Source organism: Pseudophryne corroboree, chromosome 8 (genome assembly GCF_028390025.1).
Source record: "Pseudophryne corroboree isolate aPseCor3 chromosome 8, aPseCor3.hap2, whole genome shotgun sequence".
Classification (NCBI taxonomy): Eukaryota; Metazoa; Chordata; class Amphibia; order Anura; family Myobatrachidae; genus Pseudophryne; species Pseudophryne corroboree.
This window is the reverse complement of record NC_086451.1, coordinates 177810576-177879876: the sequence shown is the minus strand read 5'-3', so window position 1 is coordinate 177879876 and position 69301 is coordinate 177810576. Positions and strand designations below refer to the sequence as shown.

Here is a 69301-nt window from a genome sequence, read left to right as displayed (position 1 = left end):
TATTGGAAACCAAAAGAACTAATGAGCTTACTTAGTGAGGACGTTTAGAGAGAGAAGAGAAGAGGACCAAGGACAGAACCTTGGGGTACCCCTACAGTTAGTGGAAGTGAGGGGGAGGTGGAGTCATGAGAGGAGACAGAGAATGAACGGTCAGAAAGGTAGGACGACAACCAAGAGAGGGCTGTGTTACGCAGACCAATGGAGTGAAGGATTTGCAGTAGGAGAGGATGGTCCACAGTGTCAAAAGCAGCAGAGAGATCAAGTAGAATAAGTAGAGAGTAGTGTCCCTTAGATTTAGCAGCATGGAGGTCATTGCATACTTTTGTAAGGGCAGTTTCAGTGGAGTGGAGAGGACGGAAGCCAGACTGGAATGGGTCAAGCAGTGAGTGTGAGGAAAGAAAGGAAGTAAGGCGGTTGTAGACAATACGCTCAAGGAGTTTGGAGGCAAAAGGGAGGAGAGAGATGGGTCGGTAGTTGGAGAGAGTGTTTGGATCAAGGGTAGGTTTTTTAAGAATAGGAGAGATGAGAGCGTGCTTGAAGGCAGAGGGGACAGTGCCTGATGAGAGGGAGAGATTGAGAAGGTGGGAAAGATGGGAAAAAGCAGAAGAAGAGAGGTGGCAAAGGAGGCAGGAGGGGATTGGGTCAAGTGGGGAGGTGGTGAGGGGACAGGAACGAATGAGGGCCATGACTTCCTCTCCAGATGCATGGGAGAAAGATGACAGAGTTGGTGCGAGGGATGGGGAGGGTTCGTAAGGGTTGGGAGAAGGCTGGTTACTGATAGTCTGGTGTGATGTGATGTCCTGACGTATGGAGTCAATTTTGGATGTGAAGTAAGTGGCAAAGTCAAGAGCAGAGAGTGAGGAAGGGAGACGAGGTGGAGGTGGGCAGAGGAGTGAGTTGAGAGTGGCAAAGAGGCGCCGGGGGTTGGAAGACTGGGAGGAGATGAGGTTCTTGAAGTATGACTGTTTAGCAAGAGAAAGGGCAGCACTGAAGGATGAGAGCATAAGTTTGAAATGGAGGAAGTCTGCATTAGAGCGTGATTTCCTCCAGTGTCGCTCAGCCGTACGTGAGCATTTTTGCAGATATCTGGTGCATTTGGTGTGCCAGGGTTGAGGTGTTAATTTGTGAGGGTGAATAGTGGTTGGTGGAGCAACAGAGTCAAGAGCAGAAGTAAGGGAAGCATTGTATGTGGAAGTGGCTTGTTCAGGGCATGAGAGAGAGAGACTAGGAGAGAGAAGTGAGTCAAACAGGGAGGAAAGGAATGTGGTGTCAATAGCTTCAATGTTACGCTTAGTGATGGTAGCCTTAGGAGGTAGAGATGGGGAAGTCGAGAGAGATAGGTTGAAGGAGAGCAGGTGGTGGTCAGAGAGGGGAAATGGGGAGTTGGAAAAATCAGAAATATCACAGCGGTGAGTGAAGACCAGATCCAGTGAGCTCCCATTCACATGGGAGGGTGAGGAGGTCCACTGGGAGAGACCAAGTGAAGAGGTGAGGTTAAGGAGTTTAGAGGCAGGGGATTGTGTGGGGATGTCAATAGGGATGTTGAAATCGCCTAGGATAATGGTGGGAATGTCAGAAGAGAGGAAGTGAGGAAGCCAGGAAGCAAAGTTGTCGATGAATTTGGAAGCAGTGCCAGGGGGGGCGGTAAATGACAGCTACTCTAAGATGGACTGGTTGGAAGAGGCATATGGCGTGGACCTCAAATGTAGAGAATATAAGGGATGGTTCTGGTGGTATGAGTTGGTAGGAGTAACTAGAAGGTAAAAGGACCCCAACACCACCCCCATGGCGACCCCCAGGTCGGGGTGTGTGTGTGAATGTAAGGCCCCCAGCAGAGAGAGCAGCAGCAGAAGTAGTGTCAGAGGGCGTAATCCAAGTTTCAGTAATGGCTAGTAGGTGTAGGGAGTTGGAAATGAAAAGGTCATGAGTGGGGACCAGTTTGTTATAAACAGATCTGGCATTCCAGAGGGCACAGGATAGGGGGTATGAGTTTGTGGGAGAGATGTGAATTAGATTTTCAGGGTTGCTGTAGCGATGAGGTGGGATTAACTTTGAGGGCAGGGATGATGAGAGAGTAGTGATGGTACGGGTGCCTGAGCTAGGATGGGAAACTGCAGGAGGTGGGCAGGGAGGGAGGTCAGTGTGATGTGGATGGGGGTGTGGGGAGGTGACAGGGAAGGGAGAGAGGGAGCAGGGCTGAGTTGTGGGGTAGCAGGACCATGGGGCAGAGGTGAATGAAAGTGGGGTAACAGGAAAGGTGGGGGAAGGAAACAGAGGGATGGAGGGGAGACAGAGGAGGGGAGAGAGGAGGAGGTGGAGGAGACTAGGGGGGAAGGCTAAAGATACATTATTAGGTAGACACTGAGTGATGTGGGGAGTATAAGAAAACCTTGACATAGTGTTAAGTAGGTAAATAGGTTGAGGGAAAGTGGAAGTAGGAGAGGAGACTGTAAGGCAATCCGAGCAGAAGAATTGCAGAAATGCAGGTGAGAAAAGCAGTGTAGGCTCAAGGGGTGTAGATTTAGTATGAAATGAGTCAAAAGCGTAGATAAAGTGGGTGCAGAAAAGTATTTGGAGTGTAAGAAATGAAAGGATTGTGAGAGGTTTAAGAAGCAATGGTAATTATGTTAGATGTTTTAAGTGTTTGCAGGTAAAATTGCATTGGTGCAGCTGTGCTTAAAAAACAAAATTACAATAATACAGATACAGGCATTTGTAGGTGAAATGGATGGTTTATGAAATGTCCAAGTAAGGTAGTTCTGTGCTATGTAATCAGATGCAACAATCAGGAGGTGAGTGATCTGAGGAGTAAGTGACTCACATTTGTTATTAGTTCTTCAGTTTTCTTTGTTTTGTTAGATTGGTGTGCTTCTGTTTTCCTTCTTTTTCACTTCGATTGAACGCTAATTGAACACTGCTGTTATGTGTCAATTTTATCACGCTTTGATAAAAATGCACGCTTAGATCAATAAATGCACAGCCAAATGGCTTTGCACAGCCTACACCATTGGACTTAAGTAGAAGACTATTACAAGTGAAACCAATAATTGAAATCTGTAACCACACCCCACCCCCTCAAATGCCAGGCAATAAATTACCATAAAAACAACAACCAGGCATTCCACAAAGATTAAACTGGGTCTATATCATTCAAAACTTTAAAAAAGTACTTCAAAATCACATACTATGCAATAATGTTTCAATTTGCATAACCCAGCAGAATTAGCTTTGCATATATAGATATAGTGCAGCAGAATATATTGGTGGTTGTAGTCAATTGTAATTACCTGTAGGTGACAAGAAGAGAAGAAACGTCAATTCACAATCAATATCAGCTGAAGATAAATTAACGCTGATTGAACGCTGCTGTTATGTGTCAATTTTATCACGCTTTGATAAAAATGCACGCTTAGATCAATAAATGCACAGCCAAACGGCTTTGCACAGCCTACACCATTGGACTTAAGTAGAAGACTATTACAAGTGAAACCAATAATTGAAATCTGTAACCACACCCCACCCCCTCAAATGCCAGGCAATAAATTACCTTAAAAACAACAACCAGGCATTCCACAAAGATTAAACTGGGTCTATATCATTCAAAACTTTAAAAAAGTACTTCAAAATCACATACTATGCAATAATGTTTCAATTTGCATTACCCAGCAGAATTAGCTTTGCATATATAGATATAGTGCAGCAGAATATATTGGTGGTTGTAGTCAATTGTAATTACTCAGCAGAATTAGCTTTGCATATATAGATATAGTGCAGCAGAATATATTGGTGGTTGTAGTCAATTGTAATTACCCAGCAGAATTAGCTTTGCAAATATAGATATAGTGCAGCAGAATATATTGGTGGTTGTAGTCAGTTGTAATTACCCAGCAGAATTAGCTTTGCATATATATAGTGCAGCAGAATATATTGGTGGTTGTAGTCAATTGTAATTACCCAGCAGCAGCTCTACTGCACTCAACATCACCAGTGCTCACAATATATATAATGCTATATACTATGCCATAGTGGTGCTTACTATATAACACCTCCTACTGCGTTCCCCCTGGCAATGAGCATGACACCCAGAGAGTGAAACCCCTGGCAATGAGCATGACACCCAGCACGTGAAACTCTTGGCATTGAGCAGTTTTTGTAAAAGTAATTAGAAGCTTTACTGTAGGGCATAGTGTATCACAGATATTGTGGTGAGTGACATAATATGTTCCAAAGGGCATTAATGTGTGGGGCTTAACATGGTGGAAATTACTGTACTTTTTTCCCTGTGGTGGCCGAGGTCTGTTGGTGCAGGGTCAAGAACTGGGGTGTAAGGTAGTCTTTGCCTGCAAGGCTACGCCCATTTTATGGAGACCATACCCATTTTTGCGAGGTCACGCCCCCCCATCCCGTCCGGAGCGCTCACGCAAATATAGTTTTTTTTATATATATATATATATGGGGGAGGGGCACAATTTTTAATGCCAATGGTGGCGGGGGGCACGCATTTGAAGCCAAATTGTTTAGAAACACCCCTGCAAGAAAATATCTGCAAATCCAATGTTACCATAAGTGTGGCATATACCTGCGCTTGCTCGCGGGGTGAGAACATCTCCCTAATTGAATTCAGCGATATGAATAGAGGTTGTGCAGCAGCCACAGAAAGGGTTAATCTCTGCAGCTTGTCACTAAATTACATTGTTGCAATTTTAGCTGGGAGCTGCAATAATTACTCTAATACATAACACAGCCAACACTTCTATATTCACACAATATACTGCATGGTGAATATAGAAGTGGTGCTTACTAAACAGCACCTCCTACTGCATTCCACATCACCGCTGGTCACACTCATATCAGGCCCATAATGCTGTATACTATGCCATAGTGGTGCTTACTATATAACACCAGGTGCTGTGCAGTGGTCAAAACAAACTAACTGGTCCCATGCTGTTGTTGAACTAAAGGCCTATACACACGATGAGATTCGGTCTATGCTAATAGGTTTAAAAAGGTTACATAAAAGCTACTTTATGTATTTATTCATTAAAGTTTTTAAGTTGTATTTTACAACCATACAATGATATGATATATAATGTATCGTATAATCATTACATAATGTTGATGGCATTGAATTGTCTCTGCCTTGACTAGTGGCAGCAGCTTCAGCACTAGGTGGAAGTGGATCTTGATCTTTCCCTATTTTACCCTCCACCTTTTTGTTCTCCATTTTTTAATGTGTGGAATTATATGCCAGTAATATATCTGGAATTAGACGGTGGTAATGTCTGGAATTAGATACCACTAGATAGATACCAGATATCACTGCATACCCTCCAACATTTTACACACAAAAATCGGTACAAATTAGAAAAAGGGGCGTGGTCACAGGTAAAGGGGGCGTGGTCACGCCCCTTTTCCTATACTTTCAATGGAAGTTTGGAGAGCCAAAAATAGGTACAGACCATGAAAAAAAGGTACTGTACCTATTAAAAAGGTACAGTTGGAGGGTATGTCACTGTGTCTGGAATGATGACATATGCACAGTGACAGGACACTACCACAGCACCCTACAGCAGCCATATGCGGCACAAGACACTGGAGTATTAGTAATGTACTGTAGTATACTGAGCACCACAAGACAATGAGCAGTGATGCGGAGCACTGATGAGATTACTAGAACTGACACTGAGCAGCCAGATGCAGCACTGGACTATTAGTAATGTTCTGTAGTATACTGAGCACCACAATGCAGCACAAAACAATGAGCAGTGATACTGAGCACTGATGAGGATACTAGAACTGACACTGAGCAGCAAGATGCAGCACTGGACTATTAGTAATGTACTCTAGTATACTGAGCACCACAATGCAGCACAAGACAATGAGCAGTGATACTGAGCACTGATGAGGATACTACTGAGAACTGACACTGAGCAGGAGAGACACACTACAATTTCATCTTGCGCCTCTTTTTTTATTTATCTTTGCATCATGTGCTGTTTGGGGCTATTTTTTTAAGTGCCATCCTGTCTGACACTGCAGTGCCACTCCTAGATGGGCCAGGTGTTTGTGCTGCCCACTTGGGTCGCTTAGCTTAGTCATCCAGGGACCTTGGTGCAATTTTTAGGACTAAAAATAATATTGGGAGGTGTGAGGTGTTCAGAATAGACTGGAAAGGGAGTAGAAATTATGGTTATTGAGCTTAATACTATAGGATCAAAATTACCCCCAAATTCTATTATTTTAGCTGTTTGAGGTTTTAAAAAAAAATCACCCGAATCCAAAACCCGAAAGGGTGGTTTTGCCAAAACGCGTCCGTATCCAAAACACAACTGCGGATCCGAAACCAAAACCAAAACATGAAACACGAAAAATGCCCGCTGCACATCTCTAGTTAGGGGAGAAGCATGTAGCCTTGTAGACTATGCACAGCTATATCTAGAAAAATATATGATCTAATCTTTAACCAACCAATGCAAGAAAGTATTTAATGTGAAAATACGAAACACTAGACTAATTGGAGGTGCGCCCTAAAGCAAATTACAATGTTAGGATTAGGGGGTTCGGAAAGACCTCTAGTGTATACACTACTATATACATTTTAAGATAGGAAGGTACAAATTACATATTCACATTGCATCTATGGGCTGGATTCAAATGTCCCTTTCCTCCCTCAATCGTGCCCGTCAGCAGCTATTCTAATGTTGCTGCCAACGGGTGCGACATGTTTATTTCAGCTCGCTACCCCCAGGGGAAACAAGCTGAAATGTGTGCAAAGAGACCCATTTGGGCAACCAAACGGTGTCTTTTCACGATCGCGCCCATTACTTTATTCAGGTTTAGGTGCTTTGTGCACCTAAACCAGAGTGTAATGGGCGCAATAATTGAGGGCATTTGAATTTCCCTTATATGTGTGTGTGTGATATACACACAGACACACATACTGTATTTCTTTATATAATGGACACCTCAGTTTCTATTCATTCATGTCCTGCCCCCTACTCTGTCAGACCCCTTCCCATCTACTTTTCTGACCCCAAACGCCACTCATTCTTGTTGAGTGCTGGTGGGCCCATTCAGAATTTTGCTATGAGGCCCACAAAGGTCTAGTTACGCCACTGGGCAGGGTTATAGAGGAGGCGGTGCAAGGCATCCTGGGAACAGTCAAAGCTTTAGCCTGTTGGTGCCTTGGATCAACATCCAACTCTACACCCCTATGTTAGTGTAGTGCCTTTTGGGGTTAAGGTTTTACAGAAAGTTACAGGTTTTTTTTAATTTAGTAAAATATGCCCCATTTTAAAGATAGGGCATTTAAATTTGTTGCACCTGTGCAGTACATAGCAGCCTGCAGGGCATGTACAGTGGCTTCATTTGGGTGCACATACATTGCCGGCTCCTGGACGCAAACTGAAATTATTGTGTGTAAGTGGAATTAGCGGTGTTTATGTCATACAGGGGGGTGGGGGAGGTTTGTGGTTGGCGGGGGGCACGCTGTGCGATTATTATCCTGCATCTATACATACATGCGCTAACACCTGGACATACACTGATGTACCCACACCTAATATCCATACATACACGCCCTGACACCTGGACATACACCAACATTCCCACACCTGCATCTATACATACACATGCTGACACCTGGACATACACCAACATACAAGCACCTGCATCTATACATACACGCGTTGACACCTGGACGTACACTGACGTACACACACCTACATCTATATATGCATGGATGCAAATGTGGGTACGTCTGTATACGTCCAGTTGTTAGCATGTGTATGTATAGATGTTAGGTGTGGGTACATCAGTGTATGTCCAGGTGTCAGCACATGTATGTATAGATTCACATGTGGGTACGTTGGTGTACGTTTAGGGGTCAGCGTGTTTATGTATAGATGTTGGTGTGTGTATGTCAGTGTACGTACAGATATAGGTGTGTGTATGTATGTATGTATGTATGTATGTATATGTATAGAGGAAGGTGTGATACATACATATAACACATACATGATAGATACATACATATATCACACACACGATAGATAGATAGATAGATAGATAGAACACATACATACAAGATAGATACATACATACATACATACATACATGATAGATACATATATACACACACATACGATAGATAGATAGATATATATATATATCTATCTATCACAAACATATATGATTCATACATATATCACACACACATACATGATACATACATGAGAAAGACCTGGGATGGTGATGAGGCCCGGGCCCCCTGCTGATGTTGCGTTGAGGAAGGCAGTGTTCCAGGGCGGATGCCAGTCGGGGAGAGCGCCGCGCAGCCCGGGAAAAATACTGCTGAGGAGCTACATCTGGAAGAGCCCCAGGGAGGGAGAGTGTCACATGCCCCATCCTGCGCGGCACACTCTGCAGGCCTGCACATGGGAAGGGAGGTCTCTGGCCACACATACTCACCCTGCTGCTGAAGCCCCACTGCTGTCCCCATCAGCGCTCTCCAGCGGGGAGCGGGGCCAGGATGAACCTCAACCTGTGAGAACTATCTTCATGATCAAGAGATCTCATATGCAAGATAAGTATGTGTTGGGAAAGGGCTGGGGAGGGCGGCTGCTCGGGCACACCCTCGTCAAGTTAAGGAGATTTAACTGAGGAAGCACAAGGGAACTCTCGTCTGGGGACAACAACTGCAGGGAGACCACATCTTTTCAGATGAACATGGGAGGGCGGAAGGCTGCCTAATACTGAAGCACCCTCAGACATTAAACCATATGCAACAACTATTGCAAGCATTCCTGGGGGAAGGTCTGCAGCAGACGGATTTGCATTCGGTGATGTCATCCAAGCAGTGGGCCAAAGTTGGCTGGAACCCTCATCTGTATATGAAAAGAGAAAAGGGGCATGCGGGGCATGGCGGTCTTTTGCGGCGCTTGGATAACCCCAAGTTTGCATTAAACACCCCCACCCTCCTTCGGTGTGGGGCTCATGTTGGCCATGCCCAAGCCCCTGAAGCATTCAAGCTGATTTCTTGCAGCAGCTGGGCACTGTAACAGCTTCAGAGCTGCTCTACAAGACAAGTAAAAGGGTGTGGGCCCTGCAGCACCACCGGTAGTTTGCATACACACATATATAGGACAGCATCTCTTATATGCCCCAGGGTCAATAAAATAGTATCCTTGTCTAGGCTATCCATCCCCTCAGATAAGGCATTTGTCCATGCCGCTACAGCACTACACACCCAGGTCGACGCAATTGCCGGTCTGAGTAAGGTACCTGAATGTGTATAAATGGACTTCAGGGTAATCTCCTGTTTGCGGTCAGCACACTCTTTGAGGGTAGCCGTATCCTGGGACGGGAGGGCTACCTTCTTGGATAAGCGTGTTAATGCTTTGTCCACCCTAGGGGAGGATTCCCATCGTAACCTATCCGTTGATGGGAAAGGATACGCCATAAGAATCCTTTTGGAAATCTGCAGTCTTTTATCTGGAGATTTCCAAGCTTTTTCACATAACTCGTTCAGCTCGTGTGAGGGGGGAAAGGTTACCTCAGGCTTCTTTCCCTTGTACATATGTACCCTCTTGTCAGCGACAGGGGGTTACTCTGTTATGTGCAAAACATTTTTTATTGCCATAATCATAAATCGAATGGATTTTGCCAATTTTGGCTGTAACTTTGCATCATCGTAATCGACACTGGAGTCAGAATCCGTGTCGGTATCTGTGTCAACAAACTGGGATAGTGGGCGCTTATGAGACTCTGACAGTCCCTGCAACATAGGATCAGGCATGGGTTGAGACCCTGACTGTCCCAAAGCTTCTGCCTTGTCTAATCTTTTGTGCAATGAGTTTACACTAGCATTTAAAACATTCCACATATCCATCCAATCAGCTGTCGGCGGAGACACCATATTCATTTGCTCCCGCTCCTCTCTAATATAGCCTTCTTCCTCAGACATGTCGACACACGTGTACCGACACACCACACACACAGGGAATGCTTTTTCTGAAGACAGTTTCCCCACAAGGCCCATTGGAGAGACAGAGAGAGAGTATGCCAGCACACACCCCAGCGCTATATAACCCAGGAATAACACAGTAACTTAATGTTTGTCCAGTAGTGCTGCTGTATGTAATTTGCGAATTATGTGCCCCCCCCCCCCCTCTTTTCAACCCTCTTGTCTAACGTGGTATAAGCAGGGTAGAGTCCGGGGAGCTTCCTCTCAGCGGTGCTGTGGAGAAAAAATGGCGCTGGTGAGTGCTGAGGGAGAAGCCCCGCCCCCTTGGAGGCGGGCTTCTGTCCCGCTTAAACTGTAAAATTGGTGGGAGCTCATACATATATACAGTGCCCAGCTGTATATATGTTATATTTTTGCGAAAGAGGTTTATATTGCTGCCCAGGGCGCCCCCCCTGCGCCCTGCACCCTTACAGTGACCGGAGTATGTGAGGTGTATGGGAGCAAAGGCACACAGCTGCAGTGCTGTGCGTTACCTCAGTGAAGATCATGAAGTCTTCTGCCGCCTCTGAAGTCTTCTTTTCTTCTCATACTCACCCGGCTTCTATCTTCCGGCTCTGCGAGGGGGACGGAGGCGCGGCTCTGGGACGGACGGCGAGGGTGAGATCCTGCGTACCAATCCCTCTGGAGCTAATGGTGTCCAGTAGCCTAAGAAGCAGGACCTTGCAACTCAGAGAGTAGGGCTGCTTCTCTCCCCTCAGTCCCTCGATGAGGGAGTCTGTTGCCAGCAGTGCTCCCTGAAAATTAAAAACCTAACAAAATACTTTCTGTCAGAAAGCTCAGGAGAGCTCCTGAAAAGCACCCAGTCTCCACTGGGCACAGTATCAAACTGAGGTCTGGAGGAGGGGCATAGAGGGAGGAGCCAGTGCACACCCAGAACTAAAGTCTTTCTTAAAGTGCCCATGTCTACTGTGGAGCCAGTCTATCCCCATGGTCCTTACGGAGTCCCCAGCATCCTCTAGGACTTTAGAGAAAATAGGATTTTAATACCTACTGGTAAATCCTTTTCTCTTAGTCCGTAGAGGATGCTGGGCACCCGTCCCAGTGCGTACTGTGTCTGCAGTTATTAAATGGCCCTTAACTCCAGAACATTTATGTGGAGACAACTTTCCTGACTTGACCATCTTCCTTGGATGTTTTCCCGCTGTGTGACTGCTCCCCAGCCTCGGAGGGTTGCATCCGTGGTCCCTAGGATCCCGTCCTGGATCCCAAACCATCGCCCCTCTAGGTGGTGAGAACTGTGCAGCCACCAATGGAGTGAGATTCTGGTCTTGGAAGACAGGATTATCCTCCGGTGCATGTGTAGGTGGGATCCGGACCACTTGTCCAACAGGTCCCACTGGAACACTCTGGCATGGAGCCTGCCAAACTGAATGGCCTCGTAGGCCGCAACCATCTTCCCCAGCAACCGAATGCATTGATGGATTAACACTCTTGCTGGTTTCAGAATTTGTTTGACCAGACTCTGGATCTCCAGAGCCATTCCACTAGAAGAAAACCTCTTCTGTGTCCAGTATCACTCCCAAAAACAACAACCGCGTCATTAGGACCAACTGCGATTTTGGCAAGTTTAGGAGCCAACCATGTTTTTAAAGAACTGTCAGGGAGAGTAGATGTTTTGCACCAACTGGTACCTGGATCTCTCCTTTATCAGGAGATCATCCAAGTACGGGATAATTGTGACTCCTTGCTTGCGAAGGAGAACCATCATTTCCGCCATCACCCTGGTGAAAATCTTTGGAGCCGTGGACAGACCAAACGGCAACGTCTGAAATTGGTAATGACAATCCTGAATTGCAAACCTCAGGTAGCTTGATGCAGTGGCTAAATGGGAACATGTAAGTAGGCATCCTTTATGTCTACCAAAACCAGGAAATCTCCTTTATCCCCCGGACTGCAGATCACTACCCTGAGAGATTCCATCTTGAAATTGAATTTCTTTAGGTAGAAATTAAGGGATTTCAGATTTAAGATTGGTCTGACTGAGCCGTCCGGCTTCGGGACCACTAAGAGGCTTGAATAAAAACCTTCTCCCTGCTGACTAAGGCTGATTTGAACAATCGGTGAGGGGGAACTTCTTGAAACCCCAGTTTGTACCCTTGGGACACTATTTGTAAAACCCACGAGTCCAGGTCCGAATGAATCCAGAACTGACTGAAGAGTTTTAGACGTGCCCCCCAGTGGCGGAACTAGCGAGCAGTGGGCCCATGTGCGACAAAATGGCTTGGGCCCCCCCCCCATCCCTTCCCATCCAAGTCCACCCCCTCACCCCTGGAGAGGATCTGGTGAGGGGGGCCTGCTCAGGGAAGTGGATACCTAGCAACAGTGCCGTAACTAGACATTTTAGCAGTGTGTGCAAGAAACGGCATTGGAGCCCCACCCCTGCATGCAAAACAGGGGCAGTGCGCGCCGTAGGCGCGCGCAAAAAAACATAGTGGCGTGGCTTCGTGGTTAAGGGGTGTGGCCACAAAATAATACCAATTCATAAAACGGTGCACAGTAGTCTCCATTATTCAAATTACGCCGCACAGTAGCACCACTACACCAGGTAGAGACCCTTTTACACCTTACGGCGGACAGATTCCTCTTTTTACACATTACAGCAGACAGCGTCCTCTTTTTACACATTACAGCAGACAGCGTCCCCTTTTTACACATTACGGCAGACAGCATCCCCCTTTTTTACACAACGGCAGACAGCGTGCCCTTGTTACACATAGCGGCAGACAGCATACATTTTTTCACATAACGGCAGACAGCCTGCCCTTGTTAAACATAGCGGCAGACAGCGTACACTTTTTACACATAACGGCAGACAGCCTGCCCTTGTTAAACATAGCGGCAGACAGCGTACACTTTTTTCACATAACAGCAGTCAGCCTGCACTTGTTACACATAATGGCAGACATCGTATACTTTTTACACATTACAGCAGACAGCTTGCCCTTGTTACACATTACAGCAGACAGCTTGCCCTTGTTACACATTATGGCAGACAGCGTGCCCTTGTTACACATTACGGCAGACAGCATCCCCCTTGTTACACATTACGGCAGGCAGATTCCCCCTTGTTACACATTGCGGCAAGCAGATTCCCCCTTTTTACACATTGCGGCAAGCAGCTTCCCCCTTTTTACACATAGCGGCAGGCAGATTCCCCCTTTTTACACATTGCGGCAGGCAGTCCCCCTTTTTACACATAGCTGCAGGCTGTCACGATCCGGGTATCTGGACGCCATTTCTTACCCATCAGATGCCTCCTAAGGCTGGCTCAGCGCTCCAGGACCGGATTCCATCTGTTATCCTGATGTGTACATTCCTGTATCCTCTCCTGTCACTCTGGGACGCTGTCACAGTAAGCGCCATATTACATCTGGCATGGCGTCTCCCGCGGCCTCCGCCGCCGTCCCTGAGCTTCTGCATGCAGAGTGTCAGAGTGGCGATTACGTCAGCCGCGGCCTCCGCTGTGTCCGCGTGGTTGGATGTGCACTTGTCAGCCTGGCGTCTCCTGTCTCCAGTGGCCGGCGCCGCCATTACTGTTTTCATTACCACATGGATTACAAACCAAACTTCCCTCCAAGTGTCTGCATGGGCGCAGCCATCTTGGATTCTGTCAGCTGATCATTTCCTCCAATCTGTTGTCAGTATTGTTAATCTGCATAATTGCCTAGCCAATCCCTTCCTTGCTGCAGGTATAAATACACTGTGCCTGAGCAAGGAAGGCGTCAGTGCTTTGGTTGTCAAACCTAGTTCCTGTTTGTCTCTCTCCTGTGATTGTCTTCCAGGTTTCAGCTCCTGTCTCAAGACTTCCACCATAGAGACCCGCACCAGCATTCCACCTGCGGTGTAGCCTGACTCTCCAATCCATTGTGGATTCATCTGTTTCCAGCTACAACATTACCTGCTCCCAGCTCAGCTTCCAGCAGAGTACAGCTTCCCTTAAAGGGCCGGTGTCCTTTCTACACTTTACCACTCTCCACCGGTATTATTATTTCTCCGCTCTCAAGTTCTACATTTCAGTTCATATTTCATCGCTCCCAAGTTCATTTATTATTTAACTGGTTCCAGCCAGTATCCACTCCGTGCTAACAACAGTCTGGTTCCAGCCAGTATCCACAGCAGCTGTTTTATCTTCAGCTACCCAGCTTTTCCTGGAACACCAGCTGGCACAATCCTGGGTTATCTCCATTGCTACAGTCGGGCCTGGTAAGGACTTTCCATCTAGAAGATCATAAGAACTATCTCACACTACCAGTGCCCTGTGGCTCCTGCCATCCTGTAGTACCCAGGAACTGTATTTATTCTTTGCTGACTTTTACGTTTTCTTTTACTGCTGCTGTGTTGCGGAGTTGTCATAATAAACATCATTGACTTTTATCCAAGTTGTCGTGGTCACGCCTTCGGGCAGTTATTATTCATGTTACTTACATGTCCAGGGGTCTGATACAACCTCCCAGGTTCCGGTACATCTCAGCCCCTACAACTGAGGCTGCCTCCCGTCAGCTCAGGCCCTCAGTTGTGACAGTAAGCACTGACCTAATGAATCCAGCCGGAGACCAGGATCAAGCGGCCAGGCCGATGCAAGAACTGGCAGCCCGACTAGAACATCAGGAGGCTGCACAGGGCCACATCATCCGCTGTCTCCAGGATCTCTCTACTCGGCTGGATGGGATTCAGACAACTCTCCGTGAATCAGGCGCGTCTGGTGCGTCAACCACAGTGACTCCAGCTATAACCCCACCCACCTTACCCATTTCTGCTCCACGTCTTCATCTTCCAACGCCAGCAAAATTTGACGGATCTCCAAGATTCTGCAGGGGATTTCTCAACCAGTGTGAGATTCAGTTTGAGCTACAACCTGGCAATTTTCCCAGTGACCGTACAAAAATTGCCTACATTATTTCTCTTCTCAGTGGCTCAGCCCTTGATTGGGCATCACCGTTATGGGAGAGGTCCGACACCCTGCTATCTTCCTACACTGCCTTCGTGTCAACATTCAGGCGCATCTTCGACGAGCCAGGCCGGGTAACCTCAGCTTCATCCGAGATTCTCCGTTTACGCCAGGGGTCACGTACTGTAGGACAATATCTGATACAGTTCCAGATCCTGGCATCCGAACTGGCATGGAACGACGAGGCCCTGTATGCTGCATTCTGGCATGGCTTATCTGAGCGTATTAAAGATGAGTTAGCTACCAGAGACTTACCTTCTAAGTTAGATGAGCTAATCTCACTCTGCACGAAAGTTGATTTACGTTTCAGAGAGAGAGCAACTGAGCGTGGAAGATCATCTGCTCCAAAATCTTCTGCTCCTCCTCCTCGTCAACTGTCACCATCTAAAGATGAGCCCATGCAACTTGGCCGTTCCCGTTTAACTCCTGCTGAGCGCCGAAGACGTCTCTCCGAGTTTCTCTGTCTCTATTGTGCAGCTCCGTCTCACACCATTAACGCCTGTTTCAAACGTCCGGGAAACTCCAAATCCTAGCTCGCCAAGGAGAGGGCCGGCTAGGAGTAATGATCTCCTCTCCATCTCCTCAAGATTGTAATCTCCCAGTCTCGCTTCAAGTTGCTCAACGTTACCGGAACGTCATTGCCCTCCTTGATTCCGGAGCAGCTGGGAACTTTATTACCGAAGCCTATGTTAAACGGTGGTCCCTACCCACCGAGAGACTTCCTTCGTCCATTTCTTTAACTGCCGTGGATGGCAGCAAAATTTTTGATGCAGTTATTTCTTTAAGGACTCTACCAGTTCGTCTGAGAGTGGGAGTTCTTCATTCCGAACTTATTTCTTTTTTAGTGATTCCAAGAGCCACACATCCTGTGGTCCTGGGCCTTCCATGGCTCCGTCTTCACAATCCTACAATTGATTGGACGACTACGCAAATCCTGGCATGGGGTTCCTCCTGTGCTGAGACATGTTTGTTTAAAGTATTGCCTGTCTGTTCTTCCTCCCCCAGGTCGTCTGATGTTCCACCTCCTCCATATCAAGATTTCACGGATGTGTTCAGTAAAGCTTCTGCTGATATCCTTCCTCCTCATAGAGAATGGGACTGTCCGATTGATCTCGTTCCAGGGAAGGTTCCACCTCGAGGCCGAACTTATCCGTTGTCTCTGCCTGAGACGCATTCTATGGAGGAATATATTAAAGAGAACCTAGCAAAGGGGTTCATTCGACCTTCTTCTTCTCCAGCCGGCGCAGGCTTCTTTTTTGTAAAAAAGAAAGATGGTGGTCTGCGGCCGTGCATCGACTACAGAGGTTTGAACGACATTACCATCAAGAACCGTTATCCTTTACCCCTGATTACTGAGCTCTTTGACAGAGTTAGCGGAGCTACCATCTTTACAAAGCTGGACTTGCGAGGTGCATACAATCTCATCCGGATCCGTGAGGGTGACGAGTGGAAGACCGCCTTTAACACCCGTGACGGACATTATGAGTACCTCGTCATGCCCTTCGGATTGAGCAATGCTCCAGCTGTCTTCCAGCATTTTGTCAATGAGATCTTCAGAGACATTCTATACCGTCATGTCGTGGTCTATCTAGACGATATCCTCATTTTTGCCAACGATTTAGAGGAACATCGTTTTTGGGTTAAAGAGGTTCTGTCCCGTCTCCGTGTCAATCATCTCTATTGCAAATTAGAAAAATGCGTCTTTGAAGTCAAGTCCATTCCGTTTCTAGGGTACATTGTGTCCGGTTCCGGACTAGAGATGGATCCTGAGAAACTACAAGCAATCCAAAATTGGCCGGTACCCTTAACCCTCAAAGGGGTCCAGAGGTTCTTAGGGTTCGCCAACTATTACCGAAAGTTTATACGAGACTTTTCCACCATTGTGGCGCCTATTACTGCTTTCACTAAGAAGGGTGCTAACCCGTCCAAGTGGTCTGAAGAAGCCATGCAAGCATTTCATCTTTTAAAACAAAGGTTCATCTCTGCGCCTGTTCTGAAACAGCCTGACATCGACTCTCCTTTCATCTTAGAGGTGGATGCCTCCTCCGTTGGAGTAGGAGCGGTGTTATCTCAGAGGGCTAAAGATGGCCATTTACACCCTTGCAGTTTCTTCTCCCGGAAGTTCTCCCCAGCTGAGCGCAACTATGCCATTGGCGACCAGGAGTTGCTAGCCATCAAGCTCGCTCTAGAAGAGTGGAGGTATCTGTTGGAGGGAGCTTCTCATTCAATCACCATGCTTACAGACCACAAGAACCTTTTATACCTGAAGGGCGCACAATGTCTCAACCCTCGTCAGGCCAGATGGGCACTTTTCTTTTCCAGGTTCGACTTTAAACTCCAGTTCTGTCCGGGCTCTCAGAATCGCAAGGCCGATGCCCTTTCCCGCTCATGGGAGCAAGAAAATGAGTCAGAGTCTTCAGACAAGCATCCTATTATAAATCCGTTGGCATTCTCCACGGTAGGGATGGACTCTACGCCCCCATCAGGGAAAAGTTTTGTGAAGCCGATGCTAAGGAAGAAGCTCATGCATTGGGCCCATGCTTCCCGTTTTGCCGGACATACAGGTATCCAAAAAACCCTGGAGTTTATCTCTAGGTCCTATTGGTGGCCAACTCTGAAAAAGGACGTCTTGGAGTTTATTGCATCTTGCCCAAAGTGTGCCCAACATAAAGTATCCCGCCAGTCGCCTGCGGGGCAACTGGTTCCACTATCCGTTCCCCGTCGACCATGGACCCACTTGTCGATGGATTTCATTTCAGACTTACCCATGTGCAACAAGTTCAATACCATCTGGGTGGTAGTTGACCGGTTCACCAAGATGGCACACTTCATTCCTCTCACCGGTCTTCCGTCAGCTTCCAAGTTGGCTCAAGTATTCATACAAGAGATCTTCCGACTCCACGGTCTTCCTGAAGAAATTATCTCAGATCGAGGAGTTCAATTCACAGCCAAATTCTGGCGAAGTTTATGTCAAGTCCTCCAAGTCAAGCTAAAGTTTTCCACGGCTTACCATCCTCAGACCAATGGTCAAACCGAGAGGGTGAATCAGGACTTGGAGGCCTTCCTCCGCATCTATGTGTCCTCCTCTCAAGATGACTGGGTTCAATTACTTCCCTGGGCCGAGTTCTGTCATAACAACCAGTATCATTCTTCATCTGCTTCAACACCATTCTTCACTAACTTTGGATTCCACCCTAAAGTCCCTGAGTTCCAACCGCTTCCAGCAACTTCTGTTCCCGCAGTGGATATCACCTTGCATCAGTTTGCCAATATCTGGAAGAGCGTACGATCAGCTCTGCTCAAGGCATCGTTCAGGTACAAGAAGTTTGCGGATAAGAAGCGTCGAGCAGTTCCTGCTCTCAAGGTGGGTGATCGGGTATGGTTATCCACGAAGAATTTGAGGTTAAGAGTTCCCAGTATGAAGTTTGCACCTCGCTATATCGGTCCTTTCAAGATTGAACAAGTCATCAATCCTGTTGCTTACAGACTCCAGTTGCCTCCCTTCTTAAAAATACCCAGGACATTCCATGTTTCCCTGTTGAAACCGCTGATCTTGAATCGGTTTCATTCCTCACTTCCTCCAACTCCGAAAGTCCAAACTCAACGAGGCGTTGAGTATGAAGTGGCCAAGATCCTGGACTCACGTCACCGTTACGGTCAACTACAATATCTTATTGACTGGAAAGGTTATGGTCCTGAGGAACGTTCATGGACCAATGCTTCTGATGTCCATGCTCCTGCCTTGGTCCGGAGATTCCATTCCAAGTTTCCTCAAAAGCCAAAGAAGTGTCCTGGGGCCACTCCTAAAGGGGGGGGTGCTGTCACGATCCGGGTATCTGGACGCCATTTCTTACCCATCAGATGCCTCCTAAGGCTGGCTCAGCGCTCCAGGACCGGATTCCATCTGTTATCCTGATGTGTACATTCCTGTATCCTCTCCTGTCACTCTGGGACGCTCTCACAGTAAGCGCCATATTACATCTGGCATGGCGTCTCCCGCGGCCTCCGCCGCCGTCCCTGAGCTTCTGCATGCAGAGTGTCAGAGTGGCGATTACGTCAGCCGCGGCCTCCGCTGTGTCCGCGTGGTTGGATGTGCACTTGTCAGCCTGGCGTCTCCTGTCTCCAGTGGCCGGCGCCGCCATTACTGTTTTCATTACCACATGGATTACAAACCAAACTTCCCTCCAAGTGTCTGCATGGGCGCAGCCATCTTGGATTCTGTCAGCTGATCATTTCCTCCAATCTGTTGTCAGTATTGTTAATCTGCATAATTGCCGAGCCAATCCCTTCCTTGCTGCAGGTATAAATACACTGTGCCTGAGCAAGGAAGGCGTCAGTGCTTTGGTTGTCAAACCTAGTTCCTGTTTGTCTCTCTCCTGTGATTGTCTTCCAGGTTCCAGCTCCTGTCTCAAGACTTCCACCATAGAGACCCGCACCAGCATTCCACCTGCGGTGTAGCCTGACTCTCCAATCCATTGTGGATTCATCTGTTTCCAGCTACAACATTACCTGCTCCCAGCTCAGCTTCCAGCAGAGTACAGCTTCCCTTAAAGGGCCGGTGTCCTTTCTACACTTTACCACTCTCCACCGGTATTATTATTTCTCCGCTCTCAAGTTCTACATTTCAGTTCATATTTCATCGCTCCCAAGTTCATTTATTATTTAACTGGTTCCAGCCAGTATCCACTCCGTGCTAACAACAGTCTGGTTCCAGCCAGTATCCACAGCAGCTGTTTTATCTTCAGCAACCCAGCTTTTCCTGGAACACCAGCTGGCACAATCCTGGGTTATCTCCATTGCTACAGTCGGGCCTGGTAAGGACTTTCCATCTAGAAGATCATAAGAACTATCTCACACTACCAGTGCCCTGTGGCTCCTGCCATCCTGTAGTACCCAGGAACTGTATTTATTCTTTGCTGACTTTTACGTTTTCTTTTACTGCTGCTGTGTTGCGGAGTTGTCATAATAAACATCATTGACTTTTATCCAAGTTGTCGTGGTCACGCCTTCGGGCAGTTATTATTCATGTTACTTACATGTCCAGGGGTCTGATACAACCTCCCAGGTTCCGGTACATCTCAGCCCCTACAACTGAGGCTGCCTCCCGTCAGCTCAGGCCCTCAGTTGTGACACAGGCAGATTCCCCCTTTTAACACATAGCTGCAGGCAGATTCCCCCCTTTTACACATAGCTGCAGGCAGATTCCCCCTTTTTACACATAGCGGCATGCAGATTCCCCCTTTATACACATAGCGGCAGGCAGATTCCCCCTTTTTACACATAGCGGCAGGCAGTCCCAACAAAGAAAGAAAGAGACGAAAGAAAGAAAGAAAGAAAGAAAGAAAGAAAGAAAGAAAGAAAGAAAGAAAGAAAGAAAGAAAGAAAGAAGAATTATACTTACCCTCTCCGCTGGCTCAGGCTCCTCGTGCAGCTTGACGATTCCCGGGCAGTAGAGAAGGAGGAGGAGGGAGGTGGAGGAGGGAGCCGCAGCAGCGCTGTGTTATTGGTGGAGGCGCTGCTGCTGCTGCCCCTCTGCTTCACTATAGGCTGTTCTCGGAAGACAGCCTATAGTGAAGCAGAGGGGCAGCAGCAGCAGCGCCTCCACCAGTAACAAAGCGCTGCTGCGGCTCCTTCCTTCACCTCCCTCCTCCTCCTCCTCCCCCCCGTGCCGCTGCTCCTCTCATCTCCAAGCGACCCTCCTCCCTCTTCGTGTGTTACAGAGGCGGCAGCGTGTCTGGTGCTGCGGCTGCTGCCCGTAGTGCCCTGGCCTGATCTGTTCGTTACGACGGGCGGCGGGAGTCGCAGGACGCAGACCCGACGGGAGCGCTGATGTGCGGCTGCGGCATGATACAATGAGTCATTGTGACTCTTTGTAATGCCGGCGGCTGTGGGCCCTTGAGTGCGGCGGGGCCCCAGTGCAATGCACTGCCTGCCCTGCCAGTAGTTCCGCCCCTGGTGCCCCCCACTGGTGTGGGCTCCTGCAAGAGAGCCCCAGCGTCATGCAGTGGATTTGGCAGAAGCAGAGGACTCTGCTCCTGCGATCTTGAAGAGGCTTCTTGGAGTCAGCATCAGCATTCCCTTGGTGAATCCACAATGCCCTCCTATCCGAGACTGCCATGAAATTGGCCCGTGAGCACTTGTGCCCGGTGTAGGATTTTTAAATATGTGTAGTTTACTGTATGCAAGGGTTTAAAACCTTTTAGGAACTGAGATCTAAGGTGTATTACATGTAGTTTAAAAAAAACAAAAAAGGTTTATTTTATGGCAGTAGTTTCCAAACTGGGGTTCTTGCACTGGTAGCAAAGTTTGGTGGTCCAGGACCAATTAAAATTATTTATACTTTATTAAATTGGCAAAACCATTCCCTCACAACATAACTGAACCTGAGGATGACATGCTATAAACACAATTTACTTAATTTTATATTTTTTTCTGAATTTCTCAATAAAAAAAACTTTGGCCTAGGGGTGCCGTGAAACAAATTTTGATACTATTTATTTATATAGTGCTCTTTCTCCAACAGGACTCAAGGCACTTGAGATATGGCTTCTGGAACTGAACACAGGATTCTAAATGTGGCTGTACCAAGGACCTATACAGTGGCATTACAGGTTGAGTATCCCTTATCCAAAATGCTTGGGACCAGAGGAATTTTGGATATCGGATTTTTCTGTATTTTGGAATAATTGCATACCATAACGAGATATTATGGTGATGGGACCTAAATCTAAGCACAGAATGCATTTATGTTTCATATATACCATATACACACAGCCTGAAGGTCATTTTAGCCAATATTTTTTATAACTTTGTGCATTAAACAAAGTGTGTGTACATTCACAGAATTCATTTATGTGTCATATACACCTTATACACACAGTCTGAAGTTCATTTAATACAATATTTTTAATAACTTTGAGTATTAAACAAAGTTTGTGTACACTGAGCCATCAAAAAACAAAGGTTTCACTATCTCAGTCTCACTCAAAAAAGTCCGTATTTCGGAATATTCCGTATTTCGGAATATTTGGATATGGGATACTCAACCTGTATTACTTTTTTCTGCTACTGGTTCTTTACCTATGCAAACAAGCATCTGACTTGCCTTTCCTATTGCTTTGTTACATTGCTCACCTGAAATAGTAATACTTAGATAGCTTTCCTCTTGCCATTATAATGCCCTTAATATTATAGTTAGCCTTTGTATTTTTGAGACGTGTATGATTTTGCATTTTTTGGCATTAAATGTTGCCATGTTCTTGACCATTCCTCTAGTCCAGGGGCGGAACTGCCAGAGACAACGGAGTCAGTTGCCGCCGGGCTCCAGCCCTAAAGGGGCTTCCTCCATTGCCCTCCGGCTGTTACGTGCCCTTCCTACTAAATAGACAAAGGCGCTACCAGCAGGGTCTCGCAGTTTGTACATTCCATGCCGTAACACCCTTCTTTCCACCTTTTTAAAGACCCAGCCCAGCAGCCTCGCCGCTGCCACCACCGCTAGCTGCAGCACTGCAAGCGGTGGGGTGCCCCTGCTTCTTCTCACACCACAGATAGCTGGGCAGCACTGCAACTGCCTGCCTGATTGCTCCGCCCCCTTCTGGCTCCCAAGCACCTCTGCTGCCCAGTGATCCAGGAGCCTGCTGCTAGGAAGAAGTGGCCGAGCTTCAGCAAGCGAGTCTGGACACTGGCGGAGGAAGCCATGATAACCAGATAATGGGGAGTGGAGAGCCAGTTCCAAGGTAATACTTTATACAGCTGGTTGAGATCCTGGTCGGTGGATATGGATTCCAAGAAAACCCTGGAGGTGCTTCCTTTCAAGGGAGACACTCTCTTTGGAGAAGACCTCAATAAGATTGTAGCTGATCTGGCTACTGCTAAAACAGCTTGCCTACCTAGTATGACTCCTACCACGCAGAAGGCTAAAAGTACTTTCCCTTGGCCCTTTCATCCTCAAGGCAAAGCGTACCCAAGGTCAGGCATACCCAAAGCAAGCTCATGCTTCCAGACCTGCCAAGCCCAGACTGAAGCAAGCCTGGGCTGCCCATCAGCCTGCTTCCAAAACGGACAAGCCTGCCGCATGACGGTGCAGGCCTCCCTCTGGGGGATCCCAGGGTGGGGGGCCCGACTTCTAGGTTTGGCATAATTCTAAGCTAGAGAATTCTGTTTGGAGCTCACCTTGTACTTTGTGAAGAAATAATCAGCATTGTGGCTGAGCAGATACATGTAGTGTGTGACTGCAAACTGCATGGATCTGCTGCGTTGTAATGCTGATACTTTTTTTTTCAAAGTACCAATAGCTTCATATAATGTTCACAATTTTTATGCAGGATCAAATAGCTCAATAGGTAGGGTGTTTGATTAGAATTCAACAGGTTATAGGTTTGAATCCTGGGTATGGTAGTTTGAGATGTGTTATTTAATAAAGTATGTTGTTCTAACTGCCGGCATCCTATCACCTGGGATATCATACTAAATAAATGGAGTTGATCAATTTTTTTTAATTTTTTTTTTAAACTAGGGACAATTTCCAGATACTTTTCTTTATAACTGAGATTGCCCACTGGAACTTCACATCAGTTGACAACTATGCATGAGTGGGCAGTGCTTGCTCTGGATCTGCCCACCCATTTATGTGCCGTCATAAAAGAAAGCACAACTGACAGTTATCCTGGGCGTACACTACACAATTATCTGTCAGGCTATCTATCCAGTCTGGATGGATGGAATGAAAATCTGGTAATGTATAGGAGCAAATGTCAATTAACCATTTGCTCCCAAACACTAGAAAAGTGGTCAAAAATGGTCATTACACAAATTGGTTAAACCCAAAATTTAACCAATTTGTTTAGGGGACCATTTTTGTCCATTTTCTAGTGTTTGAGAGTAAATCGTTGATGGTCATTTGCTCACATAGATAACCGGATTTCTATTCCAACCAGCCAGTGTTGGAGATATGGTCTGCCAGAATGCATAATGCATACCAGAGCCATAACTAGACTTTTTGGTGCCCTGTGACAGATAATTATATGCCCCCCCCCCTCCTCCTCCTCCTCCCCATTTTTGCAATATGGACAAAAGGCGCATGCCTTGTGGGGAAGGGGCATAACAAGATTGGTCTCAGAGAAAGCACATGAGATATGAAGATATATCTAGTATACTTGACACTCAATGGTTTGTGGTATTGCCGGGGTGCCCTCCTTAAATGCATATATAGTCACACATGGCGTGTTTGTGCAAATGGCATATCAGCAGTCAGCACTAACTGGTGACATGCCATTTGTACAAGTAAACCATGTGTGACTAATATATAAACATACTTTATTAAATAACACCTCAAGCTATCATACCCAGGATTCAAACCTATAACCTGTTGAATTCTAATCAAATACCCTACCCATTGAGCTACTTGATCCTGCATCTATTCTAACCTCCAAAAACAGATTCAGTTGCATTTTCCAGCGTGTTTTGTTTGCGCCTTTGCAAATGTCTTACATCGACAAACTTATTTAGTACTATTTTGCAAATAGGGTTACATTGTCGCAACATTGTGTTCCCTAATTGCTTGATTTTTTTAAATGCAACAATTGATAAAGACACCTGATAATTGCTCTGTGGAGTCTTATTTTGTGTCTACTTCTTATCTACATTTAATTCCCTACCTCTAATCAAGGCATTTTTAAATGCTGGGGGCTGCCAGGACGTGAGGCCTACCTAGACTTTAGATCTGAATTTGAATGTACTTGTGAACTAACTTAATTTCCTACTTCTAAATTCATTCCTAAATTCACTACTTATATTAATCCTGTAGTTGGGCATTTTGAGCCTTCAATTGTGGGCATTGTTTTGTGTCCAGACCAGCAGATGGTGGTGTGCATTTTGCTGGAAAGGCATCGAAGACCTCCGATATGCTGCATCTCCTGATGTGTGTCTCCCTCAAGTGGCTGTCAGCAAATGCATGCTAGACACCCCATTCCAAGCTGATTGTGACATCACGGAACATGCATCATAGAACAGGCATGCTAGAATATGGGTCTTCAACCTGCGACCCTCCAGCTGCTGTGGAACTACATATACCAGCATGCCCTGCCTCAGTTTTAGCATACCTTAATAGCAAAACTGTGGCAGGGCATGCTGGGATGTGTAGTTTCACAGCAGCTGGAGGGCCACAGGATGAAGACCCATGTGCTAGAGCCAAGCCGCAGGTACATTGAATGCTAGCAAGCTGAATGTTTAAATCATTTTTGTTCCGCAGCATTCCAATGCGGAAGATTCCATGGAACCAGAGATTATTCCATTGAGAAGGACATGCTGCCTGGATGACTGCACTGTGCAAATTAAATCACGGAGGCAGTTGGCTTGTGGGTGGCTCTGGTGACTGGGTGGTTGGGTGGGCGGTGTGTCGGAGGTGGAGCACATGCAAATGAATGTGTATCATCCAGCTAGTGAGAGTGAAAACTCATGCAGGAGTGTGCCTGCTTGTCAGTGGGTTATGCACCTTGCCAGGCGTCAAATCTACATGGAGCAGCTGGAGGGGACAAGAGCAGGTTTGCAAAATATAGATAGAAGAGCATATATGCTGGCGCATTCTCCATGATTGTGTCAGCTTATGTTTTGGTGCACTGCACTTTCCTTCACTAAGTTTTAGCCATTTTGGTTAAACGCAAGTGTAGTTGCTTCTCGCCCTTTTGGCTGTGATCTTGTATCGTGGTTGAAGAGTCTTCTGGAGGGATTGTTTTCTTCATTGGCGAGAGACTGAAGATATTCCAGGATGGAAGGCTTGGGAACACTATCCGTTTTTCAGTTGTGGAAGAGTTGAAAGACCGGATTGGACTACATTCTATAGTAAAGGATATCTTTGTATTTATTAATCCTCCCTTTATATGTGTCTGTCTTTCAATAAAGCTTCGGGCTTGTGATTCCTTCACCCTCTTACACTCCACACCCATAGCCTTATTAACTGTTGTATTATTGTATTGTTTAAATGTATAGTGCAGTTCATGATTTATAGTGTAGGCTGGCCTGTGCTGTAGTTCTTGAACTGTACTATACCGACAGCATTTGTATTGTGTTTTGGCTGTGCTGCAACACGGTACTTATGTGTGTAATGTTTATGTATGTTTTTTTGCTTCTTTATGTCAATAAAGACTGCTTTTTCAATCCAATATCTGAAAACAATCAATGTTTATCTTTGATGGCAATAGAAGTGGTATGATATTTGCTGCTTTTGAAAGGCAATATCTGATATGTCCCCTATCTGGGAACCATATATTAAATGGCTTTTCAGAAAAGGGAGAAGGGAGAAGAGCTTTCAGTACTTGTAGGACCAATGCTCATTTCCTATTCTAGCCTCCAAAAACAGATTCAGTTGCATTTTCCAGCGTGTTTTGGATGCGCCTTTGCAAATGTCTTACATCGACAAACTTATTTAGTACTATTTTGCAAATAGGGTTACATTGTTGCAACATTGTGTTCCCTAATTGCTTGATTTTTTAAATGCAACAATTGATAAAGACACCTGATAACTGCTCTGTGGAGTCTTATTTTGTGTCTACTTCTTATCTACATTTAATTCTCTACCTCTAATCAAGGCATTTTTAAATGCTGGGGGCTGCCAGGACGTGAGGCCTACCTAGACTTTAGATCTGAATTTGAATGTACAAAGGGAGATGGTAGAAGAGCTTTCAGTACTTGTAGGACCGATGCACATTTCCTATTCTAGCCTCCAAAAACAGATTCAGTTGCATTTTCCAGCGTGTTTTGGATGCGCCTTTGCAAATGTCTTACATCGACAAACTTATTTAGTACTATTTTGCAAATAGGGTTACATTGTTGCAACATTGTGTTCCCTAATTGCTTGATTTTTTAAATGCAAATATTGATAAAGACACCTGATAACTGCTCTGTGGAGTCTTATTTTGTGTCTACTTTTTATCTACATTTAATTCTCTACCTCTAATCAAGGCATTTTTAAGTGCTGGGGGCTGCCAGGACGTGAGGCCTACCTAGACTTTAGATCTGAATTTGAATGTACTTGTGAACTAACTTAATTTCCTACTTCTAAATTCATTCCTAAATTCACTACTTACATGAATCCTGTAGTTGGGCATTTTGGGACTTCGATTGTGGGCATTGTTTTGTGTCCAGACCAGCAGCAGGTGGTGTGCATTTGCTGGAAAGGCATCGAAGACCTCCGATATGCTGCATCTCCTGATGTGTGTCTCCCTCAAGTGGCTGTCAGCAAATGCCTGCTAGACACCCCATTCCAAGCTGATTGTGACATCACGGTACATGCATCATAGAACAGGCATGCTAGAACATGGGTCTTCAACCTGCGACCCTCCAGCTGCTGTGGAACTACACATCCCAGCATGCCCTGCCTCAGTTTTAGCATACCTTAATAGCAAAACTGTGGCAGGGCATGCTGGGATGTGTAGTTTCACAGCAGCTGGAGGGCCACAGGATGAAGACCCATGTGCTAAAGCCAAGCCGCAGGTACATTGAATGCTAGCAAGCTGAATATTTAAATCCTTTTTATTCCGCAGCATTCCAATGTGGAAGATTCCATGGAACCAGAGATCCTTCCATTGAGAAGGACATGCTGCCTGGATGACTACACTGTGCAAATTAAATCACGGAGCCAGTTGGCTTGTGGGTGGCTCTGGTCACTGGGTGGTTCGGTGGGTGGTGTGTCAGAGGTGGAGCACATGCAAATGATTGTGTATCATCCAGCTAGTGAGAGAGAAAACTCATGCAGGAGTGTGCCTGCTTGTCAGTGGGTTATGCACTTTTCCAGACGTCAAATCTACATGGAGCAGCTGGAGAGGACAAAAGCAGGTTTGCAAAATATAGACAGAAGAGCTCTCCAGCCTAGTTTGCTGTCTGTTTCCACTTCTCTTTTCTTGAGCCGCTCCCTTCTATGCCCTTGCGCACTATCCTGACTTCTCCCATCTGCTTACTTTGTGCCTTCCAACGCACAATGCGAACTACAGGTAGTGCTGCAGGGCCCACACCCTTTTACTTGCCATACAGAGCAGCTCTGGAGCTGTTACAGTGCCCAGCTTCTGCAAGAAATCAGCTTGAATGCTTCAGGGGCTGGGGCATAGCCAACATGAGCCCCACACCGAAGGAGGGTGGAGGTGTTTAATGCGAACTAGGGGTCATCCAAGCGCCGCAAAAGGCCGCCATGCCCTGCACGCCCCTTTTCTCTTTTCATATGCAGACGAGGGTTGAAGCCAACTTTGACCCACTGCTTGGATGACATCACCATATGCAAATCCATCTGCTGCAGGCCTTCCCCCAGGAATGCTTGCACTAGTTGTTGCATTTGGTTTGTTGTTTGGGGGTGCTTCAGTATTAGGCAGCCTTCTGCCCTCCCATGTTCATCTGAAAATATGTGTTCTCCCTGCAGTTGTTGTCCCCAGATGAGAGTTCCCTTGTGCTGCCTCAGTTGAATCTTCTTAACTTGACAGAGATGTGCCTGAGCAGCGGCCCTCCCCAGCCCTATCCCAAATCATACTTATTTTGCATAGGAGATACCATGGTCATGAAGATTGTTCTCCCAGGGTGAGGTTCATTCATTGCATTCTGGGTATGCTGACCCCTGTGATTTCCCCAAATGTGGGAAACTTGACTGCATTATTTGTGGTAGTGGGGGACTGTGTTTGTGCTTTCCTCTGGTCAGCTCTGGTAAAAGTCAGATTTCTTTGTCTCAGATCTTCCTCTAGCCTTGTTCTTCTTTCGAGAGTTCCCTTGTGCTGCCTCAGTTGGATCTCCTTCACTTGACAGGGGGGTGCCCAAGCAGCGACCCTCCCCAGCTCTAGCCCAACTCCTACTTACCTGCCAGGTGAGATACTATGATCATGTAGGTGCTTCTCCCAGGGCAAGGCTCACCCATTGCACTCTGGGTGTGCTGCCCCTGTGATTTCCCCAAATGTGGGAAACTTGACTGCATAATTTGTGTTTCCACTGGTCGGCTCTCGTATAATTCATATCTCTTTGTCTCAGGTCTCTCTCCAGCCTAGTTTGCTGTCTGTTTCCACTTCTCTTTTCTAGAGCCGCTCCCTTCTATGCCCTTGCGCACTATTCTGACCTCTCCCGTCTGCTTACTTTGTGCCTTCCAACGCACAATGCAAACTACAGGTAGTGCTGCAGGGCCCACACCCTTTTACTTGCCTTACAGAGTAGCTCTGGAGCTGTTACAGTGCCCAGCTGCTGCAAGAAATCAGCTTGAATGCTTCAGGGGCTGGGGCATAGCCAACATGAGCCCCACACCGAAGGAGGGTGGAGATGTTTAATGCGAATTAGGGGTCATCCAAGCGCCGCAAAAGGCCGCCATGCCCTGCACGCCCCTCTTCTCTATTTATATGCAGATGAGTGTTGAAGCCAACTTTGACCCACTGCTTGGATGACATCACCATATGCAAATCCATCTGCTGCAGGCCTTCCCCCAGGAATGCTTGCACTAGTTGTTGCATTTGGTTTGTTGTTTGGGGGTGCTTCAGTATTAGGCAGCCTTCTGCCCTCCCATGTTCATCTGAAAATATGTGTTCTCCCTGCAGTTGTTGTCCCCAGATGAGAGTTCGCTTGTGCTGCCTCAGTTGAATCTCCTTTACTTGACAGAGATGTGCCTGAGCAGCGGCCCTCCCCAGCTCTATCCCAAATCATACTTATTTTGCATAGGAGATACCATGGTCATGAAGATTGTTTTCCCAGGGTGAGGTTCATTCATTGCATTCTGGGTATGCTGACCCCTGTGATTTCCCCAAATGTGGGAAACTGGACTGCATTATTTGTGGTAGTGAGGGACTGTGTTTGTGCTTTCCTCTGGTCAGCTCTGGTAAAAGTCAGATTTCTTTGTCTCAGATCTTCCTCTAGCCTTGTTCTTCTTTCGAGAGTTCCCTTGTGCTGCCTCAGTTGGATCTCCTTCACTTGACAGGGGGGTGCCCGAGCAGCGACCCTCCCCAGCTCTAGCCCAGCTCCTACATACCTGCCAGGTGAGATACTATGATCATGAAGGTGCTTCTCCCAGGGCAAGGCTCACCCATTGCACTCTGGGTGTGCAACTCCTGCGGTTTCCCCAAATGTTGGACACTTGACTGCATAATTTGTGTTTCACCTGGTCGGCTCTCGTATAATTCAGATCTCTTTGTCTCAGGTCTCTCTCCAGCCTAATTTGCAGTCTGTTTCCACTTCTCTTTTCTTGAGTTGCTCCCTTCTATGCCCTTGCGCACTATCCTGACTTCTCCCGTCTGCTTACTTTGTGCCTTCCAACGCACAATGCAAACTACAGGTAGTGCTGCAGGGCCCACACCCTTTTACTTGCCTTACAGAGCAGCTCTGGAGCTGTTACAGTGCCCAGCTGCTGCAAGAAATCAGCTTGAATGCTTCAGGGGCTGGGGCATAGCCATCATGAGCCCCACACCGAAGGAGGGTGGAGGTGTTTAATGCGAACTAGGGGTCATCCAAGCGCCGCAAAAGGCCGCCATGCCCTGCATGCCAATTTTCTCTTTTCATATGCAGACGAGGGTTGAAGCCAACTTTGACCCACTGCTTGGATGACATCACCATATGCAAATCCATCTGCTGCAGGCCTTCCCCCAGAAATGCTTGCACTAGTTGTTGCATTTGGTTTGTTGTTTGGGGGTGCTTCAGTATTAGGCAGCCGTCTGCCCTCCCATGTTCATCTGAAAATATGTGTACCTCCTGCCGTTGTTGTCCCCAGATGAGAGTTCGCTTGTGCTGCCTCAGTTGAATCTCCTTTACTTGACAGAGATGTGCCTGAGCAGCGGCCCTCCCCAGCTCTATCCCAAATCATACTTATTTTGCATAGGAGATACCATGGTCATGAAGATTGTTTTCCCAGGGTGAGGTTCATTCATTGCATTCTGGGTATGCTGACCCCTGTGATTTCCCCAAATGTGGGAAACTGGACTGCATTATTTGTGGTAGTGAGGGACTGTGTTTGTGCTTTCCTCTGGTCAGCTCTGGTAAAAGTCAGATTTCTTTGTCTCAGATCTTCCTCTAGCCTTGTTCTTCTTTCGAGAGTTCCCTTGTGCTGCCTCAGTTGGATCTCCTTCACTTGACAGGGGGGTGCCCGAGCAGCGACCCTCCCCAGCTCTAGCCCAGCTCCTACTTACCTGCCAGGTGAGATACTATGATCATGAAGGTGCTTCTCCCAGGGCAAGGCTCACCCATTGCACTCTGGGTGTGCAACTCCTGCGGTTTCCCCAAATGTTGGACACTTGACTGCATAATTTGTGTTTCACCTGGTCGGCTCTCGTATAATTCAGATCTCTTTGTCTCAGGTCTCTCTCCAGCCTAATTTGCAGTCTGTTTCCACTTCTCTTTTCTTGAGTTGCTCCCTTCTATGCCCTTGCGCACTATCCTGACTTCTCCCGTCTGCTTACTTTGTGCCTTCCAACGCACAATGCAAACTACAGGTAGTGCTGCAGGGCCCACACCCTTTTACTTTCCTTACAGAGCAGCTCTGGAGCTGTTACAGTGCCCAGCTGCTGCAAGAAATCAGCTTGAATGCTTCAGGGGCTGGGGCATAGCCATCATGAGCCCCACACCGAAGGAGGGTGGAGGTGTTTAATGCGAACTAGGGGTCATCCAAGCACCGCAAAAGGCCGCCATGCCCTGCATGCCAATTTTCTCTTTTCATATGCAGACGAGGGTTGAAGCCAACTTTGACCCACTGCTTGGATGACATCACCATATGCAAATCCATCTGCTGCAGGCCTTCCCCCAGGAATGCTTGCACTAGTTGTTGCATTTGGTTTGTTGTTTGGGGGTGCTTCAGTATTAGGCAGCCGTCTGCCCTCCCATGTTCATCTGAAAATATGTGTACCTCCTGCCGTTGTTGTCCCCAGATGAGAGTTCCCTTGTGCTGCCTCAGTTGAATCTCCTTTACTTGACAGAGATGTGCCTGAGCAGCGGCCCTCCCCAGCCCTATCCCAAATCATACTTATTTTGCATAGGAGATACCATGGTCATGAAGATTGTTCTCCCAGGGTGAGGTTCATTCATTGCATTCTGGGTATGCTGACCCCTGTTATTTCCCCAAATGTGGTAAACTTGACAGCATTATTTGTGGTAGTGGGGGACTGTGTTTGTGCTTTCCTCTGGTCAGCTCTGGTAAAAGTCAGATTTCTTTGTCTCAGATCTTCCTCTAGCCTTGTTCTTCTTTCGAGAGTTCCCTTGTGCTGCCTCAGTTGGATCTCCTTCACTTGACAGGGGGGTGCCCGAGCAGCGACCCTCCCCAGCTCTAGCCCAACTCCTTCTTACCTGCTAGGTAAGATACTATGATCATGAAGGTGCTTCTCCCAGGGCAAGGCTCACCAATTGCACTCTGGGTGTGCTGCTCCTGCGATTTCCCCAAATGTGGGAAACTTGACTGCATAATTTGTGTTTCCCCTGGTCGGCTCTCGTATAATTCAGATCTCTTTGTCTCATGTCTCTCTCCAGCTTAGTTTGCTGTCTGTTTACACTTCTCTTTTCTTGAGCCACTCCCTTCTATGCCTTGCGCACTATCTTGACTTCTCCCGTCTGCTTACTTTGTGCCTTCCAACGCACAATGCGAACTACAGGTAGTGCTGCAGGGCCCACACCCTTTTAGTTGCCTTACAGAGCAGCTCTGGAGCTATTACAGTGCCCAGCTGCTGCAAGTAATCAGCTTGATTGCTTCAGGGGCTGGGGCATAGCCAACATGAGCCCCACACCGAAGTAGGGTGGAGGTGTTTAATGCGAACTAGGGGTCATCCAAGCGCCGCAAAAGGCCGCCATGCCCTGCACGCCCCTTTTCTCTTTTCATATGCAGATGAGGGTTGAAGCCAACTTTGACCCACTGCTTGGATGACATCACCATATGCAAATCCATCTGCTGCAGGCCTTCCCCCAGGAATGCTTGTACTAGTTGTTGCATTTGGTTTGTTGTTTGGGGGTGCTTCAGTATTAGGCAGCCTTCTGCCCTCCCATGTTCATCTGAAAATATGTGTTCTCCCTGCAGTTGTTGTCCCCAGATGAGAGTTCCCTTGTGCTGCCTCAGTTGAATCTCCTTTACTTGACAAGGGAGGCATTTTGGATTTTTTCTTTGGGTACCCTTACACCTGATGGTCTGAATGAGAGCATCGAACTGAACAACATTGGCAGTCTCTGAAGATTTTATCTATTGATTTACCTAATATATTATTTATTGAATATCCATTTATTGTATGTTTAATAAATAAACAAAATTATTAGAAGTAGCTATTTTGGAAACAGCTTTCCTCTTAGGATGAAACTGTATAATCCTGTTGTGTGTATTCCTTTAATGTTCCTTAGTAAAATCCACTAGTAATGATGAACATCAGATTTCTTCCTCCATCCTCTTTTTACACTTTCTCTTGGTTCTATATATATATATTTTTTTTCTATTTTTATTTTTTCCCCCTCCTTCTCCCAAAAGGCCCCCCTCCCTCTCCCCCCCTCCCTGTTTTAAATTTTAAAATCTTTAAATATTTAAATCTTCGAATCCTTAAATTGTCTGTTTAATATTTATTTTTTCTTCAATTCTTTTTGTTGTTTAAACAGCAATGTAATTATTCCAGGGGTTAAAATAATGAAATATAGAAATAATATTAACAAAAATTAAAGGTAAAAATGAATTGATAGAATGATCCCATTAAAAGTAAATAAATAATATGGATGTTAAGCTGAGCAGGTTGGATTCGAACATGGGACTAGCTGCATAGAGTGCAGGTGATGTTTCCCCTGCGCCACAAGAACTGCTTTAGTAGTGGCATGGATTTATGTTACCCTAAAAGGTTTTATATAAGTAAATGGGGATCCTTAGTGCTGAGTCTCTGAATTATGTATATGTGATTATAGATATGAGGTATTGATTGAAAGATTATAGGTTAATCTGTATATAGATTATATATTTTCTGTTATTTTTTAAACCACCTTGTTGCTTATTTTATTATTATTTTTAATCACCATGTTGCTTATTTTTATATTATGAAATGCCTTTATATGTGCAATTGCAATTAGAAAGTTGTTCCATATGTGAGTCATTACATGTATGCATCCAATTAGTACATGTATGTATCCAATCAACTAATTAGTAATACTATTGGTCCGGTGCATTTTAAAAAGAGCCTGCTAGGCTGCTGATGTATCCTCTGACGAAACCGCTCTTGGATAACAGCGGAGAAACGCGTAAGGAAGGTGATTACCGGACACTCTGATTGCTGAGATATAAGCCCGTTCATGAACGAGCTACATCACGGCGGACGTCTGATGTAAAGACAGCGGTGAAGGGGAAAAAGCAATTTGAGACCGAGCAAAAGGAGGTCTCTACCCCACGGCAGGGAGAAATATCCCGACCGCGAGTGCCAATAAGATCCAGCCACGGTTAACGGGGGTCGTAGCATACCGCTGTGTTTCACCAACCATCACAGCGCTCTCCCCCTGTTTTCTTTCATTACTCACGTGAGTTACATATGAACTTTAACTGCAGTAAATAAGAGGCGTTGGTTACAACTGTTGCTGTTCATCCACAAGAAGGAATTTAATGTATCAATTACAATTGGAAAGTAACGATTAAATTACAACAGCTGTATCCAGGAGGATTTTTTGGACACTTTAATAAACATTCCGTTGTCATCAAGGGCAATATGAAATAGATCCTGATTACATTTAGATATGGATAGTGGTGCCTATATATGTTGACTCCATTGTATTTTATTGAATGTGGGTTTCTTCTGTCTATATATATTTTTTTTAAAATAAAGAGCTTGTATATTTTATTTTTTGCGCTCCCTTGATAACAAGTGTGATTATCTTTAAAATTTGGTTTATTATTGGTAGAACAGTACTACCTATGGGAGCACCATTTTATAATATATGGTGAAAATTAATAGATGTATAAAGATTAAATAAGCAACAAATTGGTGAAATAGATAAGTTTTGATAGGAGCACTGGGTTCTATATATATTTATTGACATTTGGTTATATATATGTATAGACTTTATAAATTCTTGACAGAGATGTGCCTGAGCCCTCCCCAGCCCTATCCCAAATCATACTTATTTTGCATAGGAGATACCATGGTCATGAAGATTGTTCTCCCAGGGTGAGGTTCATTCATTGCATTCTGGGTATGCTGACCCCTGTGATTTCCCCAAATGTGGGAAACTCAACTGCATTATTTGTGGTAGTGGGGGACTGTGTTTGTGCTTTCCTCTGGTCAGCTCTGGTAAAAGTCAGATTTATTTGTCTCAGATCTTCCTCTAGCCTTGTTCTTCTTTCGAGAGTTTCCATGTGCTGCCTCAGTTGGATCTCCTTCACTTGACAGGGGGGTGCCCGAGCAGCGACCCTCCCCAGCTCTAGCCCAACTCCTACTTACCTGCCAGGTGAGATACTATGATCATGAAGGTGCTTCTCCCAGGGCAAGGCTCACCCATTGCACTCTGGGTGTGCTGCTCCTGCGGTTTCCCCAAATGTTGGACACTTGACTGCATAATTTGTGTTTCCCCTGGTCGGCTCTCGTATAATTCAGATCTCTTTGTCTCAGGTCTCTCTCCAGCCTAGTTTGCTGTCTGTTTCCACTTCTCTTTTCTTGAGTTGCTCCCTTCTATGCCCTTGCTCACTATCCTGACTTCTCCCGTCTGCTTACTTTGTGCCTTCCAACGCACAATGCAAACTACAGGTAGTGCTGCAGGGCCCACACCCTTTTACTTTCCTTACAGAGCAGCTCTGGAGTTGTTACAGTGCCCAGCTGCTGCAAGAAATCAGCTTGAATGCTTCAGGGGCTGGGGCATAGCCCCACACCGAAGGAGGGTGGAGGTGTTTAATGCGAACTAGGGGTCATCCAAGTGCCGCAAAAGGCCGCCATGCCCTGCACGCCCCTTTTCTCTTTTCATATGCAGACGAGGGTTGAAGCCAACTTTGACCCACTGCTTGGATGACATCACCATATGCAAATCCATCTGCTGCAGGCCTTCCCCCAGGAATGCTTGCACTAGTTGTTGCATTTGGTTTGTTGTTTGGGGGTGCTTCAGTATTAGGCAGCCTTCTGCCCTACCATGTTCATCTGAAAATATGTGTTCTCCCTGCAGTTGTTGTCCCCAGATGAGAGTTCCCTTGTGCTGCCTCAGTTGAATCTCCTTTACATGACAGAGATGTGCCTGAGCAGCGGCCCTCCCCAGCTCTATCCCAAATCATACTTATTTTGCATAGGAGATACCATGGTCATGAAGATTGTTTTCCCAGGGTGAGGTTCATTCATTGCATTCTGGGTATGCTGACCCCTGTGATTTCCCCAAATGTGGGAAACTGGACTGCATTATTTGTGGTAGTGAGGGACTGTGTTTGTGCTTTCCTCTGGTCAGCTCTGGTAAAAGTCAGATTTCTTTGTCTCAGATCTTCCTCTAGCCTTGTTCTTCTTTCGAGAGTTCCCTTGTGCTGCCTCAGTTGGATCTCCTTCACTTGACAGGGGGGTGCCCGAGCAGCGACCCTCCCCAGCTCTAGCCCAGCTCCTACTTACCTGCCAGGTGAGATACTATGATCATGAAGGTGCTTCTCCCAGGGCAAGGCTCACCCATTGCACTCTGGGTGTGCTACTCCTGCGGTTTTCCCAAATGTTGGACACTTGACTGCATAATTTGTGTTTCACCTGGTCGGCTCTCGTATAATTCAGATCTCTTTGTCTCAGGTCACTCTCCAGCCTAATTTGCAGTCTGTTTCCACTTCTCTTTTCTTGAGTTGCTCCCTTCTATGCCCTTGCGCACTATCCTGACTTCTCCCGTCTGCTTACTTTGTGCCTTCCAACGCACAATGCAAACTACAGGTAGTGCTGCAGGGCCCACACCCTTTTACTTGCCTTACAGAGCAGCTCTGGAGCTGTTACAGTGCCCAGCTGCTGCAAGAAATCAGCTTGAATGCTTCAGGGGCTGGGGCATAGCCATCATGAGCCCCACACCGAAGGAGGGTGGAGGTGTTTAATGCGAACTAGGGGTCATCCAAGCACCGCAAAAGGCCGCCATGCCCTGCATGCCAATTTTCTCTTTTCATATGCAGACGAGGGTTGAAGCCAACTTTGACCCACTGCTTGGATGACATCACCATATGCAAATCCATCTGCTGCAGGCCTTCCCCCAGGAATGCTTGCACTAGTTGTTGCATTTGGTTTGTTGTTTGGGGGTGCTTCAGTATTAGGCAGCCTTCTGCCCTCCCATGTTCATCTGAAAATATGTGTAACTCCTGCAGTTGTTGTCCCCAGATGAGAGTTCCCTTGTGCTGCCTCAGTTGAATCTCCTTTACTTGACAGAGATGTGCCTGAGCAGCGGCCCTCCCCAGCCCTATCCCAAATCATACTTATTTTGCATAGGAGATACCATGGTCATGAAGATTGTTCTCCCAGGGTGAGGTTCATTCATTGCATTCTGGGTATGCTGACCCCTGTTATTTCCCCAAATGTGGTAAACTTGACAGCATTATTTGTGGTAGTGGGGGACTGTGTTTGTGCTTTCCTCTGGTCAGCTCTGGTAAAAGTCAGATTTCTTTGTCTCAGATCTTCCTCTAGCCTTGTTCTTCTTTCGAGAGTTCCCTTGTGCTGCCTCAGTTGGATCTACTTCACTTGACAGGGGGGTGCCCGAGCAGCGACCCTCCCCAGCTCTAGCCCAACTCCTACTTACCTGCCAGGTGAGATACTATGATCATGAAGTTGCTTCTCCCTGGGCAAGGATCACCCATTGCACTCTGGGTGTGCTGCCCCTGTGATTTCCCCAAATGTGGGAAACTTGACTGCGTAATTTGTGTTTCCCCTGGTCGGCTCTCATATAATTCAGATCTCTTTGTCTCAGGTCTCTCTCCAGCCTAGTTTGCTGTCTGTTTCCACTTCTTTTTTCTTGAGCCCCTCCCTTCTATACCCTTGTGCACTATCCTGACTTCTCCTCCCGTCTGCTTACTTTGTGCCTTACAATGCACAATGCAAACTACAGGTAGTGCTGCAGGGCCCACACCCTTTTACTTGCCTTACAGAGCAGCTCTGGAGCTGTTACAGTGCCCAGCTGCTGCAAGAAATCAGCTTGAATGCTTCAGGGGCTGGGGCATGGCCAACATGAGCCCCACAGAGAAGGAGGGTGGGGGTATTTAATGCGAACTAGGGGTCATCCAAGCGCCGCAAAAGGCCGCCATGCCCTGCATACCCCTTTTCTCTTTTCATATGCAGATGAGGGTTCCAGCCAACTTTGGCCCACTGCTTGGATGACATCACCGTATGCAAATCCGTCTTCTGCAGACCTTCCCCCAGGAATGCTTGTACTAGTTGTTGCATTTGGTTTGTTGTTTGGGGGTGCTTCAGTATTAGGCAGCCTTCTGCCCTCCCTTGTTCATCTGAAAATATGTGTTCTCCCTGCAGTTGTTGTCCCCAGATGAGAGTTCCCTTGTGCTGCCTCAGTTGAATCTCCTTTACTTGACAGAGATGTGCCTGAGCAGCAGCCCTCCCCAGCCCTATCCCAAATCATACTTATTTTGCATAGGAGATACCATGGTCATGAAGATTGTTCTCCCAGGGTGAGGTTCATTCATTGCATTCTGGGTATGCTGACCCCTGTGATTTCCCCAAATGTGGGAAACTTGACTGCATTATTTGTGGTAGTGAGTGACTGTGTTTGTGCTTTCCTCTGGTCAGCTCTGGTAAAAGTCAGATTTCTTTGTCTCAGATCTTCCTCTAGCCTTGTTCTTCTTTCGAGAGTTTCCTTGTGCTGCCTCAGTTGGATCTCCTTCACTTGACAGGGGGGTGCCCGAGCAGCGACCCTCCCCAGCTCTAGCCCAACTCCTACTTACCTGCCAGGTGAGATACTATGATCATGAAGGTGCTTCTCCCAGGGCAAGGCTCACCCATTGCACTCTGGGTGTGCTGCTCCTGCGATTTCCCCAAATGTGGGAAACTTGACTGCATAATTTGTGTTTCCCCTGGTCGGCTCTCGTATAATTCAGATCTCTTTGTCTCAGGTCTCTCTCCAGCCTAGTTTGCTGTCTGTTTCCACTTCTCTTTTCTTGAGCCGCTCCCTTCTATGCCCTTGCGCACTATCCTGTCTTCTCCCGTCTGCTTACTTTTTGCCTTCCAACGCACAATGCGAACTACAGGTAGTGCTGCAGGTCCCACACCCTTTTATTTGCCTTACAGAGCAGCTCTGGAGCTGTTACAGTGCCAACTGCTGCAAGAAATCAGCTTGAATGCTTCAGGGGCTGGGGCATAGCCAACATGAGCCCCACACCGAAGGAGGGTGGAGGTGTTTAATGCGAGCTAGGGGTCATCCAAGCGCCGCAAAAGGCTGCCATGCCCTGCACGCCCCTTTTCTCTTTTCATATGCAGACGAGGGTTGAAGCCAACTTTGACCCACTGCTTGGATGACATCACCATATGCAAATCCATCTGCTGCAGGCCTTCCCCCAGGAATGCTTGCACTAGTTGTTGCATTTTGTTTGTTGTTTGGGGGTGCTTCAGTATTAGGTAGCCTTCTGCCCTCCCATGTTCATCTGAAAATATGTGTTCTCCCTGCAGTTGTTGTCCCCAGATGAGAGTTCCCTTGTGCTGCCTCAGTTGAATCTCCTTTACTTGACAGAGATGTGCCTGAGCAGCGGCCCTCCCCAGCCCTATCCCAAATCATACTTATTTTGCATAGGAGATACCGTGGTCATGAAGATTGTTCTCCCAGGGTGAGGTTCATTCATTGCATTCTGGGTATGCTGACCCCTGTGATTTCCACAAATGTGGGAAACTCGACTGCATTATTTGTGGTAGTGGGGGACTGTGTTTGTGCTTTCCTCTGGTCAGCTCTGGTAAAAGTCAGATTTCTTTGTCTCAGATTTTCCTCTAGCCTTGTTCTTCTTTCGAGAGTTCCCTTGTGCTGCCTCAGTTGGATCTCCTTCACTTGACAGGGGGCTGCCCGAGCAGCGACCCTCCCCAGCTCTAGCACATGTAAGTTTGTTTTTATTTTACTACATTGTGGTTTGTGGCTCTATACCATGTAATGCATGTCTTTTAACAGTAGTCAAGTCTTCCAATGTGCTTGTTAGTGAAACCCAATACATAGCTTTATTTTATTTTGTTTCTTCAAATATTGAATGCATATGTCTTATAACTTTTTTTTTCAATATATAAACATTTTTATTATAAGATTTTCAATGACACAAGTACATCCAAGTTGCAGATTATGGGTTGCGAAGGACAAATCAACCATATAAACAATTTAAGCAATTTAAATTGCATGCAGGTAGTAGAATATCAAACTCCTTGGATGAGAGTTGGTCGTAATAAACTAGGATAGAAAAGAATAAAGTAGAAAATAAGATTTTAAACCTACCGGTAAATATTTTTCTCGTAGTCCGTAGAGGGTGCTGGGGACTCCGTAAGGACCATGGGGATAGACGGGCTCCGCAGGAGACATGGGCACTTTAAGAAAGACTTTAGTTCTGGGTGTGCACTGGCTCCTCCCTCTATGCGCCTCTATGCCACAGTTAGAGAAACTGTGCCCAGAGGAGACTGACAGTATGAGGAAAGGATTTTGTTAATCCAGGGCAAGATTCATACCAGCCACACCAATCACACTGTATAACTTGTGATAAACTACCCAGTTAAGAGTACGAAAAAACAACATACTGTAGCATCAGTGCAGGACCGATGCAACTATAACATAACCCTTATTGAAGCAATAACTATATACAAGTATTGCAGAAGTAGTCCGCACTTGGGACGGGCGCCCAGCATCCTCTACGGACTACGAGAAAAAGATTTACCGGTAGGTTTAAAATCTTATTTTCTCTAACGTCCTAGAGGATGCTGGGGACTCCATAAGGACCATGGGGATTATACCAAAGCTCCAAAACGGGCGGGAGAGTGCGGATGACTCTGCAGCACCGATTGAGCAAACATGAGTTCCTCCTCAGCCAGGGTATCAAACTTATAGTATTTTGAAAAGGTGTTTGAACCTGACCAAGTAGCAGCTCGACACAGCTGTAGTGCCGAGACCCCTCGGGCAGCCGCCCAAGAAGAGCCCACTTTCCTCGTGGAATGGGCCTAGACCGATTTCGGTAACTGCAATCCAGCCATAGAATGCGCTTGCTGAATCGTGTTACAAATCCAGCGAGCAATAGCCTACTTTGAAGCAGGGGCACCAATCTTGTTGGTTGCATACAGGACAAACAGCGCTTCAGTTTTCCTGACTCTAGCCGTCCTGGCCACGTAAATTTTCAAAGCCCTGACCACATCAAGTAACTCGGAATCCTCCAAGTCACGCGTAGCCAAAGGCACCACAATAGATTGGTTCATATGAAAAGATGAGACCACTTTTGGTAGGAATTGAGGATGGGTCCGCAATTCCGCTCTATCCACATGGAACACCAAATATGGGCTTTTATGTGACAAAGCCGCTAATTCCGACACTCGCCTAGCCGAAGCCAAGGCTAATAACATGACCACCTTCCACGTGAGATATGTTAACTCCACCGTTTTAAGGCTGCTAAAAACTGCTAGCGAGCAATCAACTCAGAATGACCCCCATAGTGTATTGCAAGAAAATATCTGTAAATCCAATGGTACCGTAAGTGCGGTATATACTCGCACTTCTTTGCGGGGCGAGAACATCTCCCCTAAGTGAAGTCAGCCCTATGAATAGAGTTTGTGTGATCCCTGTGCAGCAGTCACAGAAAGGGTTCATCTCTGCAGTTTGTCACTCAAATTACATTGTTGCATTTTTTCTAGAAGTGGATCTGAGAGCTGTTACCCGCAGACCAGCTACAATAATTATCCTGGGATAGTGCGCAAGGGCATAGAAGGGAGCGGCTCAAGAAAAGAGAAGTGGAAACAGACAGCAAACTAGGCTGGAGAGAGACCTGAGACAAAGAGATCTGAATTATACGAGAGCCGACCAGGGGAAACACAAATTATGCAGTCAAGTTTCCCACATTTGGGGAAATCGCAGGAGCAGCACACCCAGAGTGCAATGGGTGAGCCTTGCCCTGGGAGAAGCACCTTCATGATCATAGTATCTCACCTGGCAGGTAAGTAGGAGTTGGGCTAGAGCTGGGGAGGGTCGCTGCTCGGGCACCCCCCTGTCAAGTGAAGGAGATCCAACTGAGGCAGCACAAGGAAACTCTCGAAAGAAGAACAAGGCTAGAGGAAGATCTGAGACAAAGAAATCTGACTTTTACCAGAGCTGACCAGAGGAAAGCACAAACACAGTCACTCACTACCACAAATAATGCAGTCAAGTTTCCCACATTTGGGGAAATCACAGGGGTCAGCATACCCAGAATGCAATGAATGAACCTCATCCTGGGAGAACAATCTTCATGACCATGGTATCTCCTATGCAAAATAAGTATGATTTGGGATAGGGCTGGGGAGGGCCACTGCTCAGGCACATCTCTGTCAAGTAAAGGAGATTCAACTGAGGCAGCACAAGGGAACTCTCATCTGGGGACAACAACTGCAGGGAGAACACATATTTTCAGATGAACATGGGAGGGCAGAAGGCTACCTAATACTGAAGCACCCCAAAACAACAAACAAAATGCAACAACTAGTGCAGGCATTCCTGGGGGAAGGCCTGCAGCAGATGGATTTGCATATGGTGATGTCATCCAAGCAGTGGGTCAAAGTTGGCTTCAACCCTCGTCTGCATATGAAAAGAGAAAAGGGGCGTGCAGGGCATGGCAGCCTTTTGCGGCGCTTGGATGACCCCTAGCTCGCATTAAACACCTTCACCCTCCTTCGGTGTGGGGCTCATGTTGGCCATGCCCCAGCCCCTGAAGCATTCAAGCTGATTTCTTGCAGCAGCTGGGCACTGTAACAGCTCCAGAGCTGCTCTGTAAGGCAAGTAAAAGGGTGTGGGCCCTGCAGCACTACCTGTAGTTTGCATTGTGCATTGTAAGGCACAAAGTAAGCAGACGGGAGGAGAAGTCAGGATAGTGCACAAGGGTATAGAAGTGAGGGGCTCAAGAAAAAAGAAGTGGAAACAGACAGCAAACTAGGCTGGAGAGAGACCTGAGACAAAGAGATCTGAATTATATGAGAGCCGACCAGGGGAAACACAAATTACGCAGTCAAGTTTCCCACATTTGGGGAAATCACAGGGGCAGCACACCCAGAGTGCAATGGGTGATCCTTGCCCAGGGAGAAGCAACTTCATGATCATAGTATCTCACCTGGCAGGTAAGTAGGAGTTGGGCTAGAGCTGGGGAGGGTCGCTGCTCGGGCACCCCCCTGTCAAGTGAAGGAGATCCAACTGAGGCAGCACAAGGGAACTCTCGAAAGAAGAACAAGGCTAGAGGAAAATCTGAGACAAAGAAATCTGACTTTTACCAGAGCTGACCAGAGGAAAGCACAAACACAGTCCCCCACTACCACAAATAATGCAGTCGAGTTTCCCACATTTAAGGAAATCACAGGGGTCAGCATACCCAGAATGCAATGAATGAACCTCACCCTGGGAGAACAATCTTCATGACCATGGTATCTCCTATGCAAAATAAGTATGATTTGGGATAGGGCTGGGGAGGGCCGCTGCTCAGGCACATCTCTGTCAAGTAAAGAAGATTCAACTGAGGCAGCACAAGGGAACTCTCATCTGGGGACAACAACTGCAGGGAGAACACATATTTTCAGATGAACATGGGAGGGCAGAAGGCTGCCTAATACTGAAGCACCCCCAAACAACAAACCAAATGCAACAACTAGTGCAAGCATTCCTGGGGGAAGGCTGCAGCAGATGGATTTGCATATGGTGATGTCATCCAAGCAGTGGGTCAAAGTTGGCTTCAACCCTCGTCTGCATATGAAAAGAGAAAAGGGGCGTGCAGGGCATGGCGGCCTTTTGCGGCGATTGGATGACCCCTAGTTCGCATTAAACACCTCCACCCTCCTTCGGTGTGGGGCTATGCCCCAGCCCCTGAAGCATTCAAGCTGATTTCTTGCAGCAGCTGGGCACTGTAACAGCTCCAGAGCTGCTCTGTAAGGCAAGTAAAAGGGTGTGGGCCCTGCAGCACTACCTGTGGTTTGCATTGTGCGTTGGAAGGCACAAAGTAAGCAGACGGGAGAAGTCAGGATAGTGCGCAAGGGCATAGAAGGGAGCAACTCAAGAAAAGAGAAGTGGAAACAGACAGCAAACTAGGCTGGAGAGAGACCTGAGACAAAGAGATCTGAATTATACGAGAGCCGACCAGGGGAAACACAAATTATGCAGTCAAGTGTCCAACATTTGGGGAAACCGCAGGAGCAGCACACCCAGAGTGCAATGGGTGAGCCTTGCCCTGGGAGAAGCACCTTCATGATCATAGTATCTCACCTGGCAGGTAAGTAGGAGTTGGGCTAGAGCTGGGGAGGGTCGCTGCTTGGGCACCCCCCTGTCAAGTGAAGGAGATCCAACTGAGGCAGCACATGGAAACTCTCGAAAGAAGAACAAGGCTAGAGGAAGATCTGAGACAAATAAATCTGACTTTTACCAGAGCTGACCAGAGGAAAGCACAAACACAGTCCCCCACTACCACAAATAATGCAGTCGAGTTTCCCACATTTGGGGAAATCACAGGGGTCAGCATACCCAGAATGCAATGAATGAACCTCACCCTGGGAGAACAATCTTCATGACCATGGTATCTCCTATGCAAAATAAGTATGATTTGGGATAGGGCTGGGGAGGGCCGCTGCTCAGGCACATCTCTGTCAAGAATTTATAAAGTCTATACATATATATAACCAAATGTCAATATATATATATAGAACCCAGCGATTCTATCAAAACTTATCTATTTCACCAATTTGTTGCTTATTTAATCTTTATACATCTATTAATTTTCACCATATATTATAAAATGCTGCTCCCATAGGTAGTACTGTTCTACCAATAATAAACCAAATTTTAAAGATAATCACACTTGTTATTAAGGGAGCGCAAAAAATAAAATATACAAGCTCTTTATTTTTAAAAAATATATATAGACAGAAGAAACCCACATTCAATAAAATACAATGGAGTCAACATATATAGGCACCACTATCCATATCTAAATGTAATCAGGATCTATTTCATATTGCCCTTGATGACAACGGAATGTTTATTAAAGTGTCCAAAAAATCCTCCTGGATACAGCTGTTGTAATTTAATCATTACTTTCCAATTGTAATTGATACATTAAATTCCTTCTTGTGGATGAACAGCAACAGTTGTAACCAACGCCTCTTATTTACTGCAGTTAAAGTTCATATGTAACTCACGTGAGTAATGAAAGAAAACAGGGGGAGAGCGCTGTGATGGTTGGTGAAACACAGCGGTATGCTACGACCCCCGTTAACCGTGGCTGGATCTTATTGGCACTCGCGGTCGGGATATTTCTCCCTGCCGTGGGGTAGAGACCTCCTTTTGCTCGGTCTCAAATAGCTTTTTCCCCTTCACCGCTGTCTTTACATTAGACGTCCGCCGTGATGTAGCTCGTTCATGAACGGGCTTATATCTCAGCAATCAGAGTGTCCGGTAATCACCTTCCTTACGCGTTTTTCCGCTGTTATCCAAGAGCGGTTTCGTCAGAGGATACATCAGCAGCCTAGCAGGCTCTTTTTAAAATGCACCGGACCAATAGCATTACTAATTAGTTGATTGGATACATACATGTACTAATTGGATGCATACATGTAATGACTCACATATGGAACAACTTTCTAATTGCAATTGCACATATAAAGGCATTTCATAATATAAAAATAAGCAACATGGTGATTAAAAATAATAATAAAATAAGCAACAAGGTGGTTTAAAAAATAACAGAAAATATATAATCTATATACAGATTAACCTATAATCTTTCAATCAATACCTCATATCTATAATCACATATACATAATTCAGAGACTCAGCACTAAGGATCCCCATTTACTTATATAAAACCTTTTAGGGTAACATAAATCCATGCCATTACTAAAGCAGTTCTTGTGGCGCAGGGGAAACATCAAATGCACTCTATGCAGCTAGTCCCATGTTCGAATCCAACCTGCTCAGCTTAACATCCATATTATTTATTTACTTTTAATGGGATCATTCTATCAATTCATTTTTACCTTTAATTTTTGTTAATATTATTTCTATATTTCATTATTTTAACCCCTGGAATAACTACATTGCTGTTTAAACAACAAAAAGAATTGAAGAAAAAATAAATATTAAACAGACAATTTAAGGATTCGAAGATTTAAATATTTAAAGATTTTAAAATTTAAAACAGGGAGGGGGGGGAGGGAGGGGGGCCTTTTGGGAGAAGGAGGGGAAAAAAATAAAAATAGAAAAAAAAATATATATAGAACCAAGAGAAAGTGTAAAAAGAGGATGGAGGAAGAAATCTGATGTTCATCATTACTAGTGGATTTTACTAAAGAACTTTAAAGGAACACACACAACAGGATTATACAGTTTCATCCTAAGAGGAAAGCTGTTTCCAAAATAGCTACTTCTAATAATTTTTTTATTTATTAAACATACAATAAATGGATATTCAATAAATAATGTATTAGGTAAATCAATAGATAAAATCTTCAGAGACTGCCAATGTTGTTCAGTTCGATGCTCTCATTCAGACCATCAGGTGTAAGGGTACCCAAAGAAAAAATCCAAAATGCCTCCCTTGTCAAGTAAAGGAGATTCAACTGAGGCAGCACAAGGGAACTCTCATCTGGGGACAACAACTGCAGGGAGAACACATATTTTCAGATGAACATGGGAGGGCAGAAGGCTGCCTAATACTGAAGCACCCCCAAACAACAAACCAAATGCAACAACTAGTACAAGCATTCCTGGGGGAAGGCCTGCAGCAGATGGATTTGCATATGGTGATGTCATCCAAGCAGTGGGTCAAAGTTGGCTTCAACCCTCGTCTGCATATGAAAAGAGAAAAGGGGCGTGCAGGGCATGGCGGCCTTTTGCGGCGCTTGGATGACCCCTAGTTCGCATTAAACACCTCCACCCTACTTCGGTGTGGGGCTCATGTTGGCTATGCCCCAGCCCCTGAAGCATTCAAGCTGATTACTTACAGCAGCTGGGCACTGTAATAGCTCCAGAGCTGCTCTGTAAGGCAACTAAAAGGGTGTGGGCCCTGCAGCACTACCTGTAGTTCGCATTGTGCGTTGGACGGCACAAAGTAAGCAGACGGTAGAAGTCAAGATAGTGCGCAAGGGCATAGAAGGGAGTGGCTCAAGAAAAGAGAAGTGTAAACAGACAGCAAACTAGGCTGGAGAGAGACCTGAGACAAAGAGATCTGAATTATACGAGAGCCGACCAGGGGAAACACAAATTATGCAGTCAAGTTTCCAACATTTGGGGAAACCGCAGGAGTAGCCCACCCAGAGTGCAATGGGTGAGCCTTGCCCTGGGAGAAGCACCTTCATGATCATAGTATCTCACCTAGCAGGTAAGTAGGAGTTGGGCTAGAGCTGGGGAGGGTCACTGCTCGGGCACCCCCCTGTCAAGTGAAGGAGATCCAACTAAGGCAACACAAGGGAACTCTCGAAAGAAGAACAAGGCTAGAGGAAGATCTGAGACAAAGAAATCTGACTTTTACCAGAGCTGACCAGAGGAAAGCACAAACACAGTCCCCCACTACCACAAATAATGCTGTCAAGTTTACCACATTTGGGGAAATAACAGGGGTCAGCATACCCAGAATGCAATGAATGAACCTCACCCTGGGAGAACAATCTTCATGACCATAGTATCTCCTATGCAAAATAAGTATGATTTGGGATAGGGCTGGAGAGGGCCGCTGCTCAGGCACATCTCTGTCAAGTAAAGGCGATTCAACTGAGGCAGCACAAGGGAACTCTCATCTTGGGACAACAACTGCAGGGAGAACACATATTTTCAGATGAACATGGGAGGGCAGAAGGCTGCCTAATACTGAAGCACCCCCAAACAACAAACCAAATGCAACAACTAGTGCAAGCATTCCTGGGGAAGGCCTGCAGCAGATGGATTTGCATATGGTGATGTCATCCAAGCAGTGGGTCAAAGTTGGCTTCAACCCTCGTCTGCATATGAAAAGAAAAAAGGGATGTGCAGGGAATGGCGGCCTTTTGCGGCGCTTGGATGACCCCTAATTCGCATTAAACATCTCCACCCTCCTTCGGTGTGGGGCTCATGTTGGTTATGCCCCAGCCCCTGAAGCATTCAAGCTGATTTCTTGCAGCAGCTGGGCACTGTAACAGCTCCAGAGCTGCTCTGTAAAGCATGTAAAAGGGTGTGGGCCCTGCAGCACTACCTGTAGTTTGCATTGTGCGTTGGAAGGCACAAAGTAAGCAGACAGGAGAGGTCAGAATAGTGCGCAAGGGCATAGAAGGGAGCGGCTCAAGAAAAGAGAAGTGGAAACAGACAGCAAACTAGGCTGGAAAGAGACCTGAGACAAAGAGATCTGAATTATACGAGAGCCGACCAGGGGAAACACAAATTATGCAGTCAAGTTTCCCACATTTGGGGAAATCACAGGGGCAGCACACCAAGAGTGCAATGGGTGAGCCTTGCCCTGGGAGAAGCACCTACATGATCATAGTATCTCACCTGGCAGGTAAGTAGGAGTTGGGCTAGAGCTGGGTAGGGTCGCTGCTCGGGCACTTCCCTGTCAAGTGAAGGAGATCCAACTGAGTCAGCACAAGGGAACTCTCGAAAGAAGAACAAGGCTAGAGGAAGATCTGAGACAAATAAATCTGACTTTTACCAGAGCTGACCAGAGGAAAGCACAAACACAGTCCCCCACTACCACAAATAATGAAGTCGAGTTTCCCACATTTGGGGAAATCACAGGGGTCAGCATACCCAGAATGCAATGAATGAACCTCACCCTGGGATAACAGTCTTCATTACCATGATATCTCCTATGCAAAATAAGTATGATTTGGGATAGGGCTGGGGAGGGCCGCTGCTCAGGCACATCTCTGTCAAGTAAAGGAGATTCAACTGACGCAGCACAAGGGAACTCTCATCTGGGGACAACAACTGCAGGGAGAACACATATTTTCAGATGAACATGGGAGGGCAGAAGGCTGCCTAATACTGAAGCACCCCCAAACAACAAACCAAATGCAACAACTAGTACAAGCATTCCTGGGGGAAGGTCTGCAGAAGACGGATTTGCATACAGTGATGTCATCCAAGCAGTGGGCACGGTTGGCTGGAACCCTCATCTGCATATGAAAAGAGAAAAGGGGTATGCAGGGAATGGCGGCCTTTTGCGGCGCTTGGATGACCCTTAGTTCGCATTAAACACCCCCACCCTCCTTCGGTGTGGGGCTCATGTTTGCAATGCCCCAGCCCCTGAAGCATTCAAGCTGATTTCTTGCAGCAGCTTGGCACTGTAACAGCTCCAGAGCTGCTCTGTAATGCAAGTAAAAGTTTGTGGGCCCTGCAGCACTACCTGTAGTTTGCATTGTGCATTGGAAGGCACAAAGTAAGCAGACAGGAGGAGAAGTCAGGATAGTGCACAAGGGTATAGAAAGGAGGGGCTCAAAAAAAAAGAAGTGGAAACAGACTGCAAACTAGGCTGGAGAGAGACCTGAGACAAAGAGATCTGAATTATATGAAAGCCGACCAGTGGAAACACAAATTATGCAGTCAAGTTTCCCACATTTGGGGAAATCACAGGGGCAGCACACCCAGAGTGCAATGGGTGAGCCTTGTCCTGGGAGAAGCACCTTCATGATCATAGTATCTCACCTGGCAGGTAAGTAGGAGTTGGGCTAGACCTGGGGAGGGTCGCTGCTTGGGCACCCCCCTGTCAAGTAAAGGAGATCCAACTGAGGCAGCACAAGGGAACTCTCGAAAGAAGAACAAGGCTAGAGGAAGATCTGAGACAAAGAAATCTGACTTTTACCAGAGCTGACCAGAGGAAAGCACAAACACAGTCCCCCACTACCACAAATAATGCAGTCAAGTTTCCCACATTTGGGGAAATCACAGGGGTCAGCATACCCAGAATGCAATGAATGAACCTCACCCTGGGAGAACAATCTTCATGACCATGGTATCTCCTATGCAAAATAAGTATGATTTGGGATAGGGCTGGGGAGGGCCGCTGCTCAGGCACATCTCTGTCAAGTAAAGAAGATTCAACTGAGGCAGCACAAGGGAACTCTCATCTGGGGACAACAACTGCAGGGAGAACACATATTTTCAGATGAACATGGGAGGGCAGAAGGCTGCCTAATACTGAAGCACCCCCAAACAACAAACCAAATGCAACAACTAGTGCAAGCATTCCTGGAGGAAGGCCTGCAGCAGATGGATTTGCATATGGTGATGTCATCCAAGCAGTGGGTCAAAGTTGGCTTCAACCCTCGTCTGCATATGAATAGAGAAAAGGGGCGTGCAGGGCATGTCGGCCTTTTGCAGCGCTTGGATGACCCCTAGTTCGCATTAAACACCTCCACGCTCCTTCGGTGTGGGGCTCATGTTGGCTATGCCCCAGCCCCTGAAGCATTCAAGCTGATTTCTTGCAGAAGCTGGGCACTGTAACAGCTCCAGAGCTGCTCTGTATGGCAAGTAAAAGGGTGTGGGCCCTGCAGCACTACCTGTAGTTCGCATTGTGCGTTGGAAGGCACAAAGTAAGCAGATGGGAGAAGTCAGGATAGTGCGCAAGGGCATAGAAGGGAGCGGCTCAAGAAAAGAGAAGTGGAAACAGACAGCAAACTAGGCTGGAGAGCTCTACTGTCTATATTTTGCAAACCTGCTCTTGTCCTCTCCAGCTGCTCCATGTAGATTTGACGTCTGGAAAGGTGCATAACCCACTGACAAGCAGGCACACTCCTGCATGAGTTTTCTCTCTCACTAGCTGGATGATACACAATCATTTGCATGTGCTCCACCTCCGACACACCACCCACCCAACCACCCAGTGACCAGAGCCACCCACAAGCCAACTGGCTCCGTGATTTAATTTGCACAGTGTAGTCATCCAGGCAGCATGTCCTTCTCAATGGAAGGATCTCTGGTTCCATGGAATCTTCCACATTGGAATGCTGCGGAATAAAAAGGATTTAAATATTCAGCTTGCTAGCATTCAATGTACCTGCGGCTTGGCTTTAGCACATGGGTCTTCATCCTGTGGCCCTCCAGCTGCTGTGAAACTACACATCCCAGCATGCCCTGCCACAGTTTTGCTATTAAGGTATGCTAAAACTGAGGCAGGGCATGCTGGGATGTATAGTTCCACAGCATCTGGAGGGTCGCAGGTTGAAGACCCATGTTCTAGCATGCCTGTTCTATGATGCATGTACCGTGATGTCACAATCAGCTTGGAATGGGGTGTCTAGCAGGCATTTGCTGACAGCCACTTGAGGGAGACACACATCAGGAGATGCAGCATATCGGAGGTCTTCGATGCCTTTCCAGCAAATGCACACCACCTGCTGCTGGTCTGGACACAAAACAATGCCCACAATCGAAGTCCCAAAATGCCCAACTACAGGATTCATGTAAGTAGTGAATTTAGGAATGAATTTAGAAGTAGGAAATTAAGTTAGTTCACAAGTACATTCAAATTCAGATCTAAAGTCTAGGTAGGCCTCACGTCCTGGCAGCCCCCAGCACTTAAAAATGCCTTGATTAGAGGTAGAGAATTAAATGTAGATAAAAAGTAGACACAAAATAAGACTCCACAGAGCAGTTATCAGGTGTCTTTATCAATTGTTGCATTTAAAAAATCAAGCAATTAGGGAACACAATGTTGCAACAATGTAACCCTATTTGCAAAATAGTACTAAATAAGTTTGTCGATGTAAGACATTTGCAAAGGCGCATTTAAAACACACTGGAAAATGCAACTGAATCTGTTTTTGGAGGCTAGAATAGGAAATGTGCATCGGTCAAACAAGTACTGAAAGCTCTTCTACCATCTTCCTTTTCTGAAAAGCCATTTAATATATGGTTCCCAGATAGGGGACATATCAGATATTGCCTTTCAAAAGCAGCAAATATCATACCACTTCTATTGCCATCAAAGATAAACATTGATTGTTTTCAGATATTGGATTGAAAAAGCAGTCTTTATTGACATAAAGAAGCAAAAAAACATACATAAACATTACACACATAAGTACTGTGTTGCAGCACAGCCAAAACACAATACAAATGCTGTCGGTATAGTACAGTTCAAGAACTACAGCACAGGCCAGCCTACACTATAAATCATGAACTGCACTATACATTTAAACTATACAATAATACAACAGTTAATAAGGCTATGTGTGTGGAGTGTAAGAGGGTGAGGGAATCACAAGACCGAAGCTTTATTGTAACACAGACACATATAAGGGGAGGGGCAATAAATAGAAAGGTATCCTTTACTATAGAATGTAGTCCAATCCGACCTCTGTGCTCTTCCACAACTGAAAAACGGATAGTGTTCCCAAGCCTTCCATCCTGGAATATCTTTGGTTTTTCGCCAATGAAGAAAACAATCCCTCCCTCCAGCAGACCCTTCAACCACAATACAAGATCACAGCCAAAAGGCCGAGAAGCAACTACACTTGAGCTTAACAAAAATGGCTAAAACTTAGTGGAGGAAAGTGCAGTGCACCAAAACATAAGCTGACACAATCATGGAGAATGTGCCAGCATATATGCTCTTCTATCTATATTTTGCAAACCTGCTCTTGTCCCCTCCAGCTGCTCTATGTAGATTTGACGTCTGGCAAGGTGCATAACCCACTGACAAGCAGGCACACTCCTGCATGAGTTTTCTCTCTCACTAGCTGGATGATACACAATCATTTGCATGTGCTCCACCTCCGACACACCACCCACCCAACCACCCAGTCACCAGAGCCACCCACAAACCAACTAGCTCCGTGATTTAATTTGCACAGTGTAGTCATCCAGGCAGCATGTCCTTCTCAATGGAAGGATCTCTGGTTCCATGGAATCTTCCACATTGGAATGCTGCGGAACAAAAAGGATTTAAATATTCAGCTTGCTAGCATTCAATGTACCTGCGGCTTGGCTCTAGCACATGGGTCTTCATCCTGTGGCCCTCCAGCTGCTGTGAAACTACACATCCCAGCATGCCCTGCCACAGTTTTGCTATTAAGGTATGCTAAAACTGAGGCAGGGCATGCTGGGATGTGTAGTTCCACAGCAGCTGGAGGGTCGCAGGTTGAAGACCCATGTTCTAGCATGCCTGTTCTATGATGCATGTACCGTGATGTCACAATCAGCTTGGAATGGGGTGTCTAGCAGGCATTTGCTGACAGCCACTTGAGGGAGACACACATCAGGAGATGCAGCATATCGGAGGTCTTCGATGCCTTTCCAGCAAATGCACACCACCTGCTGCTGGTCTGGACACAAAACAATGCCCACAATCGAAGTCCCAAAATGCCCAACTACAGGATTCATGTAAGTAGTGAATTTAGGAATGAATTTAGAAGTAGGAAATTAAGTTAGTTCACAAGTACATTCAAATTCAGATCTAAAGTCTAGGTAGGCCTCACGTCCTGGCAGTTCCCAGCACTTAAAAATGCCTTGATTAGAGGTAGAGAATTAAATGTAGATAAAAAGTAGACACAAAATAAGACTCCACAGAGCAGTTATCAGGTGTCTTTATCAATTGTTGCATTTAAAAAATCAAGCAATTAGGGAACACAATGTTGCAACAATGTAACCCTATTTGCAAAATAGTACTAAATAAGTTTGTCGATGTAAGACATTTGCAAAGGCGCATCCAGAACACGCTGGAAAATGCAACTGAATCTGTTTTTGGAGGCTAGAATAGGAAATGTGCATCGGTCCTACCAGTACTGAAAGCTCTTCTACCATCTCCCTTTTCTGAAAAGCCATTTAATATATGGTTCCCAGATAGGGGACATATCAGATATTGCCTTTCAAAAGCAGCAAATATCATACCACTTCTATTGCCATCAAAGATAAACATTGATTGTTTTCAGATATTGGATTGAAAAAGCAGTCTTTATTGACATAAAGAAGCAAAAAAACATACATAAACATTACACACATAAGTACTGTGTTGCAGCACAGCCAAAACACAATACAAATGCTGTCGGTATAGTACAGTTCAAGAACTACAGCACAGGCCAGCCTACACTATAAATCATGAACTGCACTATACATTTAAACTATACAATAATACAACAGTTAATAAGGCTATGTGTGTGGAGTGTAAGAGGGTGAGGGAATCACAAGACCGAAGCTTTATTGTAACACAGACACATATAAGGGGAGGGGCAATAAATAGAAAGGTATCCTTTACTATAGAATGTAGTCCAATCCGACCTCTGTACTCTTCCACAACTGAAAAACGGATAGTGTTCCCAAGCCTTCCATCCTGGAATATCTTTGGTCTTTCGCCAATGAAGAAAACAATCCCTCCCTCCAGCAGACCCTTCAACCACAATACAAGATCACAGCCAAAAGGCCGAGAAGCAACTACACTTGAGCTTAACAAAAATGGCTAAAACTTAGTGGAGGAAAGTGCAGTGCACCAAAACATAAGCTGACACAATCATGGAGAATGCGCCAGCATATATGCTCTTCTATCTATATTTTGCAAACCTGCTCTTGTCCCCTCCAGCTGCTCCATGTAGATTTGACGTCTGGCAAGGTGCATAACCCACTGACAAGCAGGCACACTCCTGCATGAGTTTTCACTCTCACTAGCTGGATGATACACATTCATTTGCATGTGCTCCACCTCCGACACACCGCCCACCCAACCACCCAGTCACCAGAGCCACCCACAAGCCAACTGGCTCCGTGACTTAATTTGCACAGTGCAGTCATCCAGGCAGCATGTCCTTCTCAATGGAATAATCTCTGGTTCCATGGAATCTTCCGCATTGGAATGCTGCGGAACAAAAAGGATTTAAACATTCAGCTTGCTAGCATTCAATGTACCTGCGGCTTGGCTCTAGCACATGGGTCTTCATCCTGTGGCCCTCCAGCTGCTGTGAAACTACACATCCCAGCATGCCCTGCCACAGTTTTGCTATTAAGGTATGCTAAAACTGAGGCAGGGCATGCTGGTATATGTAGTTCCACAGCAGCTGGAGGGTCGCAGGTTGAAGACCCATATTCTAGCATGCCTGTTCTATGATGCATGTTCCGTGATGTCACAATCAGCTTGGAATGGGGTGTCTAGCATGCATTTGCTGACAGCCACTTGAGGGAGACACACATCAGGAGATGCAGCATATCGGAGGTCTTCGATGCCTTTCCAGCAAAATGCACACCACCAGCTGCTGGTCTGGACACAAAACAATGCCCACAATTGAAGGCTCAAAATGCCCAACTACAGGATTAATATAAGTAGTGAATTTAGGAATGAATTTAGAAGTAGGAAATTAAGTTAGTTCACAAGTACATTCAAATTCAGATCTAAAGTCTAGGTAGGCCTCACGTCCTGGCAGCCCCCAGCATTTAAAAATGCCTTGATTAGAGGTAGGGAATTAAATGTAGATAAGAAGTAGACACAAAATAAGACTCCACAGAGCAATTATCAGGTGTCTTTATCAATTGTTGCATTTAAAAAAATCAAGCAATTAGGGAACACAATGTTGCGACAATGTAACCCTATTTGCAAAATAGTACTAAATAAGTTTGTCGATGTAAGACATTTGCAAAGGCGCAAACAAAACACGCTGGAAAATGCAACTGAATCTGTTTTTGGAGGTTAGAATAGATGCAGGATCAAGTAGCTCAATGGGTAGGGTATTTGATTAGAATTCAACAGGTTATAGGTTTGAATCCTGGGTATGATAGTTTGAGGTGTTATTTAATAAAGTATGTTTATATACTAGTCACACATGGCTTACTTGTACAAATGGCATGTCACCAGTTAGTGCTGACTGCTAATATGCCATTTGCACAAACACGCCATGTGTGACTGTATATGCATTTAAGGAGGGCACCCCGGCAATACCACAAACCATTGAGTGTCAAGTATACTAGATATATCTTCATATCTCATGTGCTTTCTCTGAGACCAATCTTGTTATGCCCCTTCCCCACAAGGCATGCGCCTTTTGTCTATATTGCAAAAATGGGGAGGGAGGGGGGCATATAATTATCTGTCACAGGGCACCAAAAAGTCTAGTTATGGCTCTGGTATGCATTATGTAATCTGGCAGACCATATCTCCAACACTGGCTGGTTGGAATAGAAATCCGGTTATCTATGTGAGCAAATGACCATCAACGATTTACTCTCAAACACTAGAAAATGGACAAAAATGGTCCCCTAAACAAATTGGTTAAATTTTGGGTTTAACCAATTTGTGTAATGACCATTTTTGACCACTTTTCTAGTGTTTGGGAGCAAATGGTTAATTGACATTTGCTCCTATACATTACCAGATTTTCATTCCATCCATCCAGACTGGATAGATAGCCTGACAGATAATTGTGTAGTGTACGCCCAGGATAACTGTCAGTTGTGCTTTCTTTTATGACGGCACATAAATGGGTGGGCAGATCCAGAGCAAGCACTGCCCACTCATGCATAGTTGTCAACTGATGTGAAGTTCCAGGGGGCAATCTCAGTTATAAAGAAAAGTATCTGGAAATTGTCCCTAGTTTAAAAAAAAAATAAAAAAAAATTGATCAACTCCATTTATTTAGTATGATATCCCAGGTGATAGGATGCCGGCAGTCAGAACAACATACTTTATTAAATAACACATCTCAAACTACCATACCCAGGATTCAAACCTATAACCTGTTGAATTCTAATCAAACACCCTACCTATTGAGCTATTTGATCCTGCATAAAAATTGTGAACATTATATGAAGCTATTGGTACTTTGAAAAAAAAAAGTATCAGCATTACAACGCAGCAGATCCATGCAGTTTGCAGCCACACACTACATGTATCTGCTCAGCCACAATGCTGATTATTTCTTCACAAAGTACAAGGTGAGCTCCAAACAGAATTCTCTAGCTTAGAATTATGCCAAACCTAGAAGTCGGGCCCCCCACCCTGGGATCCCCCAGAGGGAGGCCTGCACCGTCATGCGGCAGGCTTGTCCGTTTTGGAAGCAGGCTGATGGGCAGCCCAGGCTTGCTTCAGTCTGGGCTTGGCAGGTCTGGAAGCATGAGCTTGCTTTGGGTATGCCTGACCTTGGGTACGCTTTACCTTGAGGATGAAAGGGCCAAGGGAAAGTACTTTTAGCCTTCTGCGTGGTAGAAGTCATACTAGGTAGGCAAGCTGTTTTAGCGGTAGCCAGATCAGCTACAATCTTATTGAGGTCTTCTCCAAAGAGAGTGTCTCCCTTGAAAGGAAGCACCTCCAGGGTTTTCTTGGAATCCATATCCACCGACCAGGATCTCAACCAGCTGTATAAAGTATTACCTTGGAACTGGCTCTCCACTCCCCATTATCTGGTTATCATGGCTTCCTCCGCCAGTGTCCAGACTCGCTTGCTGAAGCTCGGCCACTTCTTCCTAGCAGCAGGCTCCTGGATCACTGGGCAGCAGAGGTGCTTGGGAGCCGGAAGGGGGCGGAGCAATCAGGCAGGCAGTTGCAGTGCTGCCCAGCTATCTGTGGTGTGAGAAGAAGCAGGGGCACCCCACCGCTGGCAGTGCTGCAGCTAGCGGTGGTGGCAGCGGCGAGGCTGCTGGGCTGGGTCTTTAAAAAGGTGGAAAGAAGGGTGTTACGGCATGGAATGTACAAACTGCGAGACCCTGCTGGTAGCGCCTTTGTCTATTTAGTAGGAAGGGCACGTAACAGCCGGAGGGCAATGGAGGAAGCCCCTTTAGGGCTGGAGCCCGGCGGCAACTGACTCCGTTGTCTCTGGCAGTTCCGCCCCTGGACTAGAGGAATGGTCAAGAACATGGCAACATTTAATGCCAAAAAATGCAAAATCATACACGTCTCAAAAATACAAAGGCTAACTATAATATTAAGGGCATTATAATGGCAAGAGGAAAGCTATCTAAGTATTACTATTTCAGGTGAGCAATGTAACAAAGCAATAGGAAAGGCAAGTCAGATGCTTGTTTGCATAGGTAAAGAACCAGTAGCAGAAAAAAGTAATACAGGTTGAGTATCCCATATCCAAATATTCCGAAATACGGAATATTCCGAAATACGGACTTTTTTGAGTGAGACTGAGATAGTGAAACCTTTGTTTTTTGATGGCTCAGTGTACACAAACTTTGTTTAATACTCAAAGTTATTAAAAATATTGTATTAAATGAACTTCAGACTGTGTGTATAAGGTGTATATGACACATAAATGAATTCTGTGAATGTACACACACTTTGTTTAATGCACAAAGTTATAAAAAATATTGGCTAAAATGACCTTCAGGCTGTGTGTATATGGTATATATGAAACATAAATGCATTCTGTGCTTAGATTTAGGTCCCATCACCATAATATCTCGTTATGGTATGCAATTATTCCAAAATACAGAAAAATCCGATATCCTAATGACGCGGTTGTTGTTTTTGGGAGTGATACTGGACACAGAAGAGGTTTTCTTCTAGTGGAATGGCTCTGGAGATCCAGAGTCTGGTCAAACAAATTCTGAAACCAGCAAGAGTGTTAATCCATCAATGCATTCGGTTGCTGGGGAAGATGGTTGCGGCCTACGAGGCCATTCAGTTTGGCAGGCTCCATGCCAGAGTGTTCCAGTGGGACCTGTTGGACAAGTGGTCCGGATCCCACCTACACATGCACCGGAGGATAATCCTGTCTTCCAAGACCAGAATCTCACTCCATTGGTGGCTGCACAGTTCTCACCACCTAGAGGGGCGATGGTTTGGGATCCAGGACGGGATCCTAGGGACCACGGATGCAACCCTCCGAGGCTGGGGAGCAGTCACACAGGGGGAAAACATCCAAGGAAGATGGTCAAGTCAGGAAAGTTGTCTCCACATAAATGTTCTGGAGTTAAGGGCCATTTAATAACTGCAGACACAGTACGCACTGGGACGGGTGCCCAGCATCCTCTACGGACTAAGAGAAAAGGATTTACCAGTAGGTATTAAAATCCTATTTTCTCTAAAGTCCTAGAGGATGCTGGGGACTCCGTAAGGACCATGGGGATAGACGGGCTCCGCAGGAGACATGGGCACTTTAAGAAAGACTTTAGTTCTGGGTGTGCACTGGCTCCTCCCTCTATGCCCCTCCTCCAGACCTCAGTTTGATACTGTGCCCAGTGGAGACTGGGTGCTTTTCAGGAGCTCTCCTGAGCTTTCTGACAGAAAGTATTTTGTTAGGTTTTTAATTTTCAGGGAGCACTGCTGGCAACAGACTCCCTCATCGAGGGACTGAGGGGAGAGAAGCAGCCCTACTCTCTGAGTTGCAAGGTCCTGCTTCTTAGGCTACTGGACACCATTAGCTCCAGAGGGATTGGTACGCAGGATCTCACCCTCGCCGTCCGTCCCAGAGCCGCGCCTCCGTCCCCCTCGCAGAGCCGGAAGATAGAAGCCGGGTGAGTATGAGAAGAAAAGAAGACTTCAGAGGCGGCAGAAGACTTCATGATCTTCACTGAGGTAACGCACAGCACTGCAGCTGTGTGCCTTTGCTCCCATACACCTCACATACTCCGGTCACTGTAAGGGTGCAGGGCGCAGGGGGGGCGCCCTGGGCAGCAATATAAACCTCTTTCGCAAAAATATAACATATATACAGCTGGGCACTGTATATATGTATGAGCCCCCACCAATTTTACAGTTTAAGCGGGACAGAAGCCCGCCTCCGAGGGGGCGGGGCTTCTCCCTCAGCACTCACCAGCGCCATTTTTTCTCCACAGCACCGCTGAGAGGAAGCTCCCCGGACTCTACCCTGCTTATACCACGTTAGACAAGAGGGTTGAAAAGAGGGGGGGGGCACATAATTCGCAAATTACATACAGCAGCACTACTGGGCAAACATTAAGTTACTGTTTTATTCCTGGGTTATATAGCGCTGGGGTGTGTGCTGGCATACTCCCTCTCTGTCTCTCCAAAGGGCCTTGTGGGGAAACTGTCTTCAGAAAAAGCATTCCCTGTGTGTGTGGTGTGTCGGTACACGTGTGTCGACATGTCTGAGGAAGAAGGCTATATTAGAGAGGAGCGGGAGCAAATGAATGTGGTGTCTCCGCCGACAGCTGATTGGATGGATATGTGGAATGTTTTAAATGCTAGTGTAAACTCATTGCACAAAAGATTAGACAAGGCAGAAGCTTTGGGACAGTCAGGGTCTCAACCCATGCCTGATCCTATGTTGCAGGGACTGTCAGGGTCTCATAAGCGCCCACTATCCCAGTTTGTTAACACAGATACCGACACGGATTCTGACTCCAGTGTCGATTACGATGATGCAAAGTTACAGCCAAAATTGGCAAAATCCATTCGATTTATGATTATGGCAATAAAAGATGTTTTGCACATCACAGAGTAACCCCCTGTCGCTGACAAGAGGGTACATATGTACAAGGGAAAGAAGCCTGAGGTAACCTTTCCCCCCTCACACGAGCTGAACGAGTTATGTGAAAAAGCTTGGAAATCTCCAGATAAAAGACTGCAGATTTCCAAAAGGATTCTTATGGCGTATCCTTTCCCATCAACGGATAGGTTACGATGGGAATCCTCCCCTAGGGTGGACAAAGCATTAACACGCTTATCCAAGAAGGTAGCCCTCCCGTCCCAGGATACGGCTACCCTCAAAGAGTGTGCTGACCGCAAACAGGAGATTACCCTGAAGTCCATTTATACACATTCAGGTACCTTACTCAGACCGGCAATTGCGTCGACCTGGGTGTGTAGTGCTGTAGCGGCATGGACAAATGCCTTATCTGAGGGGATGGATAGCCTAGACAAGGATACTATTTTATTGACCCTGGGGCATATAAGAGATGCTGTCCTATATATGTGTGTATGCAAACTACCGGTGGTGCTGCAGGGCCCACACCCTTTTACTTGTCTTGTAGAGCAGCTCTGAAGCTGTTACAGTGCCCAGCTGCTGCAAGAAATCAGCTTGAATGCTTCAGGGGCTTGGGCATGGCCAACATGAGCCCCACACCGAAGGAGGGTGGGGGTGTTTAATGCAAACTTGGGGTTATCCAAGCGCCGCAAAAGACCGCCATGCCCCGCATGCCCCTTTTCTCTTTTCATATACAGATGAGGGTTCCAGCCAACTTTGGCCCACTGCTTGGATGACATCACCGAATGCAAATCCGTCTGCTGCAGACCTTCCCCCAGGAATGCTTGCAATAGTTGTTGCATATGGTTTAATGTCTGAGGGTGCTTCAGTATTAGGCAGCCTTCCGCCCTCCCATGTTCATCTGAAAAGATGTGGTCTCCCTGCAGTTGTTGTCCTCAGACGAGAGTTCCCTTGTGCTTCCTCAGTTAAATCTCCTTAACTTGACGAGGGTGTGCCCGAGCAGCCGCCCTCCCCAGCCCTTTCCCAACACATACTTATCTTGCATATGAGATCTCTTGATCATGAAGATAGTTCTCACAGGTTGAGGTTCATCCTGGCCCCGCTCCCCGCTGGAGAGCGCTGATGAGGACAGCAGCGGGGCTTCAGCAGCAGGGTGAGTATGTGTGGCCAGAGACCTCCCTTCCCATGTGCAGGCCTGCAGAGTGTGCCGCGCAGGAAGGGGCATGTGACACTCTCCCTCCCTGGGGCTCTTCCAGATGTAGCTCCTCAGCAGTATTTTTCCCGGGCTGCGCGGCGCTCTCCCCGACTGGCATCCGCCCTGGAACACTGCCTTCCTCAACGCAACATCAGCAGGGGGCCCGGGCCTCATCACCATCCCAGGTCTTTCTCATGTATGTATCATGTATGTGTGTGTGATATATGTATGAATCATATATGTTTGTGATATCTATCTATCTATCTATCTATCTATCGTATGTGTGTGTATATATGTATCTATCATGTATGTATGTATCTATCTTGTATGTATGTGTTCTATCTATCTATCTATCTATCTATCTATCTATCGTGTGTGTGATATATGTATGTATCTATCATGTATGTGTTATATGTATGTATCACACCTTCCTCTATACATATACATACATACATACATACATGCATACATACACACACCTATATCTGTACGTACACTGACATACACACACCAACATCTATACATAAACACGCTGACCCCTAAACGTACACCAACGTACCCACATGTGAATCTATACATACATGTGCTGACACCTGGACATACACTGATGTACCCACACCTAACATCTATACATACACATGCTAACAACTGGACGTATACAGACGTACCCACATTTGCATCCATGCATATATAGATGTAGGTGTGTGTACGTCCAGGTGTCAACGCGTGTATGTATAGATGCAGGTGTGGGTACGTCTGTGTATGTCCAGGTGTCAGAATGTGTATGTATAGATGCAGGTGTGGGAACGTCAGTGTAGGTTCAGGTGTCAGCGCGTGTATGTATAGATGCAGGTGCTTGTATGTCCAGATGTCAGTGCATGTATGTATAGATGCAAGTGTGGGTACGTCGGTGTATGTCCATTTGTCAGCGCGTGTATATATAGATGCAGGTGCTTGTATGTTGGTGTATGTCCAGGTGTCAGCATGTGTATGTATAGATGCAGGTGTGGGAATGTTGGTGTATGTCCAGGTGTCAGGGCGTGTATGTATGGATATTAGGTGTGGGTACATCAGTGTATGTCCAGGTGTTAGCGCATGTATGTATAGATGCAGGATAATAATCGCACAGCGTGCCCCCCGCCAACCACAAACCTCCCCCACCCCCCTGTATGACATAAACACCGCTAATTCCACTTACACACAATAATTTCAGTTTGCGACCAGGAGCCGGCAATGTATGTGCACCCAAATGAAGCCACTGTACATGCCCTGCAGGCTGCTATGTACTGCACAGGTGCAACAAATTTAAATGCCCTATCTTTAAAATGGGGCATATTTTACTAAATTAAAAAAACCTGTAACTTTCTGTAAAACCTTAACCCCAAAAGGCACTACACTAACATCGGGGTGTAGAGTTGGATGTTGATCCAAGGCACCAACAGGCTAAAGCTTTGACTGTTCCCAGGATGCCTTGCACCGCCTCCTCTATAACCCTGCCCAGTGGCGTAACTAGACCTTTGTGGGCCCCATAGTAAAATTCTGAATGGGCCCACCAGCACTCAACAAAAATGAGTGGCGTTTGGGGTCAGAAAAGTAGAGGGGAAGGGGTCTGACAGAGTAGGGGGCAGGACATGAATGAATAGAAACTGAGGTGTCCATTATATAAAGAAATACAGTATGTGTGTCTGTGTGTATATCACACACACACATATAAGGGAAATTCAAATGCCCTCAATTATTGCGCCCATTACACTCTGGTTTAGGTGCACAAAGCACCTAAACCTGAATAAAGTAATGGGCGCGATCGTGAAAAGACACCGTTTGGTTGCCCAAATGGGTCTCTTTGCACACATTTCAGCTTGTTTCCCCTGGGGGTAGCGAGCTGAAATAAACATGTCGCACCCGTTAGCAGCAACATTAGAATAGCTGCTGACGGGCACGATTGAGGGAGGAAAGGGACATTTGAATCCAGCCCATAGATGCAATGTGAATATGTAATTTGTACCTTCCTATCTTAAAATGTATATAGTAGTGTATACACTAGAGGTCTTTCCGAACCCCCTAATCCTAACATTGTAATTTGCTTTAGGGCGCACCTCCAATTAGTCTAGTGTTTCGTATTTTCACATTAAATACTTTCTTGCATTGGTTGGTTAAAGATTAGATCGTATATTTTTCTAGATATAGCTGTGCATAGTCTACAAGGCTACATGCTTCACCCCTAACTAGAGATGTGCAGCGGGCATTTTTCGTGTTTCATGTTTTGGTTTTGGTTTCGGATCCGCAGTTGTGTTTTGGATACGGACGCGTTTTGGCAAAACCACCCTTTCGGGTTTTGGATTCGGGTGATTTTTTTTTAAAACCTCAAACAGCTAAAATCATAGAATTTGGGGGTAATTTTGATCCTATAGTATTAAGCTCAATAACCATAATTTCTACTCCTTTCCAGTCTATTCTGAACACCTCACACCTCCCAATATTATTTTTAGTCCTAAAATTTGCACCAAGGTCCCTGGATGACTAAGCTAAGCGACCCAAGTGGGCAGCACAAACACCTGGCCCATCTAGGAGTGGCACTGCAGTGTCAGACAGGATGGCACTTAAAAAATAGCCCCAAACAGCACATGATGCAAAGATAAATAAAAAAAGAGGCGCAAGATGAAATTGTAGTGTGTCTCTCCTGCTCAGTGTCAGTTCTCAGTAGTATCCTCATCAGTGCTCAGTATCACTGCTCATTGTCTTGTGCTGCATTGTGGTGCTCAGTATACTAGAGTACATTACTAATAGTCCAGTGCTGCATCTTGCTGCTCAGTGTCAGTTCTAGTATCCTCATCAGTGCTCAGTATCACTGCTCATTGTTTTGTGCTGCATTGTGGTGCTCAGTATACTACAGAACATTACTAATAGTCCAGTGCTGCATCTGGCTGCTCAGTGTCAGTTCTAGTAATCTCATCAGTGCTCCGTATCACTGCTCATTGTCTTGTGGTGCTCAGTATACTACAGTACATTACTAATACTCCAGTGTCTTGTGCCGCATATGGCTGCTGTAGGGTGCTGTGGTAGTGTCCTGTCACTGTGCATATGTCATCATTCCAGTCACAGTGACATACCCTCCAACTGTACCTTTTTAATAGGTACAGTACCTTTTTTTCATGGTCTGTACCTATTTTTGGCTCTCCAAACTTCCATTGAAAGTATAGGAAAAGGGGCGTGACCACGCCCCCTTTACCCGTGACCACGCCCCTTTTCCTAATTTGTACCAATTTTTGTGTGTAAAATGTTGGAGGGTATGCAGTGATATCTGGTATCTATCTAGTGGTATCTAATTCCAGACATTACCACCGTCTAAGTCCAGATATATTACTGGCATATAATTCCACACATTAAAAAATGGAGAACAAAAAGGTGGAGGGTAAAATAGGGAAAGATCAAGATCCACTTCCACCTAGTGCTGAAGCTGCTGCCACTAGTCAAGGCAGAGACAATTCAATGCCATCAACATTATGTAATGATTATACGATACATTATATATCATATCATTGTATGGTTGTAAAATACAACTTAAAAACTTTAATGAATAAATACATAAAGTAGCTTTTATGTAACCTTTTTAAACCTATTAGCATAGACCGAATCTCATCGTGTGTATAGGCCTTTAGTTCAACAACAGCATGGGACCAGTTAGTGTGTTTTGACCACTGCACAGCACCTGGTGTTATATAGTAAGCACCACTATGGCATAGTATACAGCATTATGGGCCTGATATGAGTGTGACCAGCGGTGATGTGGAATGCAGTAGGAGGTGCTGTTTAGTAAGCACCACTTCTATATTCACCATGCAGTATATTGTGTGAATATAGAAGTGTTGGCTGTGTTATATACTAGAGTAATTATTGCAGCTCCCAGCTAAAATTGCAACAATGTAATTTAGTGACAAGTTGCAGAGATTAACCCTTTCTGTGGCTGCTGCACAACCTCTAATAATATCGCTGAATTCAATTAGGGAGATGTTCTCACCCCGCGAGCAAGCGCAGGTATATGCCACACTTATGGTAACATTGGATTTGCAGATATTTTCTTGCAGGGGTGTTTCTAAACAATTTGGCTTCAAATGCGTGCCCCCCGCCACCATTGGCATTAAAAATTGTGCCCCTCCCCCATATATATATATATAAAAAAAACTATATTTGCGTGAGCGCTCCGGACGGGATGGGGGGGCGTGACCTCGCAAAAATGGGTATGGTCTCCATAAAATGGGCGTAGCCTTGCAGGCAAAGACTACCTTACACCCCAGTTCTTGACCCTGCACCAACAGACCTCGGCCACCACAGGGAAAAAAGTACAGTCATTTCCACCATGTTAAGCCCCACACATTAATGCCCTTTGGAACATATTATGTCACTCACCACAATATCTGTGATACACTATGCCCTACAATAAAGCTTCTAATTACTTTTACAAAAACTGCTCAATGCCAAGAGTTTCACGTGCTGGGTGTCATGCTCATTGCCAGGGGTTTCACTCTCTGGATGTCATGCTCATTGCCAGGGGGAACGCAGTAGGAGGTGTTATATACTATAGTAAGCACCACTATGGCATAGTATATAGCATTATATATATTGTGAGCACTGGTGATGTTGAGTGCAGTAGAGCTGCTGCTGGGTAATTACAATTGACTACAACCACCAATATATTCTGCTGCACTATATATATGCAAAGCTAATTCTGCTGGGTAATTACAACTGACTACAACCACCAATATATTCTGCTGCACTATATCTATATTTGCAAAGCTAATTCTGCTGGGTAATTACAATTGACTACAACCACCAATATATTCTGCTGCACTATATCTATATATGCAAAGCTAATTCTGCTGAGTAATTACAATTGACTACAACCACCAATATATTCTGCTGCACTATATCTATATATGCAAAGCTAATTCTGCTGGGTAATGCAAATTGAAACATTATTGCATAGTATGTGATTTTGAAGTACTTTTTTAAAGTTTTGAATGATATAGACCCAGTTTAATCTTTGTGGAATGCCTGGTTGTTGTTTTTAAGGTAATTTATTGCCTGGCATTTGAGGGGATGGGGTGTGGTTACAGATTTCAATTATTGGTTTCACTTGTAATAGTCTTCTACTTAAGTCCAATGGTGTAGGCTGTGCAAAGCCATTTGGCTGTGCATTTATTGATCTAAGCGTGCATTTTTATCAAAGCGTGATAAAATTGACACATAACAGCAGTGTTCAATCAGCGTTCAATCGAAGTGAAAAAGAAGGAAAACAGAAGCACACCAATCTAACAAAACAAAGAAAACTGAAGAACTAATAACAAATGTGAGTCACTTACTCCTCAGATCACTCACCTCCTGATTGTTGCATCTGATTACATAGCACAGAACTACCTTACTTGGACATTTCATAAACCATCCATTTCACCTACAAATGCCTGTATCTGTATTATTGTAATTTTGTTTTTTAAGCACAGCTGCACCAATGCAATTTTACCTGCATACACTTAAAACATCTAACATAATTACCATTGCTTCTTAAACCTCTCACAATCCTTTCATTTCTTACACTCCAAATACTTTTCTGCATCCACTTTATCTACGCTTTTGACTCATTTCATACTAAATCTACACCCCTTGAGCCTACACTGCTTTTCTCACCTGCATTTCTGCAATTCTTCTGCTCGGATTGCCTTACAGTCTCCTCTCCTACTTCCACTTTCCCTAAACCTATTTACCTACTTAACACTATGTCAATGTTTTCTTATACTCCCCACATCACTCAGTGTTTACCTAATAATGTATCTTTAGCCTTCCCCCCTAGTCTCCTCCACCTCCTCCTCTCTCCCCTCCTCTGTCTCCCCTCCATCCCTCTGTTTCCTTCCCCCACCTTTCCTGTTACCCCACTTTCATTCACCTCTGCCCCATGGTCCTGCTACCCCACAACTCAGCCCTGCTCCCTCTCTCCCTTCCCTGTCACCTCCCCACACCCCCATCCACATCACACTGACCTCCCTCCCTGCCCACCTCCTGCAGTTTCCCATCCTAGCTCAGGCACCCGTACCATCACTACTCTCTCATCATCCCTGCCCTCAAACTTAATCCCACCTCATCGCTACAGCAACCCTGAAAATCTAATTCACATCTCTCCCACAAACTCATACCCCCTATCCTGTGCCCTCTGGAATGCCAGATCTGTTTATAACAAACTGGTCCCCACTCATGACCTTTTCATTTCCAACTCCCTACACCTACTAGCCATTACTGAAACTTGGATTACGCCCTCTGACACTACTTCTGCTGCTGCTCTCTCTGCTGGGGGCCTTACATTCACACACACACCCCGACCTGGGGGTCGCCATGGGGGTGGTGTTGGGGTCCTTTTACCTTCTAGTTACTCCTACCAACTCATACCACCAGAACCATCCCTTATATTCTCTACAGTTGAGGTCCACGCCATATGCCTCTTCCAACCAGTCCATCTTAGAGTCGCTGTCATTTACCGCCCCCCTGGCACTGCTTCCAAATTAATCGACAACTTTGCTTCCTGGCTTCCTCACTTCCTCTCTTCTGACATTCCCACCATTATCCTAGGCGATTTCAACATCCCTATTGACATCCCCACACAATCCCCTGCCTCTAAACTCCTTAACCTCACCTCTTCACTTGGTCTCTCCCAGTGGACCTCCTCACCCTCCCATGCGAATGGGAGCTCACTGGATCTGGTCTTCACTCACCGCTGTGATATTTCTGATTTTTCCAACTCCCCATTTCCCCTCTCTGACCACCACCTGCTCTCCTTCAACCTATCTCTCTCGACTTCCCCATCTCTACCTCCTAAGGCTACCATCACTAAGCGTAACATTGAAGCTATTGACACCACATTCCTTTCCTCCCTGTTTGACTCACTTCTCTCTCCTATTCTCTCTCTCTCATGCCCTGAACAAGCCACTTCCACATACAATGCTTCCCTTACTTCTGCTCTTGACTCTGTTGCTCCACCAACCACTATTCACCCTCACAAATTAACACCTCAACCCTGGCACACCAAATGCACCAGATATCTGCAAAAATGCTCACGTACGGCTGAGCGACACTGGAGGAAATCACGCTCTAAGGCAGACTTCCTCCATTTCAAACTTATGCTCTCATCCTTCAGTGCTGCCCTTTCTCTTGCTAAACAGTCATACTTCAAGAACCTCATCTCCTCCCAGTCTTCCAACCCCCGGCGCCTCTTTGCCACTCTCAACTCACTCCTCTGCCCACCTCCACCTCGTCTCCCTTCCTCACTCTCTGCTCTTGACTTTGCCACTTACTTCACATCCAAAATTGACTCCATACGTCAGGACATCACATCACACCAGACTATCAGTAACCAGCCTTCTCCCAACCCTTACCAACCCTCCCCATCCCTCGCACCAACTCTGTCATCTTTCTCCCATGCATCTGGAGAGGAAGTCATGGCCCTCATTCGTTCCTGTCCCCTCACCACCTCCCCACTTGACCCAATCCCCTCCAGCCTCCTTTGCCACCTCTCTTCTTCTGCTTTTTCCCATCTTTCCCACCTTCTCAATCTCTCCCTCTCATCAGGCACTGTCCCCTCTGCCTTCAAGCACGCTCTCATCTCTCCTATTCTTAAAAAACCTACCCTTGATCCAAACACTCTCTCCAACTACCGACCCATCTCTCTCCTCCCTTTTGCCTCCAAACTC

At 46.0% G+C, this 69301-nt stretch overlaps 26 non-coding genes and 3 pseudogenes across 26 annotated transcripts; 17 read left to right on the top strand and 12 right to left on the bottom strand.

Annotated features, from left to right (window-relative positions):
• Window positions 1–28481: 28481 nt before the first annotated feature.
• LOC134950572 (U1 spliceosomal RNA) lies at window positions 28482–28645 on the top strand. Its single transcript, XR_010183469.1, has one exon. It is a non-coding gene; the product is annotated as a U1 spliceosomal RNA (small nuclear RNA).
• Window positions 28646–28797: 152 nt separating this feature from the next.
• LOC134952733 (U1 spliceosomal RNA) lies at window positions 28798–28932 on the top strand (annotated as a pseudogene).
• A 699-nt stretch (window positions 28933–29631) lies between these two features.
• LOC134951511 (U1 spliceosomal RNA) lies at window positions 29632–29795 on the top strand. Its single transcript, XR_010184237.1, has one exon. It is a non-coding gene; the product is annotated as a U1 spliceosomal RNA (small nuclear RNA).
• A 152-nt stretch (window positions 29796–29947) lies between these two features.
• Window positions 29948–30110, top strand: LOC134953458 (U1 spliceosomal RNA). The gene has a single exon (XR_010185594.1). It is a non-coding gene; the product is annotated as a U1 spliceosomal RNA (small nuclear RNA).
• Window positions 30111–30781: 671 nt separating this feature from the next.
• On the top strand, window positions 30782–30945 carry LOC134951509 (U1 spliceosomal RNA). Its single transcript, XR_010184236.1, has one exon. It is a non-coding gene; the product is annotated as a U1 spliceosomal RNA (small nuclear RNA).
• Window positions 30946–31097: 152 nt separating this feature from the next.
• LOC134953237 (U1 spliceosomal RNA) lies at window positions 31098–31260 on the top strand. The gene has a single exon (XR_010185510.1). It is a non-coding gene; the product is annotated as a U1 spliceosomal RNA (small nuclear RNA).
• Window positions 31261–31931: 671 nt separating this feature from the next.
• Window positions 31932–32095, top strand: LOC134951321 (U1 spliceosomal RNA). The gene has a single exon (XR_010184083.1). It is a non-coding gene; the product is annotated as a U1 spliceosomal RNA (small nuclear RNA).
• A 152-nt stretch (window positions 32096–32247) lies between these two features.
• On the top strand, window positions 32248–32410 carry LOC134953614 (U1 spliceosomal RNA). The gene has a single exon (XR_010185683.1). It is a non-coding gene; the product is annotated as a U1 spliceosomal RNA (small nuclear RNA).
• Window positions 32411–35032: 2622 nt separating this feature from the next.
• Window positions 35033–35196, top strand: LOC134950298 (U1 spliceosomal RNA). The gene has a single exon (XR_010183241.1). It is a non-coding gene; the product is annotated as a U1 spliceosomal RNA (small nuclear RNA).
• Window positions 35197–35348: 152 nt separating this feature from the next.
• LOC134952928 (U1 spliceosomal RNA) lies at window positions 35349–35511 on the top strand. Its single transcript, XR_010185301.1, has one exon. It is a non-coding gene; the product is annotated as a U1 spliceosomal RNA (small nuclear RNA).
• Window positions 35512–36172: 661 nt separating this feature from the next.
• Window positions 36173–36336, top strand: LOC134951507 (U1 spliceosomal RNA). The gene has a single exon (XR_010184235.1). It is a non-coding gene; the product is annotated as a U1 spliceosomal RNA (small nuclear RNA).
• A 152-nt stretch (window positions 36337–36488) lies between these two features.
• On the top strand, window positions 36489–36651 carry LOC134953075 (U1 spliceosomal RNA). The gene has a single exon (XR_010185411.1). It is a non-coding gene; the product is annotated as a U1 spliceosomal RNA (small nuclear RNA).
• A 671-nt stretch (window positions 36652–37322) lies between these two features.
• Window positions 37323–37486, top strand: LOC134951319 (U1 spliceosomal RNA). The gene has a single exon (XR_010184082.1). It is a non-coding gene; the product is annotated as a U1 spliceosomal RNA (small nuclear RNA).
• Window positions 37487–37638: 152 nt separating this feature from the next.
• On the top strand, window positions 37639–37780 carry LOC134953343 (U1 spliceosomal RNA; annotated as a pseudogene).
• Window positions 37781–38475: 695 nt separating this feature from the next.
• On the top strand, window positions 38476–38639 carry LOC134951409 (U1 spliceosomal RNA). The gene has a single exon (XR_010184155.1). It is a non-coding gene; the product is annotated as a U1 spliceosomal RNA (small nuclear RNA).
• Window positions 38640–38791: 152 nt separating this feature from the next.
• On the top strand, window positions 38792–38954 carry LOC134952078 (U1 spliceosomal RNA). The gene has a single exon (XR_010184691.1). It is a non-coding gene; the product is annotated as a U1 spliceosomal RNA (small nuclear RNA).
• A 670-nt stretch (window positions 38955–39624) lies between these two features.
• LOC134950937 (U1 spliceosomal RNA) lies at window positions 39625–39788 on the top strand. Its single transcript, XR_010183767.1, has one exon. It is a non-coding gene; the product is annotated as a U1 spliceosomal RNA (small nuclear RNA).
• A 2075-nt stretch (window positions 39789–41863) lies between these two features.
• On the bottom strand, window positions 41864–42026 carry LOC134952077 (U1 spliceosomal RNA). Its single transcript, XR_010184690.1, has one exon. It is a non-coding gene; the product is annotated as a U1 spliceosomal RNA (small nuclear RNA).
• A 152-nt stretch (window positions 42027–42178) lies between these two features.
• On the bottom strand, window positions 42179–42342 carry LOC134951760 (U1 spliceosomal RNA). Its single transcript, XR_010184441.1, has one exon. It is a non-coding gene; the product is annotated as a U1 spliceosomal RNA (small nuclear RNA).
• A 695-nt stretch (window positions 42343–43037) lies between these two features.
• On the bottom strand, window positions 43038–43179 carry LOC134953342 (U1 spliceosomal RNA; annotated as a pseudogene).
• Window positions 43180–43331: 152 nt separating this feature from the next.
• Window positions 43332–43495, bottom strand: LOC134950680 (U1 spliceosomal RNA). Its single transcript, XR_010183557.1, has one exon. It is a non-coding gene; the product is annotated as a U1 spliceosomal RNA (small nuclear RNA).
• A 660-nt stretch (window positions 43496–44155) lies between these two features.
• Window positions 44156–44318, bottom strand: LOC134952927 (U1 spliceosomal RNA). Its single transcript, XR_010185300.1, has one exon. It is a non-coding gene; the product is annotated as a U1 spliceosomal RNA (small nuclear RNA).
• Window positions 44319–44470: 152 nt separating this feature from the next.
• Window positions 44471–44634, bottom strand: LOC134950375 (U1 spliceosomal RNA). Its single transcript, XR_010183306.1, has one exon. It is a non-coding gene; the product is annotated as a U1 spliceosomal RNA (small nuclear RNA).
• Window positions 44635–47257: 2623 nt separating this feature from the next.
• Window positions 47258–47420, bottom strand: LOC134953090 (U1 spliceosomal RNA). Its single transcript, XR_010185422.1, has one exon. It is a non-coding gene; the product is annotated as a U1 spliceosomal RNA (small nuclear RNA).
• Window positions 47421–47572: 152 nt separating this feature from the next.
• On the bottom strand, window positions 47573–47736 carry LOC134951130 (U1 spliceosomal RNA). The gene has a single exon (XR_010183926.1). It is a non-coding gene; the product is annotated as a U1 spliceosomal RNA (small nuclear RNA).
• A 670-nt stretch (window positions 47737–48406) lies between these two features.
• On the bottom strand, window positions 48407–48569 carry LOC134953123 (U1 spliceosomal RNA). The gene has a single exon (XR_010185439.1). It is a non-coding gene; the product is annotated as a U1 spliceosomal RNA (small nuclear RNA).
• Window positions 48570–48721: 152 nt separating this feature from the next.
• Window positions 48722–48885, bottom strand: LOC134951900 (U1 spliceosomal RNA). Its single transcript, XR_010184554.1, has one exon. It is a non-coding gene; the product is annotated as a U1 spliceosomal RNA (small nuclear RNA).
• Window positions 48886–49558: 673 nt separating this feature from the next.
• On the bottom strand, window positions 49559–49721 carry LOC134952668 (U1 spliceosomal RNA). Its single transcript, XR_010185143.1, has one exon. It is a non-coding gene; the product is annotated as a U1 spliceosomal RNA (small nuclear RNA).
• A 152-nt stretch (window positions 49722–49873) lies between these two features.
• LOC134950571 (U1 spliceosomal RNA) lies at window positions 49874–50037 on the bottom strand. Its single transcript, XR_010183468.1, has one exon. It is a non-coding gene; the product is annotated as a U1 spliceosomal RNA (small nuclear RNA).
• Window positions 50038–69301: the final 19264 nt, after the last annotated feature.